This window comes from Xenopus laevis, chromosome 2S, assembly GCF_017654675.1.
Source record: "Xenopus laevis strain J_2021 chromosome 2S, Xenopus_laevis_v10.1, whole genome shotgun sequence".
NCBI classification, from domain to species: domain Eukaryota; kingdom Metazoa; phylum Chordata; class Amphibia; order Anura; family Pipidae; genus Xenopus; species Xenopus laevis.
The window spans coordinates 63,714,026-63,786,114 of record NC_054374.1 but is presented as its reverse complement, the minus strand read 5'-3'; the positions used below and the strand labels follow the sequence as shown (position 1 = coordinate 63,786,114).

At 39.5% G+C, this 72,089-nt stretch overlaps 1 protein-coding gene across 2 annotated transcripts; it reads right to left on the bottom strand.

The window, feature by feature from the left end:
* Positions 1–17,236: 17,236 nt before the first annotated feature.
* Positions 17,237–63,824, bottom strand: mapkapk2.S (MAPK activated protein kinase 2 S homeolog). Of its 2 annotated transcripts, NM_001094815.1 has the most exon segments (11): positions 17,575–19,003; positions 21,622–21,702; positions 22,083–22,168; positions 23,840–23,964; positions 25,074–25,149; positions 26,898–27,024; positions 28,722–28,801; positions 31,742–31,806; positions 32,214–32,353; positions 63,309–63,543; positions 63,809–63,824. In NM_001094815.1, coding segments are annotated over 10 exon segments (1,125 nt in total). In that variant the 5' UTR covers positions 63,519–63,543; positions 63,809–63,824; the 3' UTR covers positions 17,575–18,868.
* Between the last annotated feature and the right edge of the window lie 8,265 nt (positions 63,825–72,089).

Here is a 72,089-nt window from a genome sequence, read left to right as displayed (position 1 = left end):
CTGGTGATGCATCTCTGCATTTTTGCAATTGCACATATCAAATCAGAAACATTCTAGATAGAGAAACTCTCGATAACAGATTGCTCAGTTCTGCTGGAGCCTATTAATAATTCCTATAATAAGCTGTTATCAAGCCATTGGGAAGGATGTGCTTTGTGCCAGCATTTATAAAACATATGCCCCAAATCCCCATTATATACTCCTTTCTTAATGCACACACACTGCTATAATTTTATATCTTAGACCAAAGTGACATGAGCAGCTATTCACCAGACTGATACCTACTGGATATTATATAATTCAGTAAAGAGTACAGAACTGTACAATAAGCACGCTGACATATGGGGCACCTTATCACCCAGCATGAACTCTCCTTTCACATGGACAAAGAAGTGCCTGACAATACCTGCTCCTTCACATTCGTTACAGTTGCCATATGTAAAACACATTATATGATATGGTCCTGGATAATCATGCAAAAATGTGGAAGGAAGCATTTTGAACAGGATCCCAACCAATGTGAAGAGGCAGGTATTGTTGCATGTGGGAAAGAAGATTTCCTGTCGGGGCAATGAAGCACCATGTGCATCAAAGAGCAAGGACTTAAGGTCCCCATAGACACTACGATTCTTCTTTGGTGAACGACCGATTTCAGAGCAGTCCGACCAATCCGTCAAATTATCTTGCGGTTAGTGGGATCCGAACGATCGTACATCTTACGATTTTTCGGCCGACATCTGAAAATTGATCAGCCAGGTTTAAAAATCTTTATCGGTCCCAGTGCAATCTATCTATGTTTGCAGGGCCAAGCAGGCAGCTACTCTTTAGTTTTGCTGGCAATATCGCCTGAAATGGTCTTTTTAGTTGATGGACACATCGTACATTTATACAATCATTTCGAGATAACCGTGGTCTCACGATAACGATTGGATCTTTTAAAAATCTTTACATCTATGGCCAGTGGCCAGTGACGTAACTAAAGAGGCAGCAGACCCCACACGAGGGACTGTGGGGTCTGTGCAAATATATCCTCCGAAAATGTTATCATTTGCACACTCACAGCAGTGTGCACAGGAGCAAACGAGCTGGGGATAGAGTTGGCGGTGTGGATGCAGGGATGTTGTGCTCACTTGGACCTCAAAACATCTTTTGCTGGGGGGGGGGGCTGGTGCCTGCTAGTTACACCACTTAGTAAGCTCTTTTCTTGCAGGCTAGTGTAAGACCCATTACACATGGGCTATATTTGGAATGGCCAGAAATCTGCATTGGACTGCACCAGAATGTAGCACTGGAAGATTATTTCCCATTAACTTAAATAAGATGCCACTGCAGATGAGGAAGGGTGTTGCTGTGATTCTTTATTTGAGAACTGAGGTGGCAAAAACACTGCATGTGCTATAACAGGGTGATCTTTGAATTGCTTCTCAGAAACATTGAAGAGTTTCCCATATCTCAGAACTCCCCTGTTACACCCATTTACAGAAATGCACTTATTCAGTGTCTATTTGTTAAAAGGACCTATAGACTTAAACATACCTATGCTAGAACATCACATCAAATAAGGCTTGAATTATGCCTTTTTTTAAAAAAAAAAATCCATGTTTTCCTATTTACCTTTAGGAATGTGAGGTTCAGGTGATACCTTTTATTGGCTAACTGAGTAAGTAAAAAGTGCAATGTTTAGGGTGGTGGCAGACGGAGAGATTAGTCGCCTAGTGACAAATCTCCTCTACCAAGGGCAAATAATCACTCTAAAATGCCTTCCCGCAAGCAAAAAGGTGAATCGCTGGCACGATGTTACCACACGCCGGTAAAATGTTACCGGCGTGTGGGGGGGGGCGGGAACAAAAGGGGCGGCCCGTGACGTAAAAGGGGGCAGTAGGCGGAAGAAAAGGTACGTTCTGAGCAAATTGGGGGTGGGACAAGGGCTTTTTTTAAGGGTAGTACAAATTACCGGCAACTACATTGCCAATTTGTAATACCACCCCCGGCCTTGGCAGGTGTTTTACCGCTGGGTGACTGATCTCCCCGAATCTTCACGTCTGCCACAAACCTTAGAGATGATAGTATTACATCCCTTCTTCGGGCTTAAAGATGTTGCAACCTATTTACCTTTAAACAAACGTTTCCCTTATTCAACAGCAGCCTTTGAGCAGCTCATCATTAGAGGTCTTTAAGTGGATGTCTGCATATTATTTTGATAATAAGATTATTTCAAGTGTACATCACTATAGAGACCAGGGTATATATTTACCACACAATATGTATGTTAGAACAAGTTGTTCTGTTTCAAGAGTAGACATGTGAGTTTCACAGTGTCAGCAGTAAGGCTGCGAGTAAATGCTAAATATGCGGTGAGACTGTATATGAGAATATTAGGCAGTGGCAGCTGAGAAAGCCACCTTGTTTCTTGGCCTTTGTGTGCATGAATCATATAGCGGTAAAGGTTCAACATGTAATGCATTTCAGTACTTAGCAACCTAGTTCAGCACATAATAAATAATACTTTTCTGTGTGATTTATTGGGTTTACTAAAATAAAAATCGTTTTCTTGTAAGGGCAGGGAGTTCATGTCACCTGCAGCTACCAACATACCCAACATTTACCATGGAAACATATCATCAAATCCATCATATTTCTTTTATTTACTCATTTATAACATAGATAAGAACAGGCTTGAACACAGGCCAAGACTGGCAATCTTGTGGGTTATGGCAAATGCTAGAGGGACTGCTGTAAAATGCCATTGGCAGTCATTATTTAGTGGGCTGGTGGAGGGCTGTTTGGGCCTCTGTGTACTTGAAAAGCCAGGACGTATTTTTAATCTCACTCCAGGCCTGCTTGGAGCACCTATGCACTATGTCACAGCAGTATTTTCAAAAATACCACAAACAAAAACAGTGTTTTAACTATAATACACTATAATACATCATAGTATAATAAACCAGACCTTGTGGTCATAGGGGTGTGGCCCAGGGGATAGGAGGGCCCAGACTCTGGGGTCTGCTGAAGTGTAATCCCCCACTGCACATTGTTGAAATGATTGCCACCCACCAGAGTCGGACTGGCCCACCGGGATACCAGGAAAACTCCCGGTGGGCCCAGGTGTCAGTGGGCCCTCAGGCTGCTAAACATTTGGCTTATTTCATGGCCATTCCCTATTTTTATGAGAACAAAGAGGCTAAATAGTTGGAAAAATAGAGTATACTATGTAAAGAAAAGAGACTAGGAGAATAGAGGTTGAGTGAGAAGAGGAAGAAAAATAGTACTTCGAGTGGGCCCCTGGTCTTAGATTAAGTGGTGGGCCCCTGGTCAAAGGTTTTTGCGTGGGCCCCTGGTGTCCCAGTCCGACACTGCCACCCACCACAAGTAATCGAGAGGTGGGGGCAGAGCCGAGACTTTAAAACATGGGGCTGGAGTGGAGGAGATGTTGGTGGATGTATGTGGGGCTAAGCTGGGTCCCCTGAAGATTTATTTATTTTTTTTGCACGGGGGTGCGGTTAGCTGTAGTTACTTGACCTTGACTTTAGAATCTTTTTGACTACCTATACCCCTATGCACTATGGCACAGCAGTATTTTCAATAATATTGCAAACAAAAACAGTGGAGTAACAATAATATAATAAACCACACCTCGTGGTCGCAGGGGTGCTGCCAAGGGGACAGGAAGGCATAAAACTGCGGGGTCTGCTGAAAAGTAGAAGACCATCTACTAAAGTTATTCACATTTTCTCTGTAAAAATTAACTTGACCTTGTTCTGGATGATAACTGATCCAATACTGCTGGTAAAACAATCCTATTAGTAGATCCCCATCTTTTAGCACATACTCTGGGCTGCTGTTAGTTGACTAAGCTTTGGGACTGAATCAAAGTACACAGTATTAGTATAACATAAAAGTCATAATAAAGGCTTATAAGTAACTAATTCAGCTATATAGTACATGGGCAACTTCTATGACTAATGAATAGATGAACCTGGCCTGTTTTGCTTCACCAAAAAATTCCAAAACTGTTGAAAAATTTGGAAAACAGTGAACAAGCTAATAGGCATTAAGGACAATGGGCATTTTTTCTAAAGTTTTTTCTCGCTTTTTATCGCCTGAGATGGCTGGTTCCTGTGCACATTTTTGAAGGCCCTTGTGAATACAGCGCTTTCAAATGTAAACAGTATTGTATTCATCAGGGTTTCTGCTTCAATTTTTATAAAAGGAAGGCAGTGTAGTGTGCAAAGTGCAAAAGAAGGTGCAGCTCACCTGTTTTTTTCCTCGGATGCACGAAATTCACTATTTTAGGGTTCAATCGAATCTGAATCCTTTGTAAAAGATTCGGATGCATACTGAGCCAAATCTGAACTCTTATTTGAGGTTAAAAATTCCTAAACTTCCTTGTTTGTGTGAGGAAAAGTCAGATTTACCTTTGCCAGCAAAAGGCTAAATCCTAGCCGAATCTCAAACTAAATCTTGGATTTGGAGCTTCCCTAGTTTTTTTGCACTTTACATACTGCCTTCCTAATAGTAAATGACACATGCAGTAAACTGGACTAATCAGACACTGAAAGCATACCTCCCAAAGTCCCGACTTTCTCTGCACTGAACAGCCACAAAAAGATACAACGTTTCTAACTTAATTGGCTTTTGGCGGAGAGCCCAGAACAGCCACCAGGTGCAACTAAGATACTTTTGTAACAATTTTGAGATAAAAGTAATTGTAACAATAAAGGGCAATTCACCTTCATTAGCAGTGGAGGAGAGGTAATAAATGGGGAAAAAAAACACAGAAATATGTTCAAACTTTCATAACCTGCCACATTTTGTAAAATTAACAAGGTAATTAGGGGTGTGGCCACAAAATGGGCATGGTCAAAAAAATTTGATGCGCTACACACGGCAAATTTTTTTGTCCCTCTTTTTAATTCCAAAATGTTGGGAGGTATGCTGAAGCATTAGGCAATAGCAGGTAAGTCCCTTTACAAAGAATGGGGACCCTGGTTTTGCCTTCAAATAAATAACCAGTTGGTTTCGTAGGTCCTGTAAATGTGACTTTTAATGTGGTGCACATTAATCATGGACACAAAACTATCCAACCCAATTAATTCCATCCAGGATGCAGCATCCTTGCAACAGCATCTTGTCAAACTGGCAATCTGGGCAGCTACGAGATTCAATGTTTATAAATGTAAAGTCATGCACCTGGGATGTAAAAATATCCAAGCCACTTATACCCTTAATGGGACTGCACTAGGCAAATCCATTATGGAAAAGGATCTTGGAGACCTTGTAGATGATAAACTTGGCTGTAGCAAGCAATGCCAGTCAGCAGCATCAAGGGCAAATAAGGTCTTGAGCTGTATTAAAGGGGCATAGAGTCACGGGAGGAGGGGGTCATTCTTCCACTGTATAGAGCACTGGTAAGGCCCCATCTAGAATATGCCATAGAGTTTTGTTCCCCATCACTCAAACAGGACATTATTGTATTAAAGAGGGTACAGAGAAGGGCAACTAAGCTGGTAAAAGGTATTGAAAATCTTAGCTATGAGGAAAGACTGGCCAAATTGGGGATGTTCACGCTGGAGAAGAGGCGCTTAAGGGGAGATATAATAACTATGTATAAATATATAAGGGGATCATATAATAATCTCTCTAATGCTTTATTTACCATAAGGTCTTTCCAGCTGACACAAGCTCACCCATTCTGATTAGAAGAAAAGAGGTTCCGCTTAAATATTCCAAAGGGGTTTTTTACAGTGAGAGCTGTGAAGATGTGGAATTCTCTCCCTGAATCAGTTGTACAGGCTGATACATTAGATAGCTTTAAGAAGGGGCTGGATGGCTTTTTAGCAAGTGAGGGAATACAGGGTTATGGTAGATAGCTCATAGTCCAAGTTGATCCAGGTACTAGTCCGATTGCAATTTTGGAGTCAGGAAGGAATTTTCCCCCCTCTGAGGCAAATTGGAGAGGCTTCAGATGGGTTTTTTTGCCTTCCTCTGGCAGATAGGCAGGTTAAAAAAAAGTAAAAAGGTTGAACTAGATGGACGTGTGTCTTTTTTTCAACCTAACTTACTATGTATATATATATATATATATATATATATATATATATATATATATATATATATATATATATACTTACTATGTATATATATATATATATATATATATATATATATATATATATATATATATATATATATATATATATATATATATATATATATATATATAGTGTCATAGTGATATAGTGATACCATTTTTTTATAAGAACATAAAGTACATTAATCTTAACCACAGCACACACACCCTTCTCTTTCCGTACAAGTCATTTACTAATGCAAATTTGCATTTTGTTTGTCAGGATCTTGTTAGGTGATTGTTCTTGTTCTGATTTGTGAAAAGCACATCAAAGAAATGTTTGCTAAACATAAGGGTGCACAGCCCTTGAAACATTTTGCAACTTCTATCAGTCTCAAAAAATATGCTGGGGCCCCCTATGAGCTCCTTTTTGTTGTTTTTCTGCATTATTCTTAGTATAAATGACTCTAGTAAACAAGCATGTACGGTTTGGTTATTCTGTATTTTTCCTAATGGAAGAGCTAAACATATATTTATTTTTGTTTTGCAAAGTTTCTGTGAAATACATATGTGCTCAGACTCAGAGCATGCAATATTATTGCAGGCACGATCAACTAACTTGGGTTGTAAATGGGTTGTAAATGGCGATTCCCATAGCAGGGACAATTTTCATTTGTTATAACCTGTAATGAGAGATACTATAAATCTATGCTAGAATAAATATTGTCTGGTACTTATCACAACAGGGACGGAACTACCGGGGGCGTAGAGGGTGCCCACCCCCCACCCCTCTGGACCCTCCGGACGCGTGCGCTGATGCAAATACACACTGAAAATTGCATCTTGTGGGGGTCCAGGCTCCTCTGCCTGCACCTGTCTGTACTGAAAATTACATTATTGCATGTTTGTTTCTGGCTGCTTTCTCAGGCTTTTCATGTTTACATTGTAGGGTGCCAGCCATTCCCTGTCTTGGGGACAGGTTCCAAGCAACTCCATGGTTATAATAAGAAAATACAGCATTTTTGGTACAATGAACTAACGACACAGAGTGGTGGTTGGCCATCCATATGCTTATACCCTTCTGGGAAATATCTGTTAAGACACACACTACTGGTGTAATTTTTTAAAAAGTTTATAAGTGCTTTTATTGCAATATACAATGTATTTTTTTATTGTATGTATTATTTAGCATGAGCTACAATGAGCTGACAATTGTCACTGTGAAATATGCTATAGGTAACCTATTAAGTGTGTGCTACCTTTCTTTGTGATTCCTTACCAATGTATTTGGTATGTGTCTCTCAACAGCTGTGCAATATCATGACGGACAGCTCTAAATCAGAAAACATCTTTAGTGCCATACCACTAAACACAGTGATTTATATTGATAGCAATTTGAAATGCGAGACCAGGGGTCCAATCTGGCAGCGGTGAGCTGTTTTGCATTTGTTCTATAGAAGTTCATAATATATTTGGCAACACAACCTAAACCCAAAATGTAAAGCCCTCTAAAAACAAACAATAAAAAACCAGCAGAAATGCTTTCTCTAAATATTGGCGCACTACCACCCTCTACTGGTTGAAAACAACAGTGGGTTTTTTTATTTTTAGTTAATGCATTCTTCTATTATCACCATCATTCATCTTCAGGGATACATGAGTTATTCCAGTCAGGGACCCAGGGGCGTAACTATAGAGGAAGCAGACCCTGCGGCTGCAGGAGGGCCCAGAAGGTATAGGGGCCCCACAAGGCTCTAATTCATATACAAATTCAATAAAACTTGGTAAAACAGGTCAATCTCTAGACATTTTTGGGGCCTATAAAATTATTTGCTGTGGGGCCCAATGATATTTAGTTACACCACTGCGAGGGACCCCATGGCAGTTGGAGACTAAATATGTGATTTTCAGGTTTTGAAGGTGATGGGGTTTATAGAGAAGTGAAATCAGTATGGGTTTTTGGCATAATTGGGCATGGGCATAAAATGAATGAGTGCTCTCCTGTTGTGTAAAACCATACAAACATTTCATCAAAATAAAAATTCATGCACTTTCAAGTTTTTACTACTTTACTGACCTGTATGTGATGTAAGTAGGGTTGGAGAAAAAACTCAAATCGAGTTTAGTCGAGTCATTAAAATTTGTGCGAGTTTTAGCTATTACATTTTTTTTTATTAAGTAACCCCCAATGACATTTCGAGTATATTCAAATTTAAAAGAGTTTTAAAGAACTCACATGAATTTGAAATTCGACCTTTGATGAATGAGCCTCACCAGGGTTGGACTAGGGGGTTTGGCTACTGCCTAGGGCTACCCCCCCCGCCCTCCCCCTTCCGCTCCGGCATCACGCGTGGTGGCGGGTTTGTACGTATGCGCACAGCATGACGTCAGTGTGCACGCGACAAAGAGAGGTCGCATCACTAATAAGTGAATCTGGCCAAGCGGGGCCCACCAGGGTTTTTTCCTGCAGGTCCAGTCCAACACTGAGCCTCACTGTCTCAGAGGGCTGTAAAGGATGCAAAGGTATCATCAATTAAAACATCTATTTTTTAATGCCTCCTAGTGGCCACATTCGGCATTAGGGAGATCGATGAAATTGAATACATTGGAATTCCTCCAAAGTGGGAGGTTCATGGAGAGGGTGGAGGGTCAGTCGCTGTCTTGTAGAGGGCTACTGTCCTAGCTCTGTGAGTTGTAGTTATTACTGCAAGGTCTCTAGGTACATCCTCTAGTGCCCAGTAGGGAGCAGTGTAATTTGAATATTAAATGTATACACACTTCTGCTGTACAGTAAGGCTTTAGACAGTAAAATCTGCTGGGGCAGGGACATTTGCGAATTATACTTAATCTCTGTAAAGCACTGTACAATATGGGCAGTGGCAAAGCTATAGAAGGAGCTGACTCCACAATCACGGAGGGGGCAGGGACAGTTTCCTCTATAGTTCTAGAACCCCCCCCAGCTGCTCTTCTATCTTAAAGTGAACAGGTGGCACAAACTGCCAGGGAGTGGGGGACACAAGTGGGGCGGCATCTAGCAGGACGTGGTTTGCTGGGCATGCCGGGCCCCTCAGAAGAATAGTTGGCATAGGGAGAAGTTATGCTGCTGTAGATAATCAAGATATCACTATATAAATAAAGAACTTTGTAAGCTTTATTACACCTACACCTTTTGTATTGGTTATGGGTTGTATTACCGCAATCAAAATGTTCAGTGTATACCCCATTCTATTCTACAGAGCTGCCACATATTTTGGTGCTCTTTACTGTACAGTGATGGTAATAAAAATAATTATAGGCCACAGCACACACACAAATGTACATAATGTCTGATGGCTGTAGATTCGTACAAGAGTTATAGCATGCTACTCTTAATCTGTGGGGAAACCTTCTGCTATTTTTAAATCGGCAGCAATTTCCCTGAACAGCAACAGCTGCATTTCATACTGGTAGGCCAAGCAACTATATTTAGTTCTTTGTCCACTTCCTTACTGTCACTGCTACCTACACTGTGAGGCACCATTTAAACTTCTACATAAAAAATAATACTCCAAAGAAGTCTTGATGCCCCCCCCCCTAAATTCAATAACTATGTTTTTTCCTTGGGCTGGAGCTTCATAGTACAGTGCTGTTTGGCCTCCCAGTCATTAATAGGTAGACTGACACTAACATAATTATAGGGGAAAAGTGCCATGCCCATTTTATGTCCACACCCACTAATTATGTCCATTTTACAAAATGTGTCAGTTTATGAAAGTTTGAACATGTTTCTGGGAGTTTTAGGGCCTTGTTTTATGTGTTATTACAAGAGACCTGCTTATCTTAAATAGTTACAATTGTAGCTTTGCTTATTTTAAATTGTTACAAATGTTTCTAAGTGCAGGTGCTGGGTGTTCTGGGCTCTCTGCCAAAAAGCCTCTTATTTAATTAAGTTTCAGAAACTTTTTTTGGCATCAGTGCAAGAAATCAAAGAGAAACTTGTGACTTTTTAATAAAAAATCTGGCACTGTGGGCTGAACTGTCAAAAGTCGGGACTGTCCTGCAGAAAACGGGACAGTTGGGAGGTACACTATATTTGGGGGGCAGAACCCTGTACAGACAATGCTACTCTACCGTAAGCCACTCACAGTAACACTCTTTCTATCTCGTGGGTGACCAAGATATGGTCCTCTCTCCCCATCCAACACCCATAACATAACACCCCCCTTGGGTTGTTTTTTTTTTTTTTTTTGTTTGTTTGTTTTTTTTTATTCTGCTGCCTCTTTTCAATCACATATTCAGTCAATGAGTAAATTACTGTATGTCATTTCTACCTAAGGAATATTTCTAAAATACAATCATTTATCACACAAGATGCCACAAAAATTCTGTTTTGTTTTTACAGCATTTTAATATACTGTAACTGACAATCCTCTCTTCCTCTCCAATGGCACTTTCCCAGTACCAGATAAATGTAATAAACTTGATATTCAAAGCAGTTTGTAATTCTGCTCCCTCTACATCCAACTGTGCCATAACCCAAAATAGGTATTATAGAATGTACTGTAGCTGTCTTGCAGTGTTGAAATGTCTACAGGTCCCATAAATTAATTCGCTGAAATAAATAGCAGCTCCACACTAAGGGGCAGATTTATCAAGAGTCCAATTGAAAATTCGAATTTTTAAATTCGAATTTAGAATTTATTTTAGTGTAATTCGAATTTTGAAATTTATCATATACTGTTGATGAATTCGAATACGACTATTCGCCATCTAAAACCTGGCAAATTGGTGTTTTAGGCTATGGGAGACTTTCTAAAATTTGAAGTCGTTTGTTGGACTTTTTTTTAAAAAAAAATAAAATTGTAATTTTGTTTTGGTGAAAAAACTTGAATCAACTCGAATTTGCAGTTCGATCCTATTCACCCGTTTTTTTAAACATTCGATTTTTTTTAAAATAAATTTCGATTGGTCTTTTTGAGGGATGCACCGAATCCACTTTTTTGGATTCGGCCGAACCCCTAAATCCTTTTCGAAAGATTCGGCCGAATACCGAACCGAATCCTAATTTGCATATGCTAATTAGGGGTGGGAAGGGAAAAACATTTTTTACTTCCTTGTTTTGTGACAAAAAGTTATGTGATTTCCCTCCCTGCCCCTAATTTGCATATCGGATTCGGTTCGGCCAGGCAGAAGGATTCGGCTGAATCTGAATCCTGCTGAAAAAGGCCGAATCCCTGATTTGGTGCATCCCTAGTCTTTTTTTTTTCAACTTTCGAGTTTATGGGAGTTGATGGGAGAAAACATGATATCATACAAAATAGAAGAGGTGGCATGAAACATGTTAAGAGACCCCCTTTTCTGAAATTTCCTCCCATGATGCATCAGGCTCCCCCAATCTTAAACCCCATTTCTTTAGAGAACCTAACTCATCTATAGCCTAGTATTCTATCTTGATACACAATATGGCATTACCTCCTGTTAAGTGCAATGCTCAATGCTACTTTTTGACTCTGGGTCTTGCCCATCCCAAAACAGTATTGGATTGGGGCAATCAGTGCCCACCAGGACTGCAACACCAAGTGTCACATCACAACCCTGGTGTCCCACTGGCCCAGTCCCTAACACCTTTTTTATTTTTTACATTGGAAGCTCTATTGAGTAGGAACATCTTTATATTCTATGTATTTGGTAAGTATGATCTAGATCTACTCATCTATGGAAGTGCGCTGCAGAATATGTTTCAATATGCTATTAATAATAACAATAATATGGCCCTCTAACATGTATTGTGAGCTAATTTGCCCCACCCACACATAAGGGGTTGGACAGTGCTGTTAAAGTATCTTCTTTTGCCCCACCTCTAGGTAAGGGTAGAATGTGCATAGTTGCCATGCTTCCGTAACACAAAAATATACACAAATTCCACAAGTTGCCCTGTGGTTTTTCTAAAGTAAATTGATTCATCCTGTACAACAGATTGTTCAGTCATTGTTTTGCACTGCATTTTATTTTGTATTTAATGTCAAATGTACATTCATCGTGTGGGTGGAAAAAGATTTCCCAGTACAAGAGAGTTCCTCATCCTGCATTCGGCTTTTAGACACATTTAATAGCTATGGGGGACCTGGGACCAGGCTGGACAGTTTGGTTTGTAAAAAAAATGGCTGCATACCAATTTGCAGTGTCTGTCGTCTTGCTCCGGTAATTTTTGGAGCTGGTAGCTGTTGTTAAAGGCTGTTTTGTTAAAACTTAATGAATCAAAAAAAACGATTTCTTGTCAATTTAACATACAATTTAAATTAGATACTGAGGAAAGGGGGATTGTTTCCCCCTTACTTATCACTATGAATTAAACAGATTCCTGCATACAATCACCAAAAGGTGCCGGTTCCTTATGTGTCAACTGTTTAGTAAGGAAAACAATGTAGTTCCAGGGAAACACATGCTTAATTTAGAATACATTATGATAACCTTTGTGCATAAGTAAGGAAGTATAATCAGATAGGTTTCTTTGTCTCACAAACCAGAAGTTCTGTCATACAAGATTCCAGCAATACCAGTAACTTTTTTTGAGGGTTACTTGCCACTAATCAATATACAGTTGTGTTCAGAATAATAGCAGTGTGTATAAAAAGTGAATAAAGCTCAAAATCCTTATAATAGCTTTTAGTTCCATACACACACAAATACATAATTCCACATTAAAACATGTAGAAAATGTATCAGATTTGTGTTAATTCTTTACAGAAAGTGAAGAAAAGGAAATAATAGGCTGTTCCAAAAAATAGTCGTGTCTGCATTCTTCTTTACAAACTCAAACATTTGCTTTTCTTTGAATCACTGAACTAATATTCAGTTGTATAACCAGTGTTTCTGAGAACTGCTGCACATCTGTGTTGCATGGAGTCGACCAACTTCTAGCACCGGTTACATTCCACAATTCTTGGTTTTGCCTCAAAAACGGCATTTTTGATGTCACCTCACAATTTTCTATTGGATGAAGGTCTGGGGATTGGGCTGGCCACTCCATACCATCTGGAACCAAGATGTTGCTCATTTACTGGTGTGCTTGGAGTCGTTGTCTTGTTGAAAGACCCATTTCAAGGGCATTTTTTCTTCTGCATAAGGCAACATGACCTCTTCAAGCAATTTGATGTACTGAAACAGATCCATGATCCCAGGTATGAGATAAATAGGCCCAACATCATAGTATAAGAAACATCCCATATCATGATGCTCCATCATGCTTCACTGTCTTCACATTGTACTGTGGCTTAAATTCAGTGTTTGGGGGTCGTCTGACAAACTATCTGTGGCCCCTAGACCCAAAAAGAACAATCTTGCTTTCATCAGTCCACGAAATGTTGAACGATTTTTCTTTAGGCCAGTCAATGTGAAATGTACTTGTGGCATGAGTGAGGGCTGCAGGAAACTTTGGACAACATCATGTTGCTTATGTTTACCCACTGACAATTTGTGTTTTAGTAGGTGGGAAGGAAACAAGAGATGTTTGGTCACCTGTGACCACCCTTTCACTTCTCCAGTGATAAGCTTCATGAGGTATTTTAGGTCATATACAATTTAACAGCTATTAGGAGCTGTTAGACCTTAAAGGAGAAACAAACCCTTTACCAAAAAAAAACCCTACACCCCACGTAGACCCCCCTCTCTCCTCCCACCCAGCCTAGCTGCCCCCCCCCCAGGAAATGCCCCTAACTTTTTACTTACCCCTCAGTGCAGAGTCACAGCATCGGGGATCATCATGTCTTCTTCCAGTGTCTCGGCAATTACCGTCCATTTCAGCACATGTGCTGTTGTCGCAAACTGGTAAATTGCTTCAACTGTGCATGTGCCGCCTCGGCTTACCAAAGACCCGGAAGATGGCTGCGATGAACTCCATGCTGTGACTCTGCTCTGAGGGGTGAGTAAAAAGTTAGGGGGCATTTCCCCGGGGGGGGGGCAGCTAGGCTGGTTATTTTAGTTATTTAGCTTTGTAATTAGCAACTCCAAAGTTTGCAATTTCAGCAATCTGGTTGCTAGGGTCCAAATCACCCTACCTACCATGCACTGATTTGAACAAGAGACTGGAATATGAGTAGGTTGGGGCCCAAATAGGCACATGAGTAATAAAAAGTAGCAATACTTTTGTAGTTTTACAGAGCATTTGTTTTTAGATGGGGTCATTTGATAGCTGGAAAAAGTCAGTAGAAGGCACATAATTAAAAGAAAACTACAAAAAAATAAAGAATCACCAATTGAAAAGTTGCGTAGAAATGGGCATTCTAGAACAAAATAAAAGTCAATGTAAAGGAGAACCACCACTGAAGCCAATTGATGCCTACAAAGCAGAGGGGGAGAGTTGCTTTATATGCTGGTCAGAAATCAAAGGCAAACCTTCATATGATTGCAAAAGAACTGCAGGAAGGTTTAGCTGACACAGTGGTGTTGCACTGTTCCTTAGGGCAACATTGTTTGCACAAATATGATCATAGCAGATTAGTAGTCAGCACAACTTCAACTCCCTTCTTTGGCTGGGTGCACGTCCTCCAACGGCCACTTCCCACTGGCAATACTGGCGAAAGAATTAGTCAAGCACCCACTGTTTAAGATAAAACGGCCTTTATTGGACCAAGGGCATTACAGCAACACAGCAATTACAGCTGTAATGCCCTTGGTCCAATAAAGGCCGTTTTATCTTAAACAGTGGGTGCTTGACTAATTCTTTCGCTGCACAAACATGATCTGCATAGAAGAGTCATTAGGAGGAAGCCTTAAAATGGCCATATATGCAAAGATCTGATCGTTTGTATCCTTGTATTGTAACGATCGGACTTCCCCATCTCCCGACCTGTCACTAACCATTCAGATCAAATAAAGTAGTAAAATAACAGATCAGCCAATGTTCTGCCCCTGACAGCAATCGTACGAAAGTTATTACGACAAAGCTGGTGACAGTCTCCCACTGAAAATCGTACAATCGGCAATACATGGCGAGAAATCGGCAGCCGACAGAAATCTTTTAACCTGTCCGATCGACCAAACGACCGATCTCCGTGGGATGAAAAACGTCGGGACTCTCCACACACGGCCCGAAAATTGTACAAATCCTTGATTCGTACAATCGGATCTTTGCTTCTATGGCCAGCTTTACATGCAGCCTTATCATCTGTGCATAGATTAAGCTGTGATCTGTGGCAAAGTGGGTGATACTACGTTAACTACTTATTTCACAAACAAAAAGATAAGAACAAGGAAAAATGTGTGCAAATATGTTTTGTTTGTTTTTTTACACACGGATTCCTGTGGTAATTGTTTACTATTTTTTCGTTACAAAATATATCATTTGGTAACGGTTGGCAAAACTTTTGCTTTCACGTGTTTTTATATGTCTGACAAGTGCCTTCCACAAGTCAACAATGTTTTTCCACTTAAAAAGATTTGCTTATGAGATTCCAATGGGCCCCCAAAATGTTAGAGTCTGGAAAAGCAATAAGTGGCTCACAAATTAATGGAGGCTAATGGCACATGGGACATTTCTTCCATAGTGTATTTTAGCTTGCCTGAAGCCATCCTAAATTATTGGTGTGTTGCCCCTTGTTAAAATTGACAATAATAGCAGCAGTGATATTAGCCCATGGAGGCACTATTCTTCAGGCAGCTGAATGCTTCAGCAGAGGAGTCAGGGAGCTGCTATCTTACTTACCTTCCCATATTGTTCTGTTGATCAGCTGCTGATGCATTTGAAATCTAGTGACATTATCCCTTTAAAGGAGAAGGGAAGGCTAACATTAAGTGAGATTTATCAGAAAGGTCTATATAAATACACCAGTTAATCCTCAAAGTAATGCTGCTCTGAGTCCTGTCAAAAGAAACAAAGCATTCCTTTCCTTCTATTGTGTACACATGGGCTTCTGTATCAGACTTTTTGTTTTCATCTTAAACCTCCAGGGCAGGGCTTGAGCATACTCAGTTTACTCCTCTCCCCCTCCCTCCTCCCATCCCTGCTGTAATCTGAGCTCAGAGCTGTAAATCAGCAGGGAGAGACTCAGGCAGGAAGTGATGTCACACCAAGCTTATATGTCAGCTTCTATCCTAAACAAACAGACAATGTCTAGAGCTGTTTACTCGGGTATGGTAAAGCATTCTGCAGAATAAATATAGCGTTCTAGCTTGCACTACTGTGGCTAATCTGTTGGCAATAAACTGCCTCTGAGCTTTTCCTTTTTTTTTTTTTAGAGAGATTTCGAATTAGTGGTCTTCTTATTCTTCTGACTTTTTTTAGCTTTCAGTTGGGGCTCACTGACCCGAGCAACCAAGAAAACAATTGCTGTGAGGCTGCAATTTCATTGTTACTTTTTATTTCTTATGTTTCTATTTAAGTGGTCTCCTATTCATACCAGTCTCTCAAACTGCTTCCTGGTTGCTAAGGTAATTTAGACCCTAGCAATCAGATTCCGCTCCCGAAATTCTAAACTGGAAAGCTTCTGAACAGAAAGCACAATACTGTAATGTAAGAAGAAATAAAAATGATGGCCAATTGCATTTTGTCACAGAATATCATTCTGTACTTCATACTAAAAGTTAACGCAAAGGTGAAAAACTCCTTTAATGGGCAGTATACCCCCTGGTTAAACATAAGTGCAAAAACTAGGAATTATTCTGAATGTACTTTTGGCTTATTGTTTTAACTGTGCAAAATATATGACTTGGGTTATTTTTTTCAGCTAAACAGAGCAAGCAGAAAAACTAAATGTTTGGTCCTAGTGAGATATTAGCAGTATACAATCTTATTACAACTGTTTTGTTAGCAGAAGTTAATTAAGCAGGTGGTTATCTAGCAAGGACCAAACATAGAGTAGCTTTAATTTCCCTGTTTAGATGCTTGCTGGTTTAAATAATGGACATTAAGTATGCTCAGCAAAAGTTTTATCCATTGATCTCACATTGAAATGGCGGGGTATATTGGCCATTTAAATGCTGTGCATGTCTGTTCAGGAAGTACACTCATATATAACTATCAAGGTGAGTGTTAAGCCAACATTTCCAATTACCTGTATAAATAGGAATCTGGTGAACTGACACCTGTCAAAGTTTGTACTTGTAGTAGTCACTCTTCAAAAAGGTATCCCGTTTTCAGCCTTAAAACTGTGGCCACTAAAGCAAATAAGAATCAACAGGACCATTTCGCAAAGTTTAAAACCTTTTAGTAAAACAGTTTGATCATACAAAATTATAACTTTACAACAATTCCAGAGAAAAATATTGCTTTCTGGGGAAAGAGATGATAAACATAAATGGCATTAGAGTGTGCTACTATACAGCTGAATTACAAAAAAAAAAAAAAAAAAAAAAAAAAAGATTATAACCTAACCCAGCCACTTATTACACACATTCTCCCCAAATCCTACAACATACATCAGTAATGGATCAACTGGTCTGCTTTTTCATTCTGCATAATTCATTTTCTTTAAAGAAAAAGTTTAAAATCATGGTTTTCATGTAATCAATAGAAAGGTTTTAGATCAAAGCTCTAAGAAAATATCATCTGGGTTTTTTTTTGGGTCAGAGGCTGGTATACTGTACTAGAGCTGGCAAAAGTGCCAAAATACCTGAAAAAGGACTAATAATCTGGACGTCTGATTCATGACAATGCAGCTGAGGGGGCAAAATATTTAAAACTGCAAAACATTTTTTCTGCTACTAGACAGAATGTATATTATTTTACCCCATTGTGTCCTATTAGAATCAATATATATAAAAAGCTAGCTTTATCAATAGCAGCAATACATTCTCACCACAGTATCATATATGTGGAATTCAGGCAACCGTCTAGCTTTCAATTATACAGGCCTTTTCTGCGGGATTTCACAGGCTGATTTGTGGGCTCAGCGGAGTCTTGCTCCATTTCCTTCCTAAGCATCAGTGTTGCACACTTAAAATACACCCCCTCCTAAAAAAACAGTTATCAGGTCAACATTTGGTTGCATATAAGGCAACTAGGATGCATATGGAGGCACAAAGGTCCTTGAAAATGTTTTTTTTTTTTTTTAAGGTGTAGCAAAATCATGCACATGGATATTTCAAGGCCTTTTTGAAATGATTCCAAAATTAAAAACTTAAAATATCCCAAAAAGACTTTGAAGTTACATACAGGCCTTTAAGATGTAACAAAAATAAATTAATTTGCAATTTCAGGGACACGTTTAAAATATCCAGACATTCTATTAAAAAGCGCTATATTTACATTGCCTTTTAAAATGTTTAAAAAGGGAAGTCTGCCTTTAAAAGCAAACAAGGTACTTTAGCGAGGCTGACTCCTAATTACAAATTCGTACCAAAAGTGATTAGCCTGTCTCTTGGGCTTAGTGGTCCTTGAAGTGTGCCACTCCCAGGAATATCCTTTTAGACTGATATGCTTGGACATGCTAATGATGGCACATTATCTGGAACACCTAAATCCTTCACCTTCCTCTCCTTTGATGCTTATAGCCAACATTATATGTTTCCCCTCTCGTTTTCCCATGGATGTGTGCAAATTTGAATATATATATATATATATATATATAAAATATATTGTGAAAATCTCTAAAAACAGAAAAAAAACCTAAAAGAAAAAAAACAAACAAAAAATCTTCCTAAAAAATGGAGTACAGAATTATAGAAGAATGAGTCCCACGCCTGGCACCAATCCCACAGACTTGCAGGCCCATCCCTCTGTTTTTAATGTGGCACTACAAGCCACCTTTACAGTTAACACTGAGTTGGCGCAAGAATACAAGGCATGATTGACACCAATGGTGATCGCACACAAGTGAAACCTCAGTGAGTTGCTACATGGGGTGTAATCTTCTTTCGCCTCTTTTGGAGGAGAGGATTAGAGGCATCTTCAATCTTCTTGATCTTTATCTGCTCATAGTCAACTCTCATGGTGGCAAGGGCACTTGTCATCTCTTCCTACAGACAGGAAATTAGAAACATTACGAGTAGAAATTAATGGGGTGATTCAGTTTTGAGTTCAATTTTAATATGTTACAGAATGGCTAATTCTAAGCAATTTTTCAACTGGCCTTCATTTTTATCATACAAATACTTTTTCAGTTACTGTTTCAGATTGTTCACCAGAAATAAAGCCCTTTATCAATTTCTTTCGTTCTTTTATTTATTAAAGTTTTTCTAAAATTTAAGGTTAAAGTTTAAATTTACAATTTGCTACATTAGTTGATATACAGTGAAACCTCAATTTAAAATCCCCTGATTTTAATTTTTCCCTCATTTTACATTGTTGTTTTGTGGTCCCACCTATATATTGTGCATAATACATTTCCCTGATTTTACATTTACCTGGATTTTACACCATTTTTCCCCCCTGAAAAACGTAAAATGGGGGTTCTACTGTAGTATCTGTGGAATATTGACAACTATTGTATCAATTCTAACAGCTGCCTTTAATGAAATTCAGAGATTCTGGATAAAAAAGTATCAACTAAATGTATTAATTTAGACAGTTTGTAGAGTTGGTGCCTCCCCCCCAAAGCTGCCTTTGAATGACATAAGAAGGTGAAAAATTAAACTTTACTCTTCAATATTAGAAAAATTGCCACAAAAAAGAAACTGGAAATAGTCTTTATTTCTGGTGAACTATGCATATGAAAACAACTCAACTGAAAAAATAGTTTCAAGGTTGAACAAGCCTTTTAAAGTTGGAGAGAGAGAAATAGAAAAAAGGGAATTGACGGATTGAAAATGTGAAGCAAGCAGAAAACAAAACCCCAAAACAAATAAAATAATTAAAGGCACTGAATAACTGCTACTTAAAAGCTAGTTATACACTAAATGGTAGTTGTGTTGGGGCCTCCTTAATAGAGAAGGATTTGGGGATTTTAGAGGATAAGAAGTTGCGTAACACTAGGCAGTGTCAGCTAGTGGCTACTAAAAAAGTGCTGCATTGTATAACAAGGAAATTACCTTGTAGAATTAATGCTATTGTAAATAACCCATTCGTTATTACATTTTAGAAAACTAGGAAATTGTGTTTACACGTTAGAGATTAGTTAGAATTATGCACTTTTTATAACTGTGACTGTGAGGAGGCCCAAAGTTGCAGGGCCTGCTGGATCCCTTTCTAGGTATTATGTACTGCTTGATAAAGCATGCTGGAGCAGCCATTATATTATAATTCTTAAGGTGGCCATGGTTGGAACAGATGCATGCTGTAGCATACAGCAGCCAAGCTGTGACTCCTCTTTACTTCCTTTTAACTGACCAATGGATTAATTTATCTCTGGACTGTTATCAATCCCCAGGTCTGTAGGATTAACATAAACAGTCCCGCTACTGGTGATACATACACAGAAGGTTGGGAGTATGGTCAAAATCAGCAAAACGGTGACCAAATCTGGAACATCTCAACATCTTAAAGGAACAATAACACCAAAAAATTAAAGTACTATAAAGGAATGATAATATAATGTCCTATTTGCCCTGCACTGATAACAATCGGCGTGTTGGTTTCAGAAACACAACTATCATTTATATATCCTGTGCCTTTTCTCCTTGTTGTACCCCCATGGCTACACGGCAGCTTGTTTATATAAACCAGTGATTCCCAATCAGAAGTTCGTGAGCAACATGTTGCTCTCCAACCCCTTGGATGTTGCTCCCAGTGGCATCAAAACAGGAGCTTATTTTTGAATGCAAGACTGGAGGCAAGTTTTGGTTGTATAAAAACTAAGTGTACTGCCGAACAGAGCCTCAATGTAGGTTGACAATCCAATTAGGAGCTACCAAATGGCCAATCACAGCACTTATTTGGCATCGCAAGAACATTTTTCATGCTAGTGTTGCTCCCCAACTCCTTTTACATCTGAATGTTGCTCACAGGTTCAAAAGGCTGTGGATCCCTGATATAAACTATTGTAGAGTTTATGAACAAATACACAATTTGTAATAGTGCAGGGCAAAAGTAGATTATGTTTTCATTACTTTTTATAAACTTTCCTTTTTTGGTTTTACCGTTTATTTATAGTATCAAATAGTTTGGGAGGGGCGGGTGCGATGAAGGCTTCTCTTTATGATATTTATCACAATCCTGCTAAGAGTTAGAGTTGAATACAAAACAGTTAACACTAAGCCCTGTGGCTTACTCCAAATAACTGTGAGAGAAGTGCCCTCTATTTCTGTACCTATATGATATTTATGATAATTCTGCTTAGAGATGAAAATGAAACAGGTAACATTTTTAGCCCGGTTGCTCACTACAGACAACTAGGAGAGAAGTGCCTTCCATTTCTGTACAGTGTGCTCCCGTAATTACAGTGCACATCAGTGACCGACTTCAGGTATACGAGGACATAGTATACTTATTTTAGAGCGTATCCTTTGACCTGTGGGAGACATACTCTAGCAATTACAGGGCACCTGGCATACAGAATGGTCTACAAAAGTTTTGGTAATTCTGATGCTTTAAATGACATTTAATTATACCCACTACATAGATATACTATCCCTACTGTTCATTCTCAATAAACAGGCATTACCAGCCACATATAAACAGGGAAGGTGAATAAAATTACCTTAACATCTTCCCACAAATCTTTCTCTTCTTTTAGGACCCTGCTGGTATGAAGAGGTGTTGGTGGAATCTGCATAGACTGCTGTAGGGACACCAACATAAAAAAAGAAAGTCAATGATTTTAACAGTAAACATTGTAGCAGAGGATTTCAAGGAAATAGGAATGACTGCATATTGATTTTCTAGCCAAAAAATATTTTCTGTTGATAATAAATTATCATGCTGCCGCCATTTGTTACACTGTGAATATGAACTTAGGAGACATATCAACACAGTAAGTAACAACACAACAATTAAGTCCTAAATGAGGACCCAACAAGATTAGTTTTTGCAGAAATAATTGCTGAAATCTACCATGGTCTGTGAATGCATCAAGGTACTGATCAATAACAGTCACCAGTACAGAGACCGGAGAGCAGTGCTGGATTCAAGGCTGAAGCCCAATTATAGGCCTGGGTTTACCGTTATCCATGGATGGTTCATAAATTCTGAGATTGTCATCCTTTGAGTTGGGTCAGTCTTTAAAAGATTTCTGATCAGCTGCTTTACTGTGAAAAAAAAAAATTAAAGGTTTTATTGAGATGGTCAGAAAATTTACAATTTATTATTTCTTTCAGACTGTTGCAAGCAAACAGAGCTATATTGAGTTATATACCAATGTATCCTTATGGATAGATAAAATCCGCGACTGATTTGACAAAGGATAAGGGAGGTATACAAAGAAGCAGTAATCCAGAAGTGGCAAATCATAACTAAAGATGGTCATACAAGGGCTGATAAAAGGGCCCTCTGATTGGCTTCCCCCAATGATATCTGCCCCAGAATCAGCCAGATATTGAACAGGTTTACAAATAGTATCAGTGCCAGAACAACATTTTTGATAATGCAGTCCTTATTCCTGTATTCCTATCAATGTGATCCAATAGTTGGGCACTAGGGCTAGACGACTGGATCAATCTATTTGCTTGCATGGCCACCAAACAAGTGGATTTTTAAGTGTAAGGCCTTCTTGATGAGATACTGACATCACAAAATAACCTTTTTTAATAGCTATCATAACATTGTCTTTAAATGCTATTTGTAATTTTGCAATAAAAATATTTGCCTGATACTTTTACATTAACTTTCTTACCCCCATGTTCTTCTATGAGGGGGCTGCCATATTTGTGCAGCAGTAGTCTGTTAGCATTAGAAACTGTAACTGACAGGCTGAGATGGGCCAGTCAGGTTGGCAAAAGTCAGGTTTGGGAACTTCAAGTAACAATTACTTAAAAAGAAGAACCATCAGCGAAAAATTATCAACATGACATAACTTTTAATGTAAATTAATATTTTGAAAAGAAAATTTTAAATGCCAGTATCGCTTCAAGTTACCCTTAAAATTTGCCAGCTAGGCTTTTAGAGAGGAAGATGCACTCCTTTCCATCTCTTGACTTGTAAGGTGTGACAACTTCTGAATCACATTCATCCTTAACAGAACCCTAGAAAGGCTACGAATTATTGTAAACTATGTAGAGATTAGCAATAAGAATTCTAACAGAACTGGGGTTAGAGATGCCTGGAGCCTTTGTAGCAATGTCTATTTTCATTGCATGTTAAAAGAGTGACTTATTTACCCAAAGGCAACCACATATCTTTAGCAGTGGTTCCCCATCTTCTGTTCTGCTGATTCAGCATATGCTCTGGGGTGCAGTCAGTTACCCAAGCTTAGGAACTGGCAAGCTCTAAGTCACTATGCAGCGCTCATTAGTATATAATTTATGTTCACATTAAATGGCAGCTCAAAAACCAGTGCATTCAAGATCAAAATTTAAAAATAAGCCTTGTAGTATCCATGACAGATGAGCCTTATTTAAGGCTCTATTTTTTCCGGCAACCCCTAAGCTTAGGTGCTTTGCATACAGAGCATGTACAATGCCACTGACACTTAGATCAAAGATGGCAAGCTCCGGTGGAGATATTTGAAGGCATGAACCATTACATGAATGAATTACACAATCATATTGCTGCTGAACTGCTCTGCTGGTACTATTTTTTTTTTTTTTTTGCAAATAAAATAAAGCATTTCAAACCATATTTATTTTTAGACTCATTCAACAGCAGCATACAAAAAAAAATCAGTGCAGGTTATAATATGTAACAACCCTATTTTTCAACATAAAGGTTAGTTAGCAACACAAAGCAGTCAAATAGATAATACTTTGAGGTTCCTCTCATACCTTCATCTGAAACTTCAGACCACTCTGTGTTTGGAAATTCATACTGCCCCATGCGGATCCGTTTCTTCATTCCAGGGGAGATGGCAAAACCATGGTTGGAGTAAAATGGTGGATAGCCACATAGTCTGGGAGAATAAAATAGGTATTGAGCATAGTGACCAGAATGCAATGACGTGCACATAAGTAGTGGGACTGTTTGTTCTATTAGCCAACCAGGGGACCTGTCACACTAAGAAATAATTCCAAATCCTATTTTATGGGGTTAGTGAAGCTAAATTCACTTATGCTATGATAAATAAGAATCTTGATTCTTTTATTCTTGGAGTTCACAATCAAATCAAGCAGGCAGGTGTCATTTTATTAAGGCAAGCTTTGCACCATGCCAAAATGTTGTGCCAGAATGGGCACCTGATCCGCATACACGGACTATACAATTAGATGGTGAGGAGGAAGGGGGAATGTGAGGAGTGCAGTGTTATCTATGAAGTGCAGATATATAAAGTAAAAGTAATGCCTGTCCCACCTTTATGCCTAAGACATAGAAAAAGAGGAAGGCAATACATGACTAATAGTGAAGACTTTTAAACACGTTTATAGCAGTTTTGGGTGTTTTAATTAAAAAATAAATAAATAAAAATAAGGTTTCATGTTTAATTGGAAAATGACTTATTAATAGGTATGTACCGAATCCAGATTCTGTTCGGGATTCTGCCTTTTTCAGCAGAATTCAGATTCGGGCGAATCCTTATTTGCATATGCAAATTAGGGGCAGGGAGGGAAATCACGTGACTTTTTGTCACAAAACAAAGTAAAAATTGATTTCACCTTCCCACACCTAATTTGCATATGCAAATTCAGATTTAGTTCACTATTTGGCCGAATCTTTCGTGAAGGATTTGGGTGTTCGGCCGAATCCAAAATAATGGATTCAGTGCATCCCTACTTATTATATAGCTTTTTATGTTCCCCTTAAAGAGCAAAGTAGGGGTGCACTAAATCAAGAAATCTATTTGCGAATGACAAAAGGCCAGAAAAATTTTAATTCAGTACAATCCACTCTGCTCTTAAAAGTAAAGTAAGTGCTAAAAGACAAAATAATTCTTTTCATAGGACGCTTTTTTTTTTTTTTGAAAAGAATGTACACTGATGCGGTTTGCCATTTGCTCAGCTTCTTGACAATGTATTTGGTCAGTCAAGAAGATGCATGTAAATGTAATTTTTCTTTTTTACTTACAGAATATACATGATAACACCAAGAGACCACATATCACACGACTTATCATATTTTTCTGGCCCGAGAACTTCAGGAGCTAAAAGAGAACAAAATATACTCAAATCAGGCCTGAAATAAGTGAATGTTTTCTACTTTGGCGTCTCTCACATAGGAACTTGCATTACCACTGCAAAAGCTTATATCCCAGAGAGCCTTTTCCCAGTATTGTTAACTACCGGTATATGAGATATTTCTGACTTTTACCATACAGAAGAGCTGGTCATATTAATAAGGGACACATTACACATTAAATCCCAGGTTCTGTTTCATATACGGCCAAATTGGTATCCGAGTGCTTGGCGGAACCAAATCCAAATGCGATTTTAGACAACGTGACAAGATATTTTTTTTTTTTCTTTTTTGCATATGCAAAATAAGATTTTAATTCAGTTCAGGATTCAGCAGAATCCTTTGTTGAGGAGTGGATTCAGTGCATCCTTAGTAATAATTGCCATTTTATTATTATTGTAATTATCATATCATATATAGACACATACAACACTTCCAACAGGCTTGGGGTTAAAGGGATGGGTCACCTTAAAGATAATGATCATGTATGTTACAGAATAACCAATTCTAAGCAACTTTTTCGTTGGTCATTTTTTTTTTACAGTTTTTTTTTTACAGTGACTCCCATCTAAAAAAAACAATGCTCTGTAAGGCTACAAATGTATTGTTATTGCTACTTTTGATTACTCATCTTTGTATTCGGGCCTCTCCTAATTTGTACCTTAGCAACCAGATGGCTGAAATTGCAAACTGGAGACCTGCTGAATAAAAGCTAAATAACTCTAAACCACAAATAATAAGACCAATTGCAAATTGTCTCAGAATATCCCTCTCTACATAATACTAAAAGTTGATTTACGACCCCTTTAAGATACCCTTGAAAAGCAATGTCTGGGCCAAAGTACTCAAGACTTTGTTTAAAGGAACAGTAACACCAAAAAATTTAAGTATTTTAAAGTAATTAAAATATCATGTACTGTTGCCCTGCACTGGTAAAACTGATCGGTTTGCTTCAGAAACACTACTATAGTTCATATAAACAAGCTGCTGTGGAGCAATGGTGGAAATTGAAAAATGGCTATATGGCACAGGTTGACTAATGGATAACAAATAACACAATTAGACAGACAGAGTTTATCTGCTATCTGCTGTGTAACTTGAGCTTTTTCTCCTTTGAATGGCTGCCCCCATTGCCACACAGCAGCTTATTTATATAAACAATAGTAGTGTTTCTTAAGAAAACACAGCAGTTATACCAGTACAGGGCAACACTGCATTATATTTTCATTACTTTAAAACACTTTTTTTTTTTGGCATTGCTGTTCCTTTAAACACTTAAACAATTCTTCAAGACAGTTTTTATTATATTGCTAGATAAAAATAGAGTGTTTTAGGCATGTGATTATTATTCAACAGATTGCCTTTTAGGTATTAAAATGTGGCATACAGAAGAGGACTACAAGCTAAGGGCTATTTTAGGCACTTTCTACTTACTGGGTGGGCAACTTAGAGTCACACAGTTTTGTTTGCTTATTAGAGGTTGCAGAGAGTAATGTTTATTAAAGCTCAAACTGGAAAACAAACTCACATTTAAGCTACTGTCTTCGTTATTTACCCATACAGGGGGCACAGAAGGACATTAAGCACCCCAACCAAGAGCAAAATATTTAGAACCTAAGCCATTGCTTTTTGGCTACTTTCTTAGAAAATTTTCCATTACCCAAAAACAGCATAAATGTTTTAAAAGCCTCCCAGATGCACTCTATACACACTCACCAACATAATAAGGTGTGTAACATGGTGTCGCTAGTGAATTGTGTGTTGTGGTTTCCTTGGCAAATCCAAAATCGGTCAGCTTTAAAACAGAGTTTGGCCGTTTTGATGTATATAGGAGATTTTCTGGCTGCAAAAGAAATAGTACTATTAAAGAGAGGCTTTAACAATTAGACAAACACATTTCATATGCATGAAAAAAATGTGCTGCTGTTGTAAGCAATCCACTTGATACTTTAATCTCTTATACCTCAAAATACTATGCAAGGATTTTGGAATTTAAATTCATTGTAAAATACTTTAAACATAAACTGGGCCCAGCTACTATTACAAATGGATTCCATGTGCATCCATTTGAGGAACACAAAAAACAGGACAAATTTCTAAAAAGCATGTCTCTTCTTTTAGCCTTTGGATGCCAAAATAATACTATTAATATTATAATTAATACTATTACTATGCTTACTATCAAGAAGGCAGTACAATAAATAAATGAAAGATTTGTGAATTCAAATATATAAACCAAGTATTCCAAACCTATGTGTTGGGACTAAAAAATGGTCCACCATTCTGAAAGGGGGGATTCTCCTTGACCCCCCTTTAATACAGAGATTACTGATAGAAAATAGCTAAAGTGAGGTGCAAGTAAATATAAAAAAAAAAAATAATGTTTGGGCTGTGAAGAAGCCCCCCCCCCCACCAAAAAAAAAAAAAGAACCCACGAAAAATTTATATTCTGAAAGAAAAATATAGGGTTGCACTGGATCCAGGATTCAGTTCCAGTTTTGGCTTTTCAGTGAGAAGAGCACTGAATCACGGAATATTCGTTTCTCCAACACTGGCTGGCTGAATATACACATTCTCATTGTGGGTTCCATGTCATTCATATATTGTACAAGCTGGAACACTCTCTCTGTACGCTCATGCTTGTGTAACAGAAGAGCACTAAGTAGAGGCCCATTTTTTAAAAAAATACTGTGGTTTCCCCAGTCTGCATTTTGGGCTCTCTTAGGGTGAGGTCACGATGATAATGTGTGTTTTGCAGCCTGTAGTTTTCTTCTCTCTACATGAATTTCTGGATTTTTTTTGTCCCCACAATTGCGCTCGGAAGAATTTAATTCATTTTTGTGAAAAAAAGGCAAGATGAAAAACAATTTAGATGCAAAATGTAGCCGGACTGATCATCAATACGCAACATAATTACTTCACATCAGACAGCGCCACAAAAAGGTATAAGCGCACTCCATCTCACAAAAGTTTGGGCGCCATTTTGAAAATAGTTAGCGTTCCAACCGTTACCAATTAAAGAGATATGTATTCATCAATTCTCCAGCAGTGTAAAGAAGCCTTGACAATAAGTTCCCTATAAAACGCGCACACACACGCACAGTCGTCAGGGGATGATTAACCTGAATATTAACAGATTCAGAATGTTTTTGAGGTGTGGGAGCACACCATATATGCAGAAGACACACAAACACGCATTTAGACTATAAAAATTCCTTGAAGATGTCAAAACCAAAGACGGTGCGACTTGAAATAAATGTTACACAAGGATCCATGTCTGTAGTAACATGCCTGTTGTGCTCTAGTTTCATTAGATGGCTTTTAATGAGGTGTGCATGCCTACTATAATTGTTTTTTTCTGTTTTGTGTGGCTACAACTTTGCCAAGGGCAGTTCTGTAGTTAGAATATTTGGAATTACGTGACCTACCCACTATATTCGTGTTACCACAGATCACATTGCAGCACTGGGAAGTTTAATTCCAGCCACTTGCCCCCTGATTGTTAGATCAGGCATTCCAGACCAGCCGTACTTAACATACCTTTACATCTCTGTGTGCGATATTGATAGAGTGTAAGTACTGTATTGCTTCTCCAATGCTTCTCATGATCTCTGATGCCTCTGAGAACGTAAAAGGAACAAGAGGGCAAAAAGATAAGAAGGAAAAAATGAAAATTTTTAAAATAGAATCAGCCGAATACTGCACAAAAGCCAAATTAACATAAAACTCATGTTCCTTGTTCAGCGTAAAAGTAATGTGACTTTTAGGATCCAATACAGCTGTACAGTGGGGGTCATTTATAAAAACTGGGGAGCAATCAATCACAAACAATTCTTCCTGCTGAAGGCTGAAAAAAAAAAAAAAAAAAAACAGCTTATCCCTGTTGTTCTGATCGACTACCCAATTCCAATGGACTGCTAGGACTGAGTGGCAGAGGAAAAAGTAATCTTGTCACGATGGCAAAGGTTGTCAGCCATCTTATCTGACATCAAAAATGTTTGCTTGATTCAGTACGCTATTTCTCCCACAAATATACGCACTTTTGTATGCTTAAAGGAGCTAGCATGCTCCTTTGTTCAACATGAATTTAATATGGCTTGTGTGAAGCATAATTCTTGCCTAATGCTTAATCACAATTTTTTTTAAACATGGAACCCTTATGCTACTCCATATTTGGTCCTTGCAAGGCAGATAATTGAATGACCTGTAAGCAACCTCCTCCCTTAAACCTCTGTTGTGACTGCTTTGTTAGCAGAAGTCCATTATGGAGGGGGATTATTTGTGCAGTGGTAATCTAATTGTTTACCTTGCAATGAGTAGCTTCAATTTTAATTATTTTCCCTGTTTAGCTCAAGAAATAAATACCATAGATCAGTGCTGTCCAACATCTGTGGTACAGAGGGACAGAATTCATACCAGAAGTCATACCATAAACATACCCTTAAATCCATAGGCCGCCTCCTCCCCTGTTGATAGCACAGCAAACCCCCAGCACACCTTAGGGTCCCCCTAACATGTATTTCTAAATTATAACAAATCCCCAGAACAAACCCTACCAGGCTCACATCCCACAGGTAGCATATGACAGGCAGAGTATGGCACACATCTGGGGAGCATAGGGCAGGCAGAGTATGGCGCACACACACACACACACACACAGAGCATAGGGCAGGCAGAGTATGGCACACACACACACACACACACAGAGCATAGGGCAGGCAGAGTATGGCACACATCCGGGGAGCATAGGGCAAGCAGAGTATGGCACACAAACACACAGAGAGCATAGGGCAGGCAGAGTATGGCACACACACACACAGAGAGCATAGGGCAGGCAGAGTATGGCACACATCCGGGGAGCGTAGGGCAAGCAGAGTATGGCACACAAACACACAGAGAGCATAGGGCAGGCAGAGTATGGCACACACACACACACACACACACAGAGAGAGTAGGGCAGGCAGAGTATGGCACACACACACACACACACACACACACACAGAGCATAGGGCAGGCAGAGTACGGCGCACACACACAGGAAGCATAGGGCAGGCAGAGTATGGCACACACACACAGAGAGCATAGGGCAGGCAGAGTATGGGACGCATCCGGGGAGCATAGGGCAAGCAGAGTATGGCACACACACACAGGGAGCATATGACAGGCAGAGAATGGCACACATCCAGGGACCATAGGGCAGGCAGAGTATGGGACACACAGGGACTCTCACAAAGAGAGCATAGGGAAGGCAGAGTATGGCACACAGGGAGCATAAGGTAGGCAGAGTATGGCACACACACAGGAAGCATAGGGCAGGCAGAGCATGGAACACACCAGGAGACAGGGAAACCTATCAGTACCCCTCTCTAAAATGAACAGTTCATATTGTGCTACAATGCTAGTGCATCCCCATTAGTTTGTCTGAGATGTGAATAGTTGAACAATATAGGCACTTTCAGTCTGAGTGTGGTGAACAGTACAGGGCTTTAGGGGTGGGAACAATAGAAGTGTTACAGGTGTCAACAATACAGGGGGGGTTACAGGTGCGAACAATGCAGTATTTTACAGTCTGAATTTAAGGTGTAAACAGGGGCCAGTTAATCTCAATTCTGATACCTTTAAAATCTTACACAAGGTAAGCAGTCACAGAAGGTAGACTTTCATGTGGGGGGCCGGCCCATGGGCCACCAGCTGGACAGCACTGCCATAGATTATTAATTGAACTCATGTTGAAACAAGGGGCTTACTGCCGCATAAATCACCAGCGAACAGACAACTACCCACAAAAACTGCAGAAGGGCAGCAATGAAAGATCTGTAACCGTTAACCAAATAAAAGTGCTTTGATAATAATCAAGGCTCTTTCTTAAGTACAGTATCAGTAACTAAGTGCCCTTTTTATTGGGTTGGGCACCTCCAGTCATCTTATTAACTGTAAACCCAATCACTACCACAAATGAGCACAAATGGACAAATTTGCACAAAAAGAAATCTTTGCATGAGGCCTTCTTTTAAAAAAGTGCACATGAACATATGGCTTGAGTGCAAAACACAACAAACTGGTCTTTGTACATGTCAAGCTTTGATTCTCTTTGAACTTGTGTTTATTTAACAGATACAGCCTCCTACACTAACAGCTTTCCCCTTTTGATCTAGTGAACAAAATGTACTGGCTTGAAAGGAATAATGCAAACATAATGGGCCTTTTCTGCGGTTGCTGATTATTCAAGAGAAATTAAGTGAATATCAATTAAGCAAATATCTGTGACACAATATGGGAAAGGCCACCATAAAACATCCAAATGGCTTTGTGGCCTGCACAATATTAACTTCAAGTTTGTTTTGTTTTTTTTGTTTTTGTTACATAGTAACAGTTGAAGATGAAAAAAAAATACGTTCAGCACAAATCCTATTTATTGAACTTATGTTGTTGATTTTGTACGTTGTACACCTCCTTTAAAATGTAACACTTTACTATGAATGTCATAGTGACTGCATAGAGCATACAACTGAATGAGAGATGGAATCAATAAAACAAAAAACATATTAAAGTCTACTTACCCCTCTCTGTGAAGGCTTGGTCCCCTCTATCCTGAATTCTGCTAAAGAGTTCTCCACCATCCAGACTAAAAAAAAAGATAAGGCAGATTTCACAGATAAACAAATGACATTGTCACTGCTCAAAGCTCTGTGCTAACAGACAATGAGTCATTACTGGAAAAAAAATTCCTATATACATCAAGAAACATAGGTGAAAATTTTAATTTAAAACCAAACAAAAAATTAACAAATTCGGACTTTCCATCTTGCCTAATAAAATCTCCCTAAAAATTCTCTGCACATCTTGTAGCTCCCTGTTCCTAAAAAACATATTTGTGCTACTTCCCAAACCTTCACTTCACAAAGTAACTACACAGCATCTACTTTTGCTATAAAATAACTAGAAATCATATTTATAGCTTTGTGCCAGGGTTTTGCACATGGATCGTGCTTACCAGGAAAATTTGTTTTGAACAATTCCTGGGTAACTTACCATTCCATAATTATAAGGAGACACTTTCTGGACTGGTAAAGATTTTCGTACACATCAATAATCTTCACAATATGAGAACACTGGGAGGCCCTCCAGTGCAGTTCCACCTCCCTACGTGCCTTTGGGCAGTCCTGTAACATCTGCACACAGAGAGAAAAGGAGAAAGAAAATTTATGAGCCTAATTAAGAAATAGTTAATACGTGTACATATTATTTGAATGTTACATAGTTAAATCGGGTTGAAAAAAGAAAGTCCATCAAGTTCAACCCCTCCAAATGAAACCCCAGCATCCATATACACATCCCTCCATACTTTCACATAAATTATATATACCCATATCTATACTAATTATAGAGTTTAATATCACAATAGTCTTTGATATTATGTCTGTCCAAAAAATCATCCAAGCCATTCTTAAAGGCATTAACTGAATCAGCCATCGCAACATAACCCGGCAGTGCATTCCACAACCTCACTGTCCTGACTGTGAAGAACCATCTACGTTGCTTCAAATGAAAGTTCTTTTCTTCTAGTCTGAAGGGGTGGCCTCTGGTACAGTGATCCTCTTTATGGGTAAAAAGGTCCCCTGCTATTTGTCTATAATGTCCTCTAATGTACTTGTAAAGTGTAATCATGTCCCCTCACAAGCTCCTTTTTTCCAGAGAAAACAACCCCAACCTTTTCAGTCTCCCCTCATAATTTAACTGCGTGAATGTGTATATGAGGAACATAAGGCATAGTTTTACACTTCTTGTCTCTAAACATGCATAAGCACATTATGCCAAAGAAACCAATTATATGCACTACCATCCCCTGTAAAATATCATTCAGAATGAATCATTCTAGTGAATCAAACATTTAAGACGAGCATACACAGTTTGCTTCTCTCCGTCTGTGCTTTGCACGCAGGCAGAAAGAAGCTCTTACTGACGGGCGTTTTTGCCCTGCGGCATCATGAGTATGCACCCATAAGAAAGAATCGACTGCTCTTAGTCCAGTGCTCCCCTGTGGCTCAATGGCTTAAAATGGAGCGCAGGGCAAAACCGCTGGTCAGTAAGAGCCCAACATTGCCCCGACACAAAGATCCACTTGTTTGTAGCCAGCTTTGTAAATCTCAGTGCTTGGCATAATAATATGACATGAGAGAATAGGTATGCAGAGCTATTCGTCATGGACCTCATCCACAGCCCCATGCAATGCTTAGGGGCTGATTTATTATTTATGATTTAATCAAGTAGACGTTCTCCTCTCGATTAGAGAAAAACGCAGACATGGCAAGTATTTAGAAAAACTCGAATAGTTGGAATTTATTAAGGAAAAAAACTCTAAAAAAATAAAAGCTGCTGAGATTGTATCAAGTCGTATAGAAGTCAATAGCAATGTTCTCTAACAACTTTATTTCTTTTCCCAGTTTATTAATACATTAGAGATTTTCAGCCTCACTGAAAACCAGTACCACGGATACAGATCCCAACAGTCTGTTTCCAACTAAAGGTGCCCATACATGTAAAGATCCCCTTTATTTGGGGCTGATCATCTGACCCTAAGGGAGAGGTCTGCATCAACACACACAAAGAGAAAAATCATGCCTGCCCAAAAGATATCCGGTTGTTTTTCGACCACATTTTTGGTTGTGCAAGCCCATTTAGCTGGCCCCATACAAGGACAAATAAGATGCAGTCTCGGTCCGGAAGGAGTGCAGCAACCAACCAGCATTGATTCCCTATATAAAAGTGTGGGGAAATATACATGGAGGGAAAAGCATCTTTAATTATAAAACACCATGCTGCTACTGAGGAAATTGTCCTGAACACTAACCCTCATTTGCTCAAATATGCTTAGGGAGTCATTTTAAAGGAAACCTAGAATACATAAAAAAAACTAATTTTGTAGGCAATAATGACCAATACATAGTGCTGATTAATATAATCTTAAAATATGCCCCACTTTATTGGAGCTCCCTATAGATCTGCTACGGTCCCTTCTGAGTTTCAAATGAAGGACGGGCTCGTTCTAACAGTCTATGATAGAAGCACAGTAGGAGGGGGATAGCCAATCACAGCCCTGCAGTCACACAAGCAAATACAGGCTTCAGTTCCCTATCAAGTCAGCCTAGCTGCTGATTGGTTCCTATCATACAGTGTTGCTGACTCCCCTGCACAGCCTGGGAAAGGAGGCAGCAGGAAGTGGAACAGATGGGCAGGATTAGTAGGATGTTTGTACAAATATTCAATAGATCAGCCTGAAACACTACTTTTTAAAGGAGAAGGAAAGCTACGGAGGCATTTTATTGCCAATAGATTATCTGCAATAGTGCAAGCTAGAATGTTTTACCATACCTGAGTAAAAAGCTCTAGGAGCTTTCTGTTTGTTTAGAATAGCAGCTTCAGTATAAGCATGGTGTGACATCACTTCCTGCCTGAGTCTCTCCCTGCTCACTCATAGCTCTGGGCTCAGATTACAGCAGAGAGGGGAGGGGGAGAGAGGAGCAAACTGAGCATGCTCACGCCCAGGGCAAAGAGGTTTAAGCTGAAGGCAGGAAGTCTGATACAGAAGCCCATGAGTATACAATAGAAGGAAAGAAATTAAGTGTTTCTTTTGACAGAGGACTCAGAGTAGCATTTCTTTGAGGGTTTACTGGTATATTTAGGTGAACCTTTCTGATAAAGGTTACTTTGTTTTAACCTTTCCTTCTCCTTTAAGCATATTCCTTCTGTAGAATACACTGGTACATTCTTGTTTTTCACACAAAATGTTTACTTAAGTCCCTTTCTTGAGTAAGGTGGCATGATACAAAATTGTGGAGTCTCAGATCAACAAAGACCAGAAAGCCTGCATAACCCGCTTATGCATTAAGTGAACACGCAACAGGCAGCACATGCATGTTTTTCTTTCAGCAAGTGTGGCACCAACAAGGAAAAAGTACGCAAAAGTGTGCAATTCTGAACAGTCCGTCTTTGAAAAATGGTAGAATATTTGCCTGGCTTTAACAAGGTTTATGGACACAGTAGAACATCCCTTAAAGGGATACTGTCAAAATGAATCAGTTAATAGTGCTGCTCCAGCAGAATTCTGCACTGAAATCCATTTCTCAAAAGAGCAAACAGATTTTTTTATATTCAATTTTGAAATGTGACATGGGGCTAGACATATTGTCAATTTCCCAGCTGCCCCAAGTCATGTGACTTGTGCTCTGATAAACTTCAATCACTCTTTACTGCTGTACTGCAAGTTGGAGTGATTTCACCCCCTCCCTTCCCCCCCCCAGCAGCCAAACAAAAGAACAATGGGAAGGTAACCAGATTACAGCTCCCTAACACAAGATAACAGCTGTCTGGTAGATCTAAGAACAGCACTCAATAGTAAAAACCCATGTCCCACTGAGACACATTCAGTTACATTGAGAAGGAAAAACAGCAGACTGCCAGAAAGCATTTCTCTCCTAAAGTGCAGGTACACATGACTGGGGGCAGCTGGGAAATTGACAAAATGTCTAGCTCCATGTCAGATTTCAAAATTGAATATAAAAAAATCAGTTTGCTCTTTCGAGAAATGGATTTCAGTGCAGAATTCTGCTGGAGTAGCACTATTAACTGATGCGTTTTGAAAAAAACATGTTTTCCGATGACAGGATCCCTTTAAGTGGTGCGACTTTGGATATTCACCTGCCCAATAAAAGTATTATTTGCAGTCAGACTACTGCCATGGATTTGTCCTGCTCTTCAACCTTCTTAGAACATCCCTTAAGACCCAGGATAATACCCCATAAACATAGCATGAAAGCTGAGAAGAGGAAGTCCTGATTTGATACAAAAGCAGAATTTGTGTTTAAAGATTACGTTTTTTTTCATGGTTTATGGACAATCTCTGAAGCTTGGAAAAGGTGGCTCTGTTTTCCTCACAATCAATGCATGCTATGGGACCAAAATCTGCAGCTGCTGAACTTTGTCAAAATAACTTAATCAATGTCTGCTTTTTTAACACAGAGGACACAGATGGTGGTAGGAAAATACCCTGCCTCAGACTGCAGTCAATCTAAAATGCTGCATAGCCACAAATCAAGGGGAATCGGGTCTCATGTTTGACATACCAGCATTAAAGGAAAAGGTTTTCCACCTGCTGCCATCCATTTTATAAATGTATGTGTGTGATTAGCGAAAGATAGAGCCCTGCAGCCCTGGTTAGCTACATTCTGCATTACTAATTACAATTCCTAAAGAAACATTTACTGAGACTCGGGTAACTACATAGCTACTACTTTTGAAAGACTAAAAAAACTAAATTTAGGCGTCCACATATTTTTAACTGAGCCACTCAAATGCATCAAAAAATATGTTTATCTTGTGGAAAGTGGTCATTTACAAAAGTGATTGGCACACACACGGCTCTATCTGAATTTAATGCAGCATATTTGTTCAAGCAAGGAGATCCTGGCAGTGTGAAATCACTGAAGCAGCTCAAACATCTCTGCAGTTTCATGAGCTGATGCGGAAGGAATGCAACCCTCCTGTGCTGATGTAATACACACGTCCAAGGGGGAGGTAGGGCTCTAGCAAAGGAAAACTAAGTGGCACCTGTACACAAATGCCCAAAGTGGCACAAACAGCTGCCCAAATTCTACATTAAGACTGTATCTGAAGTCCAGGATTTTGGGTGCTCCTCAGACAAATCAAACCAATCTTACCAGCTTAGTGCCTTAATTGTTCCTCAGCTAATTAAACACAACATTATTACTGTGAAAGCAAGGATGTCTAAGTATAGGAGAAATATCATAAAATGTAGGGGATGCAATTTTTGTAGATAAGGTGAGATGTAGAATATTATTGTACCCTTATTTTTACAAAACGACAGTGTGTAAGTAGAGTGTGTAAACAAATTAAGAATGCATATTCAACGAACACTAAATATTATCTTTAACATTGAAGTTGTTTGGAAATAGACATCAGTAAATAGCTGATTGCATGCTGGGGTCCTCTAGTGACCAAGTAGAGGTGTAGCCTCAAAAATTCACAAAAATCCCACAAGCATGTTAATTATAATAAAAATAGTGTTTATTAATCCATATTAAAAAGTATCAAAAAAGTCCCCACATGGCCTAAAATATTATCTTACCAAATTGTACATAGGACAGAGGAATACATACTCTATATACAGTCACTTCAGACACCAGTACAAGGTCTCTTCCACATCAGGCAACTTTTAACCTGCTACAAACGAAATCAAGGCGTTCCAATTCCAACTCCAATTTTTAGTCAGACCCATTGCAATGGTGTTGAAAAATATTTTTGAGGAATCGCACTTGGGAGACTGATGAGTTCAAGCAGGTTTGCCGGCATTGTTACATGTATGTGGTGTTGGAGCAGCAGTTCTGGGCAACATTAACATGTGAAAGGTGCAGCTGGGTTTCCATCTTGGAATTTGAACTGCAGACTTAAAAGGTGGCCATAGACGCACAAATATGGTCGTACAAAACAAAGTTACATTTGCTATACAGAGCATCTATGGTGGAAGATAAGCTCATTGACTGGTCAGGTTGGAAAATCTTGCGCCCAAACATCAGCTAGGGTTTTCTGCTGAATTATCAGATACAAGTAGAATTTCTGTTGTTTCTACCTGTATATGTGACAATTCAGCTCTAAGTGTCTGTATTGAAAATGAACAATCGTTCATAATTGTTACGTCTATGGCCATCTTTAGGGGGGAACTTGCAGCACTGAGGATGTTGGGAAATGTGAGAGAGGAAAGGAGGCCCACACAGCAACCACTGGCAGGGGCCAGTGTAATGGGGGTGGAAAAGGGGGAGTTGTGGCTAATAAGGGAGACTGTCAGTCAGGAGACTTGTCGACAGTTAGTACAAAAGCAACAGATTGGCCATTTTGAGTGAAGATGCTGAACAGCTCTGAACTGGCATGTATGCAGCAGACTGACTCTCAAGCACCCTGAGAGGAAGCCTCTCTAATATGGGCAGTAGGGGGAGTGCGAGGAAGGAAAGGTAGGTTTTAGTTATAGGGGATTCAATTATTAGAAAGATGGATAAGGTTATCTGTCACAAGGACCCTACATGCCAAACTGTCTTCTGCTTGCCTGGTGCTAGATTATTGGGAGGGGCTGGGGAAGACCTGATGGTCTTGGTACACATAGGTACCTGTCATGCTAGAGCCATCCTGCTCTGGCATTGCAAAGGGTTAACACTGGAAACATTTCGTTTTGGGTGCAGAAGAGAACCTTACTTAGAAACTTCTGCGGGGGGGGGGGACTATGCAAAGGTGCTATCCATATCTGCCTTATGAGATAATTCGGAGTAACACCATTTGGGCAAGGAAGCTGGGTGGTTCTTTTGATCTGTTGATCAAGGAAAGGAGCTGTGACACTAGAACTGGAGGAGGGACAGTTATGAGAAAATATATATTATAGGAAATTATCAATAGCTCCTCTGTCATAGGATTCACATCCTCATAACTTACATATTGGTTATGAGGAGATCACATGCTTCCTAATGATACCAAACAGGGACAGCCTATACCCCACCAGTTATGATGGATGGTTCATGGGAGATTGGAACAAGAGACACCCCTCATGTTTGGTATGAGTTTGATCGAGCACATATGGTCACACACATATCTCATATGGTCCTGGGCTCTCCTACCTCATGCATAAGGTAATGAGGGTAAGGGAGGGTGTCCCAGCAGCCCATAAAAAGGTGGGGAGATGTAACTATGTCAGCCATAGTTGAGTTGTTTTATTGTATTTTATTTTATTTATGGTTTGTATTTATGTATGTCTGTCTATTTGATAACATTTTTTATCTATACATGCACTGCTTACTTCTATATTATTAAATATAAAATCGAATACGTTTTGTCCTTGTGCTCTAAAGAACACTTCACCCGTATGAAAGCTTGTGCCTATGTGTATTAACTCTGTGTGAAAGTCATCTGTTGATGTTAAATAACCAGTACAGTTAGTAGGAGTGTGGTTGAATGTAATTTAACCCTTTGGCTGCTGAAGTTTGATGAACTAGTAAAAACTAACCCTGACTAATGGCTGAGAGATTGGTGTAGAGAAGAGTTCTTTGAGAAATCAGCCCAGTTCTCCAGAACCCCAGTCGACTACAGGCTCTTTGCCAGGGATTGGCAGCACTTCAATGATGGGAGTGCTGGAGGTGCTGTCTCTGTGATTTGTGTTGCCGAAACATGGATGAATGAGTAGCATGACTGAAAAGTTAATATCAGTGGCTATACTCTGTTTTGGAGGGACATAATACAAAAGGAAGATGGATATGTCTGTTAGGCAGAATTAAAAAGTGAATATAAAGGAGGAAATTATGTTAGAAAATAAGGGAGTTGAAGCCTTATGGGTGGAGATCTTCACTGATTTAAAGAGTCCAGAAAATTGATTGTAAGGTTATGCAATAAAACACCTAATTTAAATGAAGAGGAAGAGGCTAAGCTCTCAATGCAAATAGAAAAGGCAGCTAGTTCGGGGGGGGGGAACAATAATGGGGGATTTTATTATTTTTAAAAACTTAATGACAGGGGCAACTGCCAGGACAAATAATGGGAAGTTTATAAACTTGGTTGCATGACAATTTTAGGTCACAGATTGTTGAGGAGCAAACCAGAAACCATGCTATTCTGGATCTTGTGATATGAAATGACCCAGAATGTAAAGCAAACGTGCAAGTAATTTAACCCATGGGTAATAGTGACCATGATGTGATGTCTGGTGCAAAAAACAAATATACACAGAGGCAACAAGGACCCCTTTAGAGCATAGATTGAGACATTATGTTTTCTGCTAAAACCACAGAACATAATGTTTGTCATTTAAAATATTACATTGTTACTGTTCTAAATTTATTCTGTTAAGAAGTAAATGAAGAAGCACTAAAAACCAGCCTATGTGACATAATGACATGGTAATCAGCCAATCGCCACGCTATCAGTCCAGCCCCTAGCGTCACTGGTCTGCCCATGCACGTTTTCATCCAAAAAAAAAAAAAAAAAAAAGATGACAACCCTAATATAAACACTATAGTAAATGTTGTAAAATTAAAATCCAGAAGGCGAAGATAGTAAATGAGAAGCACATTGCAGCAGATGCTAAGACTAACCCTAAAAATTTTTAACACATCTTAATAGTAACAGATACAGTATAGGCAAATGTGCTAATTAGTTCTTTTCTTCAGTGTAAACAATAGAGTAGTCAGAGCTCCCAGACCAACCTCATAGCTGCACTGTTGGCTGAGCTCAAGCTAGTCAGTGGCTGACTCAGGATATGATTCATAAAGCTTTACTCAGACATAATGTGAACAAGGTGCCAGGGCCAAATGGAATACACCCTTGAGTACTAAGAGAGCTTCAGTTTTAGAGCAGCCTCTATTTCTGATTTTCTCAGAATCTCTCAAATCTGGTAGGATACCTACAAAATGGAGGAAAGCGGATGCAATTCCTATATTTAAAAAGGGACTGCGATTTCACCTTGTCAATTATAGGCCAGTAAGTTTGACATCTGTGATAGGTAAATTATTTAAAGGCTTGTTAAGGGATAACATTCAAAATTATTTTCCTGGTGAATGGCATTATGAGCAGTAATCAGCATGGCTTTATAAAGGATAGGTCATGTCAGACAAATTTGATTTGATTTTTTTAATGATGAGGTAAGATGCTTAACAGCAGGGGAGTGGTAGACGTGATCTATTTGGATTTTGCCATAGCGTTTTGATACTACACTAAGATCGGATACAGGGTATGATTGTTAATAGTACTCTCTCTACTTGGAGTAAAGTTCTTAGGGTGGTTACTTGGATTTGTCCATCAACTAAAAAGACCAATTTAAGCAATATAGTCTAGTGGAAGCTAGAAAAATGGGGGGTAGCTGCCTGTTTGGCCCTGCAAACAATGGATTGATTTCACTGTAAACAATGACAATTTTCTAACCTGACTGATCGATTTTCTGACCAATGACAAGACAAAAAATCGTTAGACACGCGTTTTTTTCGGTGCCCACTATCCTCACGATAATTTCATGGTTTTGTTGGCTTACACTACAATTGGTTGAAAAACTTCTATGGCCACCTTAAGAGGATGAGATTCAATGTTAATGAATGTAAAGTTGTGCACTTGGAATTAAAAATATATGCAAGTTACTTATACCCTTAATGGGCATGCCCTAGGAAAATCCATAATGGAAAAGGACCTTGGAGTCCACACAGATTATAAAGTTGGCTGTAGCAAGCAATGCCATTCAGCAGCTGCAAGGGCAAACAAGGTCATGTTAGGAGGGGGTTATTCTTCCACTGTACAGAGCGCTGGTAAGGCCCCATTTAAAATATGCCTTGGTCTCCAGTGCTGAAACGGGACATGATTGAATTGGAGAGGGTTCGGAGAAGGGCAACTAAGCTGGCAAAAGGTATGGAAAATCTCAGCAGAGGAAAGACTGCCTGGAGAAAAGGAGCGATATGATAAATATGTATAAATACATAAGGGGATCATATAATAATCTCTCTAATGCTTTATTAACCTGTAACCAGCTGACACATGGGCACCCATTACGATTAGAAGAAAGGAGGTTCTGTGTAAATATTCAGAAAGGTTTTTTTTTTACAGTGAGAGCTGTGAATATGTGGAATTCTCTCCTTGAATATGGTGTACTGACTGATACATTAGATAGCTTTAAGAACGGTTCGGATGGCTTTTTAGCAAGTGAGGGAATACAGGGTTATGAAGATAGCTCCTAGTTCCAGTTGAACCCCCTGTGAGGCAAACTGGAGAGGCTTCAGAAGAGATCATCTAGCAGTTAGGCAGATTATACAGCAGGGAAAATAAGTATTTAACACGTCAACGTTTCTCTCAGTAAATATATTCCTATTGGGGCTATTGACATTACTTGGGTTGGTACCGACATCTGGTAAATTTCATGGCAGTAGCCCCATTAGTAATACTTTAATTGAGAAAAAGTTGATGTGTACAATACTTTTTTCCCCCACTGTAATATAGGTTGAACTTGATGGACGTGTCTTTTTTCAACCTAACTTACTAAGTTACTATGTAAAAAGTATCCAATACAATATTGTAGACATTTTAATCTTATGAAGTTAAATCTGACATCCCAGACAGGCTCCACTCACCTACCATAAAGGCAAAGGTATGGAGCACACGGTGGTCCAGGAAGTTAAAAGTGTGTTTATTAAATATCCATTAAAACCGTCAATACATTACATGGATGTTAGATCACCCACACACTTTTCACGTTTCGTGGCGTCTCGCCACTTCCTCAGAAGCATAGGGAATCCCCACCCCCAACACCATTTATAAAACCAAGTTAGCCCCCACCTATTGAAAACATTTAACTGTTTAACCCACAAAGGGTAACATTACTTTCCCATATTGTTAATACCTGGTATCCACTCACCTACCACAGTGATAACTATTGCTTAGTTTGTCAAAACCCAAGGACTAGCCTATGACCAGCATTCTACTGTAATAAAAAATGGATTAAAATGATACAGAAGGTGTAGCACACAAACTCACATTGAAACCACTCACAACTTGCAATACATAAAGGATAAGAAAAGCTGAGCTGGAAAAGGTGACAGCTAATTTTATCATTTGACTTTACTGTATGCCTACATCATTCCCTTAAAGGAACAGTTCAGTGTAAAATTAAAAATTGTTGCTACTATAGTTAGACATCCAGTCACTCCAGCCTTAGATTACATTTTTGGCTAACATAACAGAACACAATTTCTTGCTTTTCAGCTCTCTTGTAGTCAGCGACTTTATTGGGGGCCACATGGGACATAACTGTTCAGTTAAGTTGCAGGTCAGATCCAAAAGCAAACAATTATGACCCATGTGCCTCCCCCTCCCCAAGTCACTGATTGTTACTGCCTGGTAACCAATCATTGGAAACCAAGAGAGCTGCAAAAACAGTAAGTAGTGTTCTGGCTGTTATGTTAGATATCCAGTCACTCCAGCCTTTATGTATTATTAGCCTTATATATTTAGCCAGTTTTATTTTTATACTGAACAATTCCTTTAACTAAAGGGTCAAGATAAATAAAAAACATTACCCAGTCAGCCCCTGTTGCACCTTCCAGCATGATGTAGAATCTTATTCCCAGTCTGTCCCCCAAAAACACTGTGCACTCCACCCCCAAGTCTTATGAGGGTCAAAAGCCTAATTATTTATGTACTGTGTTATCCAGTGTGACATGTCTTCCCTTTAAGGCCCAGCATTTAAAAGGTTAAAGAGGGCAGCATAAGCCTCTGTCCTTCAGTTATTTTTAGATTCCCAGTCAGGAACATTTCCACATTTCCACCAGAATCAGATATTGAAGTTATAGAAACTGTCACATCACAAAAGCAAGAACTTGACTTTAGGGTAATGTATTACTTTTTATCAAATAGGCAGTTCTGCTACATTATTATGTTGTTTTATTATATAATTCATCTATTTCTTATAGGGTAGTCATCCTAAGAAATAATTCCAAATTATTTTATATTGTGTGTGGAAATAAATCCAAATTATTTTATATTGTGTTCGTCAAGCAAAATGAACTTAACATACACTATAAATTTATTAAATCTTGTTTCCTTCATTCTTTAGGGCATGGACACACATGCAGATTTTTGCCAAGTTTTCGGCGCAGTTTTTAGAATAAAGAAGACCGCCGCGTAAATACATTAGTGGTTCAAGCGTAGGCAATGGCACATGCCGCTAGTGTATTTTAAGTTACCCTCTGTTTATTCTACTTCTGGACCAGGGATCTTGTCAACCCTAATGGAAGGGATGTAAACTCTTCTATCATAGGATATGCCCTAAATAGTAGATATCAATGTTTCCGTAGTACCTCATTGACCCGTTTACTACTACTACTGGGTAATCCTCAGGCCTTTATGTGATAAAAGGGAAATTCATTAAACATCCTGAAACAGGGGAATTTATTCCAACGGGGGGCCATTATACTTGTCTCTCACATTATGCACTGGGAAGAATACTGATGCACATTATTAATATACAGATCCATTATCCGATATGCTTGGGATCTTTCTGTTACACTCACTGAAAGAAAACAATGGGTCTTACATCATTGCAGCGTAGCTTTGCAATTTGGTAGTTTGAAGAGGAAAGACATTTACCTATTATGGATTCAACATGCCCGGATTTACCAGCCAGGTACCCCAAGATCAAATTCCCCTTGAACAGTCCATCTGCCCACACTCCCGTTTAACTCGTTCACGTCTGCCACCCTCCCACCCAGCTCATCTGTATTTGCTTACTCCTCCAGTTTCGGGACAAAGCAGCTGCCCCGGTTCCAGGCCTTTGTGGCCCTTCCACAAATCTGGGCCTGGGATCTAATTTTAGTACAGGTATCGGACCTATTATACAGAATGCTTGGGACCTGGTGGTTTCTGGATAATGGATCTTTCTGTAGTTTGGATCTTCGTACCTTAAGTCTACAACACAATTATGTAAACATAAAATAAACCCAATAGGCTGGTAATGATTTCAGTGAGGATTAATTATATCTTAGTTTGCATCAAGTACAAGGTACTGTTTTATCAATACAGAGAAAAGGGAAAAAATTAAATATAGATTATTTGGATAAAATGGAGTCTATGGGAGATAGCCTTTCTTTAATTCGGAAATTTCTGCATACTGTGTTTCCTTTAATTCTCTAAAATTTCTAAATTGACACATTTGGCCCCACTAAGCTGAATCTCTGTTTTTCTTTAGTCAGTTGTTTTAATTGATATAATAGTTGCTATATTTGTTGCTAATGTTTCACAGTAGCATCTGTGAAATGTAGCAAACTGCAATAGTTCTGCAAGAGTCTACCCCTCGATTACTGAGCTATTACTGAGTCTGTACCTAGATGAAAGTTCAATTTTTCCAAAAATAAAAAATACAAACCAACTGGAAAGAGACTATGGTGTACTATCAGAAGTCATCTGTTGTCCACCATAAGCTGTACCACAGCTTCAATACATCATTGTTTTGATACATTAAATGTCGGATGCTTTCAACAGTCATTTACAAATAAATTTGAAACCAATAATCCATGTGAAATTATAAATCAATGGAAAAATTAAGATTGTCTACAAGAGGAAAGTTATAAGTAGCTTTCAAAGGCAATATTATGATAGATGTAAAAAAAAAAAAAAAAAAAAGTTTAATTTCTGGTGTCAGTATCTCTTTAAAGGAGTTGTTTATCTTTGTGATAACTTTTAGGGTCAGGGCACACAGGAAGATTCAGGGAGATTTGTCATCCAGCGAAAAATCTCCTCTCTTTGGGGCGACTAATCTCACTGAACTGCCTCCCCTGCCTTCCCGCCAGCAGGGGTCGAAAAATGAATCTCGCAGAGTGCCATCCATCCGTCGATTTCAATTTTAGCCGGTGGGAAGGCATGTGTGTGCCCCAACATGGCTGCTCGAACCAGGAGCTTCCTCTGTTATGGTGGCCTAGATCTGGCAGGGGGCATTTAGAAAAAAAAAAAAAAAAAAATACAGTTACCCCAATTGGAGTGCAGGCTCTATTAGCCCACACCTTTGATTTGGGATAATATATATTTTTTTTTTAACAATTCTTTTATTGTGCAATTATAGCAATACAGTCAGACAGTTATATAATAGCATTGCATCTTTGTTTTCTTTTACACAAACCAATTAAACAGTTCTTACAAACTTTAACCAGCATGATGTCATCATTCACTTACAGGTCATTATATTTCCAATTAAATATATATAAAACTGAACAGCATAACATACAAGTACATACTGCTACTGTGGTTAACCCACACCCATATCCTCCTCTGTCCATGGTGCCCAAATTTTATTAAATTTCTCTGGACAACCCCTCCTCATATAAGTGAGTTTATATAGGGGGAGCGCACTGTTAATGAGTTGCTCCCATTCCTGAACCGTTGGGCCTCTGCTAGATTTCCATTTCAAAGCTATGGCTTTTTTAGCATACATACATAGAGTGATTAGAAGCGTCCTCTGTGCCCTGTTCTGGGAGATCTCCCCAAGTAGATTCAATATCAACACCTTAGGATTCAGTGGCACTGGGATACCAGTTTTTGTACTAATTATTTGATTGACCTCCCCCCAAAACCTCAGCATAGCCGGGCAGTGCCAAATCATATGCATAAAGTTCGCTGGCGAGTTAGAACATCTGGGGCATTCATCCCGCAAGTCCTGGTTCATTTTTTTTAGTCTGTAGGGAGTAAGATATATTCTATGCAAATAATTCAATTGGGTCATTTTGTCCCTGCTGCAGATAATCCCATCCAAACTCAATTCTAGTATCTCCTCCCAGTCCTCCAGAGTAAGCCCAGGGATATCCTGCTGCCATCTAGTCAACAGTTTAGTAAGTGAGGGGCTACCAACTCTAATCAATTGGGTGTAAAAGTATGAAAGAGGTTTCCGAATAGCCTCTGAGCTGATATCTACCTCTATTTTCCTGGGGGTAGTGTCTGGTGGGCCGGTCTTAAATTGGTTTTCTATAGCATGCCTGAGTTGTAAATACCTAAAAAGCATAGGATTAGGGAGAGAGAATTTCTGTTTCAAGTCCTGAAATGAGCTGAAGTTACCATCAGGCATAACATCTGAGAGGTACTTAACCCCATACCGTGCCCATAGCTGCGGGTCCGGTATAGTGCGGAGATGTTGGAGTCTGGGGTTACACCACAGTGGGGAAAATGCTGAGCAGTGCGGTTGATGCTTGGGGTAAAATTGCAAAACAGTGCGCCACACCGCGATTGTGGTGGCCATTAAGGGTTACAAATTCTTAGTAAGGGAGGTACCTCTATACAACAGATTCTTTAGTCCTTCCCATGAGCCCACTATTTGTGCTTCCAGAAGCGTTGCCGCATTAGTGAGGGAAGGGGTAACCCAGCTTTTTGCCCCCACCAATTGCGACGCTAAGTAGTACCAGTAGAGGTTAGGAGCCGCTAAACCACCCTGGGTAATGGGGAGCTGCAGAGTGCTCAGAGCTAACCTGGGTGGAGCACTGTTCCAAAACAGGGACAACACTATACTCTTTAGTTTGGAAAAAATAGCCTTGTGTATGCCAATCGGGGACTGTCAAAATACATATGTTAGTTTCGGAAGAATCAACATCTTAAACAAATTAATTCTACCCAAGAGGGTAAGGGGGAGATGAGCCCAAGCTTCCCGTCTTTCCAGCATATATTTGAGGATGGGTTGTACATTCAGCTCTACATATTTCTGGAGGTCCGAATGTACCCATATCCCCAAGTATTTAAATGTTTCCACCCACTGAAGACCATGGATATTCTGAGGTAAGTTCGATGGGAGGGGTCAATGGGAAAAATCACTGATTTAGACCAATTGATCTTCAGCCCTGAGTACCTTGTGTGCATATTTATTATGTCGAGTGCCCCAGTGAGAGCATGATTTGGATTAGGAAGATAAAGGAGGGTGTCATCAGCGTACATAGAGATAATTTCCCTACACGAGCCCAGGTGCAAACCCTGCACTTCTTGCGAAAGTTTTATTCGACAGGCCAATGGTTCCATGGCAAGAGCGAACAGAAGAGGGGACAGGGGACAACCTTGCCGAGTGCCCCTACCTATTGCCAAGGCCTGTGACACCTTGGTATTGGTTCTAACCTTGCCCACCGGTAAGTAGTAAAGTGCCTGCACCCATTTGATGTAGTCCATGGGCACCCCCACCCTCCTCATTGTGGCCCATAAATAACACCATTCCACCGAATCAAACGCCTTCTCATTATCCAATGACGCCACTACTCTCTCCCCACAATTATCATGCGCTACCGAAATATTTGTAAATAGCCGTCTGATATTAATGTCAGTAGTACGACCCGGCATAAAGCCCGTCTGATCCGGTGAAATAACTGTGGCCAGGTGTGGTGCCAGCCTAGTCCCAAGAAACTTTGCCAGTATCTTGGCATCCACATTAATAAGTGATATTGGTCTATACGAGGAGCATTCTAAGGGGTCCTTGCCTGGTTTTAAAATCAGTATAATGAGCGTTTCCCTCATAGACTCCGGAAGGGGTGCCCCTGTCCTTACAGCGTTATACAAATTTACTAACAGAGGGGCTATTTTTTTTACATTTTGCTTATACCACTCGATGGGAAGGCCATCTAATCCTGGAGTTTTTCCCCCTGGGAAGGCTCCTATCGCCACCTCCACTTCTTCCTGTGTAATCGGCTCAGCTAACTGTACTACTGTACCTACATCGAATTCTGGTATATCTGTGGCAGTTAAGTATTGATCCACCTCCCCATCCGTTACTGTCGCCTTGGATCGATAGAGATCCTCGTAGTAGCTCATAAACCGTTCATTAATACCCTCTGGAGTGGAAACAATAACTCCAGTTGGAAGTTTTATTGCTGGTATAGCCATAGAACCACCCACTTCTTTGGACAATAGAGCCAGTAACTTCCCATTTTTATCACCGAATTCGAAAATATTGGACCTTTGATAGAGCAGATGTTTTTTTGTAAGCTCAACCTGGGCCAGCTGTAGCGCCTACTGTTTATCCTGCCACAGTTTTTGAGTTTGGTCAGTTGGATGTGCCACATATCTAATCTCGGCTTCCTGCACCTCAGCAGTTTTTTGCACCAGATCTTTTTGGTAGCTATCTGTCATCGCCTTAATATTACTGATAAACTCCCCCCTTATGTAAGCCTTAAAGGCATCCCAGGTGATTTGCGGGGAGACTTCTTCCCCGTTAATTGTCAAAAAATTGTCTATACTAGTTTGAATGGATTCCTGAAGTTGGACATGTTTAGCCCAATAGGGACTCAATCGCCAAATCCTATCAGCTGGCATTAGCGAGGCCGACATAGTGAGCAGAAGAGGGGAGTGGTCAGATATGCCACGTGTAAGTATTTCCACCTTCTGAACCCATTTGTTAAACTCTGCGCACCCTATCGCCAGGTCAATTCTAGACATATTATTGTACCCAGGTGAGTAACATGTAAACTGCCGCACCCCCGGGTTACGTACCCGCCATAGGTCAACCAATTGAAAAGTGTTCAGCCACCTATTTAAAATCGCTGAGGAAAGTCTGGGGGGATGAAGTTTATCTACATCCGCATGAGCTATCGCATTAAAGTCTCCCATAAGAAGTACCGGGGTCACTTTGATGGTTAGGAGCTTGTTGGTTAGTTCCTGTAAAAAGGCATCAGTTAAAGGGGGGGGGGCATACACATTAATCAGCGTAATTTTCTTACCCAATAAAGAGCCTTGCACAATTATAAACCTTCCAAGCCTGTCAGAGACAATTGTTTCCGTTACAAAGGGGCACGATCTACACAGCAGAATAGAGACCCCCCTAGAATAGCTTGAATACACTGAGTGATACATCGCAGTCAACCAAGGCTTTTTTAGGGACAGCGTTTTCCCGCCCACCAAGTGAGTTTCCTGTAAGAATATCAGTTGGGGTCTATGTCTACGTATAAAATCAAAGACTAACCTTTTTATGGCATCCCCCATACCCCTCACATTCCATGATAAGATTTTAACCGATGCCATAGTACTTCAGTTTCCTATCCATTACCATATTAGATACCATGAGTATGTGTCTGTCAAACCACAGTTGTAGAACTATACACAACCTTCCGCTACATGTGACATCAAGCAACAAAACAGTCATAACTAAAAACCCTTCTCCCCACCCCCACCCCACCCACTGTATAAACATATTACAAGTGAGTTTACTGCCCTTAACTGAAACAAGCCTTAACTTTGACGTGGGGTTAGTGTCCGCACAGAGTCCAGTCCAGGGGTGCCCACCAACAGTCCACACCGGTGCCCTCCAACCTGGGGCAAGGTAGTTATATCTCTAGTTTGTCCCGATAGACCGTAATTTAAAGACCATTACCTGTCCTGCGAGAAGACATTGATGTTATCAAGTAGAAATCCGAATAAGCGCCCGGAGCCACTAAACCCAGACAAAAAGAAAAAGGGGAGCCGGAGCCATAATGCCAGTGACAATCTCCCAGAAGCTGTGCGCGGGACCTCCATATTCCAATCTGCGTAGAAAACCTCATCAGTCTCTGCGTGGGGAATCGCGCGGTCTCTCCTCCATCCATTGTATGACCTCCTCCGGCTTGGTGAAGAAATAGGCTTTACCACTGAAATTGACCCGCAGCCTCGCCGGAAACAACATGGCATACGGTAGTTGCTTCTGTCGCAGGAGCCGTTTTGCCTCAGTAAATCTCGCCCTCTGTTTCCGAACCTCTGTAGAGAAGTCGGGGTATATGGAGATTCTTTGATTTTCATAGAGAATCTCTCCTGCTTGTCGAGCCGCAGCCAGAGCCGCATCCCTATCCCTATAATTCAGCAAACGTGCTATTAGAGGTCGCGGGGGGGCGCCTGGCGGAGGTGGTTTCCCTGGAACTCTATGAGCCCTCTCCACTGTAAAGGCCGAGGAGAACGTCGGTTGGCCAAAGGTGTTAGTAAGCCACTGTTCAATGAACCTTTCTGTTGCAGCCCCTTCTGCTCTCTCAGGAAGTCCTAGGATCCTGATATTGTTCCTCCGGAGCCTATTCTCCAAGTCATCCGCCTTAGTCACCAGTAAAGCAATATGTGATTCTGCAGCAGTTAGGCGGCTTGGGATAGGCCGAGTATGGTCTTCCAGCTCACTGATCCTCCTCTCTGCTTCCCCCGTTCTCTCCCTGAGCTTTTGCGTGTCATATTTTAAGATCGCAAAGTCAGTTTTAAGCTCATCAATTTTCCCCATGAGCACAGTGTGATTAGATGTAATGGCACTGAGAACATCATTGAGCATGGGTTCTATAGGCCCAGGGCTTAATGGGGCCTGGGGTACTTGCTCAGGCGATGTAGCCGTGCCTGGAGCGTCAAATTGCTGGGAATCAGGAAGACTAGACTCACCCTTAGCTGATCGCTGAGTCTGTGGGTCTCTTACAAATTGCGCAAGCTTTTGTGCTGCCACATCACGAGCGCTCACTGTGCGGTCGGGTGTCTTGCTGCGTGCAGACTGATCGGCGCCATTTTGGTTCGGCATGGTGCGTCTCGATGTTTTCGATTGTGCTGCGCCTTTGCTCCGACCTCTCCGCACCATCAGGAGTTGCAGTCTCCTAAGTAAGGTACTTGCCACTTGGCAGGGTTGCAAATTTTACCGGGGATCAGCAGGATTTTAGCAGTATATGGCGCCCCAGGTCGGAGCTCACACGGCACACGTCCTAGCCGTTCCCCATGCAGGCCACGCCCCCTGGGATAATATATTTAGCCAACAGGTGCCCTTTAAAAGTGAACCAACCCCAAATATTACCACACATTTTGCTGCTTTATATGAGCCTTGATAGTCCTTTAATGTCAGAGTAACAGGATAGGTGAATTAGAGATATAAATAAGGTAGTTTGAGCAATATAGTTCTGTAGAAGTTTACGTGACAGCATTAAGTTCCCCCTAAAAAGCCATATAGGTACCGGTATAGTATCCCTTATCCGGAAACCCAATATTCAGAAAGCTCTGAAATTAAGGAATGGCTGTCTCCCATAGACTCCATTTTATCCAAATTTTTTAAAATGATTTCCTTTTTCTCAGTAGTAATAAAACAGTAGCTTGTACTTGATCTCAAATAAGATATAATTAATACTTATTGGAAGCAAAACCAGCCTATTGTTTTTATTTAATATTTAAATGAATTTCTAGTAGACTTACGGAAAGATCTGTTGTCCGGAAAACCCCAGGTCCCAAGCATTCTGGATAACAGGTCCCATACCTGTATATTTAAAAAGTAGCAATGTTCCCTTGTCTTCCTCTAATTCAGAGAAAACACATCTCTTCATCTCTAAATAAAAGCATCAGTATAACAGCCCCTGAACTTAACATATAAAAGGTGGATGGAAGAAACAGGGAAAAACACAGAAAAAAAAATAAACTTAATAAAAAGGTAGGAAAATAGAAGAAATCTGGAAAACAGAGCATGAATATAATAGAGAGAAATTTAAAAGAAAATCAAAATAAACGTTGCAGGTCAGGATGAAATAAATCCTCATTTATAAGAAACATTGAGAGCGGAAACAGAAAAGCACTAAGATGCTGATGTCATCTAGAATCACGTAGAACTGAAAACAGTTACATGAACTCTGTGTCACTCGGACTGTGGTATCAACAATGCAGCTCTGCCACCAGGGCCGCCATCAGGGGGGGACAGGGGGGACAAGCGTACCGGGCCCGGGCATGAAGGGGGGCCCGGCAGCGCTGCATTTTTTTGAAGATCCGGGCCCCCCTTACGAGCGCCCGAGCCGTACGTCTTGCCTCTTCAGTGCCGAATGCGGAAGTGCCGAAAAGCCGAAGCCGATGCGACGAAAAGACCCGAAGTCACGGAAAAAGCCGAAGTCCCGAAGTCACGAAGCGCCGAAAAGACCCGAAGTCACGAAAACAGCCGAAGCCGAAGTCCTGAAGCAGCGCAAAGACCCGAAGTCACGAAAACAGCCGAAGCCGAAGTCCTGAAGCGGTGAAAAGACCCGAAGTCACGAAAGGAGGCGAAGTTGAAGTACTGAAGCCATGAGTTCAATTCTACTGAACACCAGTTTGTGTTTTTTTTTTTTTTAATCCCCTGGCCACCAATGTATTATTTTAATATTCTATAGGCCCCTGCCACCAATCTTTTTTTTAAAACTTTTGTTTTTGGGGCCCCAATTTTTTTTTTAACTCGTAAGGGGCCCCTTGCCACCATTGTTTTTCTTTGGGTTTTTTTTTTAAAAAAAAAATTAATTTTCTTTTTGGTGGCCCCAAATTTTTTTAACTTGTAAGGGGGCCCCTGCCACCAGTTTTTTTTTTTTTTTTCAAAAAAAAATTATTTTTTTTTTAAATTTTTTTTGGGGCCCCAATTTGTTTTTAACTTGTAAGGGGGCCCCTGCCACCATTTTTTTTTTTTCAAAAAAATTTTTTTTTCTCCAAATTTTTTTTTTGGGGCCCCAATTTGTTTTTAACTTATAAGGGGGCCCCTACCGCCAATGTTTTTTTTTTTTTTCAAAAAAAAATTAATTTTTTTTCAAATTTTTTTTTGGGGCCCCAATTTGTTTTTAACTTATAAGGGGGCCCCTGCCGCCAATGTTTTTTTTTTTTTTTTTTAAAAATCAATTTTTTTCAAATTTTTTTTTGGGGCCCCAATTTGTTTTTAACTTAGAAGGGGGCCCCTGCCACCAATGTTTGTTTATTTTTAGTTTTTTTTACATTTTTTTTGTTGGGGCCCCAAGTTTTTTTTAACAGGGGGCCCCTGCCACCAATGTTTTTAAAAAAAAAAAAAATTTAAATTTTTTTTTTTTTGGGGCCCCAATTTTTTTTATAAGGGGGCCCTGACCATCAATAGCTTTTTACAACTTGTGTGGGGGGGGGGTTACTTTTTTAGCGCTGATGTCTGTGTGGTCTTTTAACTGCGATGTGGGCGGGATATGGGGCGGAGCTTGGTCGTCAGTGTGGGCGGGGCCCAGGGGGCCCCAAAAATTTTGTTGTACGGGGCCCCGTGATTTCTAATGGCGGCCCTGTCTGCCACTACTGAACCCTCGGATGGCTGTAAAGCACTAGTACAGTGTGAACCATTTGCTAGTGAGAACTAAATCATTTCCACTCTTTGCCAAACTATGTGCTAGCGAAACGGTTAAATCTAGTGCGTCATTAAATATGGCTAAACCCTTTACATAGAGGAGTATCACATTTTACAAGCCTGTGATCTCAAATGACTGGGAAAATATGCTAAAGAGAGGACGACAAACTGCTTTCTGCCCCGCTGTTTTTAGCAGCGTCTTCTTAAAAACATTTCCATATTAAAGAAGTAGTAGACCCTCTTATTCAAAAACAGTTCAATGGATATTGCTTGGGTTGAACAAGCCTTGCCTATTGTTTTAAATTGCACAACAAAAAAAAAATCAATGACATACATATATAAACTTGTTGTAACTATTCTAACAGGGTGCATTATACAGGGGGGATTATAGATTAGAGTAGTGCCGCAGAAATACACATACCACTTGTTGTAGTGTCGGGTGCCAGATGTAGCCTTGTCTGCCCCCTTTTTTTTTTGCACAAATAAATCACTTTGCTTTCAACTGAGTGCCACTTGAATATTTCTTCATAGTCAGAAATCCCAAATACACTGTCTGATGAGTATCTTTCACAAATGATCAGTGGGTGTGGCCTAACCTGACATACCAGAAGCACAACAGAATGCCAGATACAGGCAGAAAATGCAACAACTGAAAGTACTATTCACTGGGTCTTTGGTCAAGCAGCTTTGGTAAAGTTTTCACCCATCAAGAACAATTCAAACCCAGCAACCATCCAGCTATAAAAAATACATAAAGATACAACATTTGTACATATTTGTGTAGCCTAGGAATGAGGAAATAAAAAGTAATAAAAGAATAATAGAAGAGAAGTCACATGCCAACTGTCAAATTTTAATTGCATACTTTCTACATACTTCCTGTATGAAACATGGCCAGATGAAGGTGTTTATGTAAGATTATTATTGCCAACATGTATTTAAAAGGCACCAACATAAAGAGGGCCCTGTCCAAAAAAAGCTTACAGTCTAAGAGAAGAAGGGATTGAGACACAATGTGGGAATAGGCAAAATGATTAGTAAGCAAGGTGAGAGATGTAGAATAGGATCATGCATTTTGAAGAATACTGGGGGTCATTTATAAAGTTTGTGCAGTGCATTTTTATTCGCAAATGGTTGTATTGCCCATGTTTTTTTCTGAAAGCTAAAATATTGCACTGATGTGCCCAGTTTTCTGGTTCTTGCAAATCTGCATTGTGAACAATTTTTAGCAAATGGCTTGCAAATGAGCCAGGTGTTTGCGCGAGTGCGCCGTGAAAATAGCATTTACAGAAATGTAAATTCGCAATTTGTGAAGCTCTTTTGCAAATATTTTCTCTGCCACCAACGTTATGGCTTAACTCAAGCGCAGTGCATTCGCAATTTGCAGGCAAAAAAACAATTTGCACATTAAGTACACCACTCTTATCAAGCTTAACACACAGGGCACATATAATCACTGTGAGAATCATTCTGCCCTGAGCGAAGTTTATAATTGAGGCCCACTGAAGTTATGCTAACCTAAATGAAGGTAAGCATCGCTAAATGAATGGGAGAAATTTGGAGAGACCATGGGAGCAAATGCCATAGAAAGAGTGCAGTTCTTGCAAAGTACTGAAAGTATGTGGGGGAGTAATGAGAGTTAACCCCACCCCACATAGCCCCCTCCCTCCTCCCCCAGGCTAATTGCCCCCCCCCGGGAAATGCCCCATACTTTATACTTACCCCTTGTAGCAGATTCTGGCAGCAGACTTCACGGCATCCATCTTCCGGGTCTTCGGTAAACTGACTGTGAGATTAGCAATCTCCATCAATTTCGGTGAATGTGCAGTTGTCACAAGCCGGCAAATTGCTCCAATTGCGCATGCGCCGACATACCGATCTCCCAGTCAGCTTACCGAGGACCCGGAAGATGGATACCGTTAAGGCTGCTGCCAGAATCTGCGACGAGGGGTAAGTATAAAGTATGGGGCATTTCCCCGGGGGGTAGTTAGCCTGGGGGGAGGAGGGAGGGGGTCTACCTGGGGTGGGGGGGTACGGGTTTTTTCCCCACAGGTTGAATTCTCCTTTAAGGAGCGTCAGTAGAGAAGTGGTTTGGCGAGTTTCTAGAGAAATTCTCATTCAGAGATGTAGGTTGTGGCAGAGTTTGAAAGTAAGGTCATTAGTTTGAATTTTATTCTGAATGGTTCTGGAAGCCAGTGTAGGGATTGGCAGATTGGCATGACAGAGGAGGAGTGGTCGCTGAGGTGTACGAGCCTGCCAGCAGTGCAGGTATGGGACCTATTATCCAGAATGCTCAGGGCCTGGGGTTTTCCAGATAGTATAATGTGAAGGTTGGCAATCACTCACAACGGCAGCTTAACTGCAATTCAGCTTTTTATTATGTTAACACATTGTTTTCCACGGTTTTCCAGATAATGGATTTTTCCATAATTTGGATCTAGTAAATCTAGTAGAAAATCATGTAAATAAACCAAACGGGCTGGTTTTGCTTCGAATAAGGATTAAGAATATCTTGTTAGAATCATGTACAATGTACTGTTTTATCATTACAGAAAAAAAGGTCATAATTTTTAAAAATTTCGATAAAATTGATTCTATGGGAAACGGCCTTTCCGTAACTGGGTTTATGAAAAACGGATCCCGTACCTGTATTCATTATGAGAAGTGACAGTCTCTGGAAGGGAAGATCAATTAATTGAGAGTTACAATTGTCCAGGAGTGTTATCATGAGAGACTGAATTAAACAGTTGGATATGAGGAGTGAAGGACAGGGCAGAATCACAGATAACCTCAAGGCAGGGGGCCAGGGGAGACAGGGTGATAGAAGAATTATTAACTGTGATTGACACGTCTGGGATTTTATCAGTGTTAGATAGGGGAAAGAGAACCAATTCTGTTGTAAACAAGTTTAATTTAAGGTAGCCTTGGGACATCAAAGCAGAGATAGCAAACAGGCAAGAAGAGACCAGAGTTAAAGGAACTGTAACACCGAAAATCAAAAGTGCTTTAAAAAAATGACAACATAATTTACTATTGCCACGCACTGCTAAAAATTGTGTGTTTGCTTCAGAAACACAACTATAGTTCATATAAACAAGCTGCTGTGTAGCCATGGGGACAGTCATTCGAGTAGAGGCTACACAATTGATAACAGTTAAGTTCTTAAAAATCCCATTGTAGCATACAGAGCTTATCTTTTATCAGCTGTGTATCCTGTGCCTTTTCTAGCTTTGAATAGCTGTCACCATGACTACACAGCAGCTTGTTTATATAAACCAAAGTTCTTCCTTTAAGAGCATGGGTTAAGAGTAGAGAAACAGATCTGAAGAGGTTACTGATTAAGCTGGCCATAGATGCAAAGATATAGTCATATGAAAAAGTTTTATACGATTTTTGGACCGTATGTGCGGATCGTCGCAACATTTTTCGTACCATGGAGATCTGTCGTTTAGTCAATTGGACAGGTTAAAAGATTTGTCGGCTAATGATAATATCTCTGCATGTATTGCCTATCTGAGAATATCAATCGGTGACTGTCACTGCTATTTGTCCGATTTAACTTTCATACGATTGCTGTCACAGGCAGAACATCATCTGATTTGTTCTTTTACTACTTTATTTAATCTGAATGGTTAGTAGCAGGTACCATAAACAAACTAGGTTTTCCATTTTTGATCAGATTTTCATTCTACAAAAAGATCACAGCAGGTGTTCAAACAAACTGTAAGGCAACAAAGTGACAGTGGTTACCATTGCTACCTTGCAGCATTAGAGTCACCAGTTTGAATTCAGCCATGGCACTACCTGCTTTTCCCTGGGTCTGCATGGGTTTTTCCTTCATTGGGAGAATAATATATAATCTCTGTAATGTGCTGCAGAACATAAAGGGTCCCCAACCTTTTTCACCCGTGAGCAACATTCAGATGTAAAAAGAGTTGGGGAGCAGCACAAGCATGAAAAATGTTCCTGGGTGGTGCCAAATAAGGGCTGTAATTGGCTATTGGTAGCCCCTATGTGGACTGGCAGCCTACATGAGGCTCTGTTTGGCAGCACATCTGGTTTTTATGCAACCAAAACTTGCCTCCAAGCATAGAATTCAAAAATAAGCACCTGCTTTGAGGCCACTGTGAGCAACATCCAAGGGTTTGGAGAGCAACATGTTGCTCACGGCTATTGGTTGGACATCACTGATCTAGATAAAGATTAATCATATTGTTTCATAATAATATTTGGCCAGTAAATGTAAAAATTCAAAGAGCCTGACAACCTTTCGGCCAGACTAGCTGATGAAACACTTGATAAAAGCCACAGATAATTCATATCCACATAAGCTAGAATGTGTAGTTTAAAAAAAGGTCTATTTAAAGGCACAATGTTTTCACTTAACTACACCCTTTTATAAACCCTTATCCCTTTTTAACATAAGCTTTGAAAATTGCCACCTTTCATTACAGGGTATACTACAGATGAGATTTTGATCAGAATTTCTGAGTCGGACTTTACCTGACATACATCATCCTACAAAATCTCCTGTGTAGTGATCCCACCCCACTTGTATCCCCAGCCAGGCTGAATGGCTACAGTTTAAAGCTCCACATGTCTTTCAGTCTTATTGTTAAGCCAGTCACAGTCATTGCTCTAATTGTCTAATAACAATGTACATAAATAGTTTTTCAAGAGATTTCATGACTCTGATCCCAGAAGTATATCTAAAATCCCTGTGTAAAAAAAAAAAAAAAAAAAACAACCTTTAAAGTAGTTAAGCAAATGATTGCTTTCAAAACTACAGTTCTTGCACAATATTTAACAGTAAATTCAGGTAGAGCAGACAATTTTTTTACAAAAGTATTTCTATATTGCTACAGTTACATAGTAAAAACTTACTTAAAATATATAAATAAATATTGTATTTGCATATATATATATATATATATATATATATATATATATATATATATATATATATATATATATATATATATATATATATATATATATATATATATATAAAATCCGAAAAAATGAGGTGCACACTGGGAACTTTTGTTTAGTTTAAAAGTTCATTTTATTAAATATAGGTTAAAAAATGTATAGGTCAACGTTTCGGTCTGTTCCTGAGACCTTTATCAAGACCATTAACACACCATAAAACATATTGTCCATAAATAAGTAAAACCAATTAGCACTCACCCAACCCCGTATCGCCCCTTGGGACATGTGATGCGTAGTTCCGCCCCCTCTCAGGGGTTAAACCTGTCACCACCTGAACCACATGAAAAGAAAGAAACAAGATCAATACAAAATTGTCATTATATACATAATAACTAAATCGCAGACTTTTTACTCCCGCACAGGATATATTGCACTTGTAACAAAAAAGAGTAACAGTGTAACCCCTATCTTTGTTGCAAAAAAACACAGAAGAGAGCAATACTCATTCAGCCCTGCTGGTGCTAAAGTATTCAGTTTCTTGATCCAAAATGCTTCGCGTTGTAACAGCATTTTAGATCTATCACCCCCTCTCCTGGGAGGGGGGGATATGGTCAATCGCTATATATCTGAAGGTAGGTACCCTATGACCAACCTCAAGAAAATGGTTAGCCACCGGTTTATTTGTATGGCCATCTCGAAATGCTGTGCTTATTGCAGAACGATGACCATCCATTCGCAGGCGTAGGGTTTGGTCGGTTTTGCCCACATATGCTAACCCACATGGACACGTGATCATGTAGACCACATGGGTTGTGGTACATGTAATGTGATGTCTTATTGCAAATCGTTTGCCTGTTTGTGGATGTAGGAAGCTGCTGCCTGGTGTCATAAATCTACATGAGGTACAGCAAGGGCACTTAAAACAACCTGGTTTGTTGTTACTCAACCATGTAACTTGGCGTGTTTGATAACATTTTACTGGATCACTTTTAACAAGAAGGTCTCTCAGATTTGTGCCTCTCTGGTAACAGTTCATAATTATGAACTGTTACCAGAGAGGCACAAATCTGAGAGACCTTCTTGTTAAAAGTGATCCAAGACATCACATTACATGTACCACAACCCATGTGGTCTACATGATCACGTGTCCATGTGGGTTATCATATGTGGGCAAAACCGACCAAACCCTACGCCTGCGAATGGATGGTCATCGTTCTGCAATAAGCACAGCATTTCGAGATGGCCATACAAATAAACCGGTGGCTAACCATTTTCTTGAGGTTGGTCATAGGGTACCTACCTTCAGATATATAGCGATTGACCATATCCCCCCTCCCAGGAGAGGGGGTGATAGATCTAAAATGCTGTTACAACGCGAAGCATTTTGGATCAAGAAACTGAATACTTTAGCACCAGCAGGGCTGAATGAGTATTGCTCTCTTCTGTGTTTTTTGCAACAAAGATAGGGGTTACACTGTTACTCTTTTTTGTTACAAGTGCAATATATCCTGTGCGGGAGTAAAAAGTCTGCGATTTAGTTATTATGTATATAATGACAATTTTGTATTGATCTTGTTTCTTTCTTTTCATGTGGTTCAGGTGGTGACAGGTTTAACCCCTGAGAGGGGGCGGAACTACGCATCACATGTCCCAAGGGGCGATACGGGGTTGGGTGAGTGCTAATTGGTTTTACTTATTTATGGACAATATGTTTTATGGTGTGTTAATGGTCTTGATAAAGGTCTCAGGAACAGACCGAAACGTTGACCTATACATTTTTTAACCTATATTTAATAAAATGAACTTTTAAACTAAACAAAAGTTCCCAGTGTGCACCTCATTTTTTCGGATTTTTGGATGCAGCAATGGACGGTAGCACCTGGGTCACTCGCGTGGAGTAGTGGAGTGCTGAACGATTTGGACTATATATATATATATATATATATATATATATATATATATATATATATATATATATATATATATATATATATATATATATATATATATATATATATATATATATATATATATATATAATAAACAAAAGCCATGAATATCTTGTAAATTATATCCTTAGAAACGGTGAGTTCTGATGTCATCAGTTAGAAACGGTGAGTTCTGATGTAATTTCTGTCACATGACTCACTGAAACTTGTGTATTATAATAAATAAAGTACCCCCAGTTGCAAAATATGAGGATATTAGGAGTTACCTCAGAGTTCCATGACCTGTATAAAAATACTCGGCCTTCGGCCTCGTGTTTTTATATGGTCACGAAACTCCTCGGCAACTTATAATATCCTTATATTTTACAAGAGGGGGTACTTTATTCACTATATAAACAGAGCAAGCAATGCACTACAGTCCCTGCAGTAACAGAAATCATTAAAGCACTACACTTGAGTCATTAATAGCCTGTATGCAAGTTTATATCTGTGACAGGTGTCATGTGCACTGCCTGTAAGTAGAGCTGATTGCCTCCGACAACTGTTGAGTACACCCTGAAGCTGTCAATATCACATCTGGACCTATGTAAGTAAGACTGAGACCATAGCAACACGAAATCTGGCACAAACACATACCACACAGTCAAAGAATGCATTTCCAAAAAAAATTACAACATGCATTACTCAAATGTACCTTAATGTTATATTGTCTCATTTGTATAGAGTAACCTTGTAGAAGACAGAAGCCCATCTATACAAACATGTTATGCAAAAGGCTTGGGGAACTGATTTACTTTGCACAAATTGAGGGGACTAAAAAAATGGTTTCAAAATACAGCAAGACTAGTGTCACACAAAGTGTTTTGCTGTGCCAGAGGAGAACACACCAATCCTCTGCCTTAATCCCTAAATTTAGTAGGCACTGGTGGGAACAGCATCCACTTTTTGGTGCACAGACATGAAAGATTTCGGTACAAAATATATACAATGTTTGTGCATGGACAGGAAGTCAGGACTAAAGTGGATCAGTGTATTTATGCCAGCAGAGAAAGCATCTTGTGTGACAATAGCCTAAGGAGTAAATGTGATGTTCCTACTTCTGTCCATGTCAACAAGTATCACTGGAATCCAAAGGCAAGCTGAAAATCACCATACACACTCACAGTTTACAAAATAGAGAGGAAACCACCTCACAATCAAATGCAAAAAGAAATCTACATTACTGTATTCACAATAAAATGGGCTTTTGTAAAGACAAAACTCAATCGGGAGAGTCATCTGCAATGATTTAAGCTCTTCATATTGTCTCCCAAAACGCTAACACTTATTTACTATGGGGCATGGAGTGCAATATCATGTTTGTCGTAGTGTGGGGGAGGGCAATAATCCAGGAGCTGGAACTTCCTTGCAATAGTCATCAGTAAAGGGGAAGTAAGCCGTTTCTCTTATCTGACTTATGATAAAACCAGAGAGGCAGCAGTACCAGAAAACCCCATTCACATTTCTCTTTCAATTTCTTTTGAGAATAATTACTTCTAGTAACATTTGTGGCAATGGCGGTTATGAATAAAGATACCAATTCAAAAAGTAAATAAAATTGCTTAAATTTTTTACCCAGGGCAAGTGATCCGATTTCATAAAAAGGTGGTCCGGTACATTTGACTTTCCTTGTCCATTAATGACTACCACAGTTTAGGTTTATGCCCCACATTTCGCCGGTGAAATACTAAGTATCGTGTTTAAGTGGCGAAATCTGCTGTGCGTTTCTGAACCTGGACAAACGCAATGGTTCTGGGTGCGGGCGAAGTAAAGGGCTGATTTTTCACAAAGTGGAGCTAAGTGGGGGATCAACCCAGTCCCTGCTCAGTTCCACATTGTGTAGCCAAATGAAGGTGGAAGCTGTACTTGTCAGTGCAATTTTACTGAGGTGCGTAAGGAAGAGGATCCACTTCTCTCAGCCTGCAACCAAACATAGGCTGAGAGCAGTGGAGCCAGCTATATAAATAATGGAAAACATACTGGCTCAATACAGCCTTGTTTGAAGTACACTGATACAAATCACAAATATTCTCAATGAGAACAACGAGAAGTGCATGTTGGGAAAAGAAACCTACGTGCTGAAAAACACATGAAAAACGCATGCTGAAGTTCGCGTGTGGTTTCAGTGGCGTAATTACGCCAGGCGTTTCTTTTTTTAAAAACGCAATGTAAAAACGCCATGTCTGGCCTTGCCCTAAATACATACAAAGAAAGGGTAACATTTCAGGCCCTTTATCAAATCTTTTTAAACAGTGGACAGCTGAAGCAATTTTTTTTTTTTCTTTTTTTTTTTTTAGATACCCTCATTTTTAGGGGGTGGGTTTCTAATCTGTAAAAACAAATTAGGGTTTAGCATTCAAACAAATTTGAGGATCATCACTCTGAGCCCAAAGATTATGGAATTGGTGTATCCCCTAATCATAAACTTTTACACCCTGAATAGAACTAGCCTTCCAATTTACATTTTGTTAGAAGGTTTTAGTGAATGACAATTGGACTTCCATAAATAAGGAGGTTGACAATACCAGCCATCTGTTCCTCATTGTCACTTGAAACAATATTAAGGCATCACATTACAATGGAATATTTTTTCTTTACCTTCATAGCGAACTTGTCTCCAGTCTTCTTACTGAAGATCTCTAGTACCTTTCCGTTGATCCCTAGTCCCAAAACCTGATTAGTAACTTTGTAGTCATCAGTTATGGCGTTCTTTTTGATTTGAAGAGTAGACTTGAGCTGCTGCTGTTGTTGTATTGGGGTCTGGTTTAGGGCTGGAAGGTTGGGAAACGGGATGCCAGGATTCATCATCTTAGATCCAAATAGTTCTACAAAACTGGGAAAGACAGCAGAGTTCAAAATACTGAAGAAGTTCCAAAGAGACTTAAAAAACAGTCACGTGATCGCTAAATAATTTGAGAAGGACAGATTGGGTCTTTCAACTGTAGAAGCTTTTCAGAACGGGGGCCCGAGCTTTCAGTTTAGTGGACCTGTGAGAGGGGATCCCAGTCACTGTACTACAGATGACCCAACAAATTTGGCATCGGGAGCCCCAGTCCGAAATCTTTTCAGAACGTCAGGGAAAGAACACTGCCAATTACCCAACGTTCCAGCGCGGATCACTTCCACGATGACGTCACAGCCTCGAACTCGATCTGAGTCGCCGCTCTTAAAAGGGCAACACACACGTTCTTAAAGAGGAAATGCCGCCAGGGTTAGTCAGTTTTAGAAAAGAACAAGAAGCTGGTACAGTGAGTCACGTGGGCGCTACGGCGACGAAAGTGTATGTGATATGTAAAGGTTGCGCTGTAATTGTGTAAGTCAGAGTAGCTGATGACGTATAGAGTTGCCAAAATATTCATTTTCAAGAGGATTGCTCTGTTTTGCTCTTTGCTTTCTAGGAAAAAAATGGCTGTTGGGAAACACTGGTTAGTCCTAGTATTTCTTCAAGGGGTTGTTCACCTTTGAGTGAACTTTTAGTATGATGCAGAGAGTGATATTCTGAGACAATTTGCTTTGACTTGTTTCGCTTTTAATAGAGCAGCTCTACAGTTTGCAAGTTAACTAATCTGGTTGCTAGGGTCCAAATTACCCTAGCAACCATGCTTTGATTTGAATAAGAGACTGGAATATGAATAGGAGCGGAGCCTTGACGGGGATAAAAAGTAGCAATAAAAATTCATTTGTAGCCTTACAGAGTATTTTTTTTAGAGGGGGTCAGTGACCCCCCACCCCCCATTTAAAACCTGGAAAGATTCAGAAGAAGGCAAATTATTAAAAGACTATATCAAATAAATAATGAAGATCAATTAAAAAGTTGCTTAGAATTGGCCATTCTATAACACACTAAAAGTTAACTTAAATGTGAACCATCCCTTTAACATCGAATTAACCTATAATACTGACGCAATGAATGCCCAAACCATGTGCGTTTTTTGCCCTCCAATTTGTGCATGTATATTATCCGCACACAAAGACTGTAAGCTCTTTGGGACACGACAGGGACCTTCTTCCTACTGAGTCTCATACCTTTTAATTTTTGTGTATTTATATTTCTCTATTGTATTAATTATACTTCTATACATCTTCCTTATGTGTTTATGGAGCCCTGGAGCAGATTTTAAAATTCTATCTGGCCAAGGAATAAATTACTACATAGCACTTAAACTCTGTGTCCTTAGAAGAGCTTTGTGTACCATGTATATGTATTGTGTTTATTACATACTTTTGTTAATATTGTACTTTTTGTTTATGTATTGTAGGGCCCTGCAGCTCCTTAATGGCGATTTACAAATGAAGTTATACATACATGCATGTGCCATAGCCCTAAACCAAGCCTTTCAGTTTGACTAAATGGGAAATATCACATACCTCTAAACATTTTGGAAGTAAAAAGAGGGTCAAAAAAATTTTACGCACGTAGCGCAGTGAATTTTATGGACCACGCCACTTTCTGTGGCCACACCCCCTAATTTCCATGTTAATTTTACAAAATTTGGCAGGTTATTGTATTGCCCCAGGTCATACCATGGGGCAATATGAAAAAAAAATGCTTGACCTGCAGTGTCCCACATGTTACCAGGGTCAGCAAAAAGCAGGTCCTGGTAATTTTAAGAAATTCCAAGTTTTTCAGTGTAGTGCAGACATCTCAAATTCGCAGTTCCTCCTCCATTCTGTAGCAACAGAAAAAAGTTTATGCAGGGGGATAAGAGGGGGTAGCGTCGGAAAGGGCATCTAGTTGAAAGGTCTTCTAGTTGAAAATGCCCCCAGCCCAGGGGTCTATATGAGATCCGACATTGACATGGCATAAGATCCCTGTGCAAGGAGGGCTGTTAGGTCAGTCATGCTGGCTGGGGTTGGCAAAATAATTGAGGTTGGACACTATGTACATCTGTCCTCTGATCTATCTGGTCTTTTGCCATGCCCCCATGCCTAATGTTTCTCTTGGCACAGAGCTACTGGAATAGGTGTTAAAAGTAAGTAACAGTCAGGGGTTCTTGGGGTAGTTAGGTTTTAGACAATTCAGTTAGTGGTAGGTAGAAATTTAAAGGGAAACCGGCAGCCGACAGAAATCTTTTAACCTGTCCAATCGACCAAACAACCGATCTCCGCCGGACAAAAAATGTCAGGACTCTCCACACACGATCCGAAAATCGTACGAATCGAGGTCAGATCTTTGCGTCTATCTATGGCCAGCTTTAGGCAGGGTAGCTTTTAAATGGTCGCAAATTAAATGCCTCACTAACAACACACAATTTTACTGTTTCTTAGGCCACACAAACTGGGACCAGCTCAGTGCCTTCTTCTAAACTATTCAGATTTATGCAAGTGCAACATTACCTTAGATCAAAATATAATACTTCCCATACCACATTATTCTCATACATGGAAATGATCTGTACCATTTTCCTATAAATCCTAAGCTACATACTTGGAAAAGGATAAAGGCCATACCATGGAGAACTGACACTCCGTATGGAATATTACTGTGCTTTGTTCTATTAACACTTGGGGGGAAATTTACTAAAGGGCGAAGTGGCTAACGCTGGCAAAATTTCGCCAAGGAGATAGACTCTGGCGCAACTTGTGGAAAAGGGCCCAGGGTCAAGCTATTCTTGATTCGGGTTTTTGAGTTGATCTACTCATATTCAGTAAGTTGATTTACAAGTATCAGTTTGCACAAGAAAATAGAGCAAGCATTGAAGGGAAACAAATATAATTATTTTACATCCCTCATTAACCACATTTTTCTAGAATCATTGCCAATCATGGAAATCTCTTTTTCCTTCAATACAACAATTTAAAAATAAAATGTATTCCTGTGAATGAACAACTGAGTGACAAGTATCCTAATTGACAGGAAAAACATATTTCCAAGAATATGGAAACCCTGACTAAAGTATGTTGCCCCTGCTGCAATTAACTCTGACTTATTAAGGGTCAAATTGAAAATTTGAGTTCTTGAGTTTTTTAATGGTCAAAACTGTCAAATTCAACTAGGGAATTATCCAAACTCAATTCAAGTTTTTTAAAAAAAATTCTAATTAAATTCCGAGATTTATCATACTCTGGCCCTTTCAAATTTGACTATTCCCCACCTAAAACCTGACGAATTACTGTTTAAGTCAATGGGAGAAGTCCAGGGATCAATTTGGAGAGTTAAAAAAACTCACATGAATTAGAAAATCGACCCTTTATAAATGTGCCTCTAATATATGCTCTACAGGACTTGAAGCCATAAAAGAAGCAAATGTTGAAAAGCGAATCCTATTACTTCATGCAGCTTAATTTGTCAATACATATCCTATCCTAAAGGAAGACTTTATAAGAAATTCAATGAGACAACCAAAATGTCAAAAAAAGAGGGGATAGGGAGAATGGTGGCACCAATTGGAACCTTGTTCTTAAATATAGTTAATGTTAACATAATTTCTATAGTTACAGTTTAACGTACCTGCTTCCTAGGAGAGCCAGAACCCCATACGTTTTGGGGGGTCAGAGGCTCTCTTCCATTTCTCTTCCTCTTCCAAAGAAACCTTCATTAGACAAACGACGTGCAAGGTTAAGACTAAGCCCTGCCGTGGGAAGTAGCCTCCTTTCTTCTGCATTCAGAAGTTGAGTCAGAAGTGTCACAGATTTCGGCTGAAAATGGAGTGACTCTCAGTTCTTTGCCGAAATCTGCTGAGTCTGTTTGCTCATCTATACGTTTTAAGATGGTGTCTGGTGTACAGGTAGTAACATTAGCAAAAACGATGCATACCAGTAGTAATAGGGAGGTTATAGGTTGGGTCACTTTCATAAATAAGCACAATGAGAATTTGCCCAGGACCCACCACCAGCCATTTTAACTGCAAGAAAAAAAAGCATCTCCCCATAAGCACCATTTTTAAAATATTTTACTGTTTAACTTTTGGTTGCAATATAGTGTGCCGCCGGATGCAATTAAAGGGGTTGTTCACCTTCAGATACTTTTTTCAGTATAGTTGTTTTCGATAGTTTACCAGAAATAAAGGCTTTTTGCAATTGCTTTGTATTTCCTATTTGTGATCGTTTTTGTAATAGTGAAGTGCAAAGTTTAATTTTTCAGCTACTAAAACAGCTTTGGGAGGGGGGGGGATTGCCGACTCTAACTGTTTTAAATTGATACATTTAGCTGATTCATTTTTTTTATCTTTGCCACTGCTGAGCAGAATAGACCCAAACCCGCAGCCTGCATCTTGAACCACAATCTGCATATTTACCCACTTGAATCCACTACCTAACCCCGGCCCGCAACTGCCTTATCTACAACCTGATTCACAACCCGCTGACCACCATTAAACAGGAAGTGCTGTTGCTGCAAATCGGAAGTGACATCATCAAAAGTGGGCAGAAACAGAAAAAAGTTTTGTAGAATTTTAAAAGGAGTAAAATATAGACAATATAACATAAGTTAAGAAATATAAGATGAGACCCGCATCTTTACCTACACTTGAAAATCCAACCATCATCCTGCAGGGTACCCATCTTTTTTTGCTGAGAGACAGGAACATTATGCTTTAAACTTGAGTTTAGGGAAAAACTCAAAAATGGAAAGGACTTGAAAAAAGTCTTGGTGATGAACAATCTGAAAACAACTGAAAAAAGTGTTTGGAAGGTGAACAACTCCAGTGTAGCTGGGTTGCAACTTGCTTCTTCAAAGGCACTAAGGCTCAAACAGTACTTTACCCTAGTCTAAGGCATCCCCCCATTAAACATTATATGGCTATTAGTCCCAGCACATGTTCTTGTTGTGCTAGAAACTGGTCTCTATTAGCACTTACTTATGCAAGGAGATGATATCACTGTGCAGGCCCAGTGGCACCTAGAAACAGCTGCTGGTAGCAGGTGATATCTGCTTGGGTCTGAATTTGTGGTGGGGGGGAGATTAGTCAAAATACTTTCTCGGGGTATCAGTACTGAACATAGACCAAAAATAAATTTGCCATAAGTAAACTTAAAAGTTCTTAAAGGGATCCTGTCATCGGAAAACATGTTTTTTTTCAAAATGCATCAGTTAATAGTTCTACTGCAGCAGAATTCTGCACTGAAATCCATTTCTCAAAAGAGCAATCAGATTTTTTTATATTCAATTTTGGAATCTGACATGGGGCTAGACATTTTGTCAATTTCCCAGCTGCCCCCAGTCATGTGACTTGTGCCTGCACTTTAGGAGAGAAATGCTTTCTGGCAGGCTGCTGTTTTTCCTTCTCAATGTAATTGAATGTGTCTCAGTGGGACATGGGTTTTTACTATTGAGTGTTGTTCTTAGATCTACCAGGCAGCTGTTATCTTGTGTTATGGAGCTGCTATCTGGTTACCTTCCCATTGTTTTTTTGTTTGGCTGCTGGGGGGAAAAAGGGAGGGGGTGATATCACTCTAACTTGCAGTACAGCAGTAAAGAGTGATTGAAGTTTATCAGAGCACAAGTCACATGACTTGGGGCAGCTGGGCAATTGACAATATGTCTAGCCCCATGTCAGATTTCAAAATTGAATATAAAAAAATCTGTTTGCTCTTTTGAGAAATGGATTTCATTGCAGAATTCTGCTGGAGCAGCACTATTAACTGATTATTTTTTTCCCATGACAGTATCCCTTTAAATACAGATTTGGGAACCATTATTCAGAAACCCATTATCCAGAAAGCTCCAAATTATGGGTCATCATCTCCCATAAACTCCCCTTGCACTTTATTCAAACTAGGATATAATGAATGCTTATTGGAGGCAAAACAATCCTATTTGGTTTATTTAAATTATTTTTTTGTAGCAGACTTAAGGTATAGAGATACAATATACAGATACAATATATCTGGAAAACCACAGTTTCCAAGCATTCTGGATAACAGGTTTCATACCTGTATTTAGAACAAGTACAGTAAAACCTAAATTTTACATAGGCTGATATGAAGTTTTTCCATCATTTTACACCATTTTTATGGCCCCACCAATTTATAATATACAATGGGTACTTTTCCCTGATTTATATCATGTTTTCCCTGATTATACATCATATCCTGATGTTTCCAAAAATGTCTTTGTCCTCTGTGAATGTTGTTATTAGTGTAGAGTTTTAAAATATTAACCAGATGCATAATTTGCCCTGGTTGTGTCTGTAAATAGTCAAGTCCAATAAGTTTGCAGCTCATACAGTCATGCACAAATCACTTATTGCTTTAGGTTGTGCATATGACTGTTAGGGATGTCTTGCACATGAATCCCCCCCCCCCCATAGTCTAACGTTAAAGGGAATCTGTCATGATTTATATATTTTATTTCTATTATTTTTTTATTTCATTTTAATTCTAAATTACGCTATTTACATTGCAAATAATTCACTCATTCACCATTTAAAATTTTATTTTTTTATTTTTATTGAACCAACAAATGTATTGTTTATTTAGCTGCAATATTGGTGTGGATGCAGCCATCTCAGTGCATTGTGCCTGATTCTGAGCTTTGAGAAGGAGCCAGTGCTGCAGAATAGAACTGCTTTGAGGCAGCTATTGTTTCTCCCCTTCCCATACTTCAATACAACTCAGGTTATGCAATGTTTTTTCTACATGGGTGCTATTCTCATATCTACTAATAGGTGGGGATAGGGATTCAAACTATTTCTTACAACAGTGCTCAAATCTTATCCAGCCTTCAAGAAACCTTCCTTTTGGTAGGGTAAGGGGGGTTGATGTATTTTTGGTACCGCTACTTCTCCCCCTTATTGTATAATGTATTTATGATCTGGAGTTATTGTTCATAAAAACTAGTGTACCACTATTCACAAATGCATACTGTGTGCATACTGTATATCTATATCTCCTTTACTGTACAATTTAATTGAGGCTAATGGTACATGGGGCCATTTTCCATAGTATATGCCTAAAGCCACCCTAAATTATTGGGAAGCAGTATAGGCAGTTTTGCCTGTTCACCCACGTGCTAAAATTTAGGACAGTAGCAACAGAGCTATTAGCCCATGAAGGCACCATCAATTCAGGCAGCTGAGTCCTTCAGCAGAGGTGTAGGGGAGCTGCTCCCTCTGGTTACCTTCCCATGGCTTTGTTGATAGGCTGCTGGAGTTGTGGGTGATATCACCAGATTGCAATGGAGCAGTAAAGAGTGGCTGAAGTTTGACTGAAGTTCATTAGAGTACATTATGTATGTATGTATAACTTTGTAAGACACTGTGAAAAAGCCACAGCTCTGTACAATGCATAGAAGTACAATATATAAAATTATACACTTAATAACACAGTAAATACAATAAATATACACAGAGCTCATAAAAGGAAACATATTTTATGGGGCACATTTACTATGGGTCGAATATTGATGGTTAATTAACCCTCGATATTCGACCATCGAAGTTAAATCCTTCGACTTCAAATATCGATGTCGAAGGATTTACCGCAATTCGTTCTAGGCAAATTGCCTAGAAAGCCTATGGGGACCTTCCCTATAGGCTAACATTGGTGCTCGGTAGGTTTTAGGTGGCAAGTAGGTGGTCGAAGTTTTTTTTAAAGAGACAGTACTTCGACTATCGAATGGTCGAATAGTTGAACGATAGTTCGAATCGTTCGATTCAAAGTCGTAGCCGAAGTACCCAATTCGATGGTCGAAGTAGCCAAAAAAATACTTCGAAATTCTAAGTATTTTTCCTTCTAATCCTTCACTCGAGCTAAGTAAATGTGCCCCCATGTGTTATGTGATAAAAGACACAGTGGGAAGGAGGTCCCTGCCCGGTAGGGCTTACAGTCTAAGTGTCAAGTCACATGACTAAGGGCACCTGGGAAACTGGCAATATGGCTAGCCCCATGTCATTTCAAAATTAAAAATGCAAAAAAAAAATCAGTTTGCTCTTTTAAAAAACAGATTTCAGGGCAGAACTCTTCAGAGCTGATGCGATTTGAAAAAAACAAACATTTTCCCATAACAGTACCCCTTTACTGCTGCAATGCTCATCCATTATCATTATTTCTTTTGAGATACTGAAGTTGCTTTAACACATTTTTCTCATTTTGCATTTTTCGAACTTTTACACTTTACTTTACACTATTTTGAAAAATATAGAATGGGGTTCTACTGTATATAAAAAACTTGAAAATCCACAATAATTCATTGTCTATACCCAAATAGACTGCAAACCAAATAAATAAAAAAAAACTCAAACCATAACAAATAAATATAGGTGTACTGGCAACGAGTAATGTTACCTTACAAGATTAATACATTACAGCTTACTAGCTTTACATGACACAGTTGCACAGATTAAATGGACTTCCTGGGCTTTCTAATAACAATATTATGTAGCAATACCACATGGAATCTATTACTCTGGCAAAAGACATCTGACTACATAGATTCTT

What these genes read in the sequence shown, in the direction of transcription:
- mapkapk2.S (XM_041583202.1), bottom strand. Translation starts at nt 63,518, where the DNA reads ATGATGAATCCTGGCATCCCGTTTCCCAACCTTCCAGCCCTAAACCAG. An exon ending in CTCCTTATAATTATGGAATG is followed by an intron (nt 31,807 to 32,213) that starts GTAAGTTACCCA and finishes CTTTTTTTTTAG; the next exon opens with TCTGGATGGTGGAGAACTCT. An exon ending in GTCTGAAGTTTCAGATGAAG is followed by an intron (nt 22,169 to 23,839) that starts GTATGAGAGGAA and finishes TTTTTTTCACAG; the next exon opens with TAAAGCAGCTGATCAGAAAT.